The 64,584-nt window shown below is 37.8% G+C and overlaps 2 protein-coding genes and 1 long non-coding RNA gene across 5 annotated transcripts; 2 read left to right on the top strand and 1 right to left on the bottom strand.

Moving 5' to 3' along the window:
- Positions 1 to 14,932: 14,932 nt before the first annotated feature.
- On the top strand, positions 14,933 to 38,591 carry LOC123527098 (uncharacterized). 3 transcript variants are annotated; one of them, XR_008369012.1, is made up of 4 exons: positions 14,933 to 15,999; positions 16,366 to 16,426; positions 16,706 to 17,126; positions 27,629 to 27,765. XR_008369012.1 is itself a non-coding variant. In XM_053533242.1 (3 exons), exons 2-3 carry the CDS (start codon positions 27,667 to 27,669, stop codon positions 37,977 to 37,979), a joined length of 1,527 nt encoding a protein of 508 aa, XP_053389217.1. In that variant the 5' UTR covers positions 16,988 to 17,126; positions 27,629 to 27,666; the 3' UTR covers positions 37,980 to 38,591. The 3 variants fall into 3 exon arrangements, 1 of the variants encoding a protein (XP_053389217.1); XR_008369011.1 differs by having other exon boundaries at positions 16,703 to 17,126; XM_053533242.1 differs by lacking the exons at positions 14,933 to 15,999; positions 16,366 to 16,426 and adding an exon at positions 36,597 to 38,591 and having other exon boundaries at positions 16,988 to 17,126; positions 27,629 to 27,810.
- A 121-nt stretch (positions 38,592 to 38,712) lies between these two features.
- Positions 38,713 to 55,537, top strand: LOC128552213 (uncharacterized). Its single transcript, XR_008369010.1, has 2 exons — positions 38,713 to 53,691; positions 53,836 to 55,537. It is a non-coding gene; the product is annotated as an uncharacterized LOC128552213 (long non-coding RNA).
- Positions 55,538 to 56,037: 500 nt separating this feature from the next.
- LOC123545320 (uncharacterized) lies at positions 56,038 to 64,531 on the bottom strand. Its single transcript, XM_053533240.1, has 8 exons — positions 64,413 to 64,531; positions 63,868 to 64,026; positions 63,188 to 63,315; positions 61,708 to 61,807; positions 58,883 to 58,983; positions 58,070 to 58,233; positions 57,215 to 57,355; positions 56,038 to 56,733 (listed from the first exon to the last, which is right to left on the bottom strand). The coding sequence occupies exons 2-8, from the start codon at positions 63,991 to 63,993 to the stop codon at positions 56,612 to 56,614; spliced, it is 882 nt and encodes a 293-aa protein (XP_053389215.1). The 5' UTR covers positions 63,994 to 64,026; positions 64,413 to 64,531; the 3' UTR covers positions 56,038 to 56,611.
- Positions 64,532 to 64,584: the final 53 nt, after the last annotated feature.

Raw genomic sequence — 64,584 nt, 5'->3', positions numbered from 1 at the left:
CATGTTATATGTGTGCAGTATTCAAAACAGATGGTTGGTGGTAACACACTTTCAAAACATCATTATGATTGGATAACAAGAGATGTGTGTATAAGTATATATTCGAGAGTTGTTAAAAGGAATTTTGCCATAACTCCAAACTGAATACTCAGTCAACAAAGACATGCTAAGTTTCATGATATTGTTACAAATGTACCAAATAAGAAACTGATGCCTTGCATAGGGAAAATATTTCGGCGGATGTCATCGACGTCTGCATTATGTCAACTTCGTTAAAATGTATTATCTTTTCTTCGACTAAAACAGTATTCTGCAAAACGTTTCTTACTCCTTTTAAATTATTTTGCAGTTTGCCATCGTGATCTTGCGCTTAGCGCTTCATGCATCTCTTTCTCTGGCGAGAGGTAATATCAAAGCGCGAGATAGCGATGGCGAAGCCATCGTGATTTCGCGCTATGAACACTTTGCGTATTGTGAAGCGCGAAATCACGATGGTGAAGCTAAACATCACGGTGGTGAAGCGAAAAATTTCGGGAAAAAAAAAACAAACAAAAAAAACTCCATTTCGTGCTTTGTCATTTTGATATCGCGCTTCGGGTATCGCCTTCCCATGACAGTGAAGCGTGAAAGACGAAGCGCGAGATCACAACCTATGAAAATTTCAGGCTTTAACATTAGCATTGGGCAGATTTCGTACCAACAATATTGAATCATAAAACAAATATTTAAACGTAGCGGGATTGTTGATATAATATTATCTAAACGACATCTAAAACCAATAAATTCTGTAAAAAGATCCTTTTGAAGCAAAGAATGCAACCAAGAATAATAACAGCAGACTCGGTTTGATTGAGTCTGTTCATGAGAGGTAATGAAATGTGCAACACCTCTCACGCCCCATAGCACCGGCTTAAGCGGAACTCTGTTGCATATGTTGAATGGACTCCATGATCCCAAAGGACCGGAAAATATAACAACCAGTGATATCTTGTTTTGATGATTTTTGAAAATGTTGTTTACGGTCTTTCGAAATATTATACATATAATTTAGTTACGTAATACGCATTGAAAATATTAAATCACCAATTATATAGAAAGAGCATATTTATCTCACTGTGAATTGGTTGTCAATACCGTAATATCGTATGACTTGTCCCGGTGTCAATAGCGTAAGATTTAACTAGGTGTAATGAATGGATTTCTATTGAATTTTATTTTCTATGGAATAATAGTTGATAATTTCATACATTTAAGTACAATTATAACATATATCTATGATATCGAAGGCTGAGCGTGAAGCTATTGTATCTTATTCTTTATTTATATACCGTTACAATAGTTTCGCGCTCAGCTCAAGATAAAGTAAATATTATGCGAGACAAATTACGTCTGCAGTGTTTTACAAAAAGTCATATTCAAAAGTTTTTAGCCTTGAAAATGCAATTTTTTCCGATTTCTCAATCAACATTTTATTAATTGTTAACATTGTGTTATAATTTTGTTAAAGAAATTTCCTCCTAGACAGCGTATGATTGTAATATTTCACATGGTCAGGATTATTACAAAATAAGCAATCAGATAGAAGGATTATGAGATAAGTTGCAAAATTGTACCTAAATTGTTATAAAACTACAAAGACAATTGGTGAATTTCAATGCACGTTAAATCAACTAATCATATAAATTAGTTTGCTATACAAACAATGTCTATAAGAAACAGGTTCGCTATATTTTTATTACGAACTCAGCTTATAACGAAAACGCACTTGCTTGTCCCGATGAGTTCGCTAAAACCGGAGTTTACTGTACTTCAAACACAATATGAAGTAAGCAATGATAGTGTATGAAGCCATCTCCGTTGCATGACACTAGCCAATTAGATTTTCACTACGCAGCTGCGTATTTGCGTAAAGGTAGCTACGCGGACGAAATTTACCATTTTGCAAAATGTTTTACAAAATGTTCAGTGCTCAGTTCATTAAAACTAAAATCTTCAAGGCCACGTCCTTTGTATTTTATGTATGCATGAAAATAAATAAAAAGCTGGGTGTAATAGTCACATGCGGTATACCGTATAGGGCCCTCTTGTTTATCATGCAATTAAAGTAAGTGTAAAGCTAGTTTAAGATATTGTCCATTTCCGCAACTGGATATTAGGCCTACTGATATAGGCAAAGACCATCTAGATCTATACCAAAAAATTGTATTTGACACAATATGTACAATACATGTCAGAATATTTGCTCTACTACCCTTGCTAAACGATCCGTAATTAATTTTGGAAATGATCCAAATGGTAAATGTATTTTTCCAAATGTCACGCGATTAATTTCTGAAATTTTCGGAAAATGCATTGAAACGGGCACTGTTGCGAAGGTGCTATGCACTCATTGGTTCTATTTGGTTGATATTTACGACCATGGGGATATGAAAATTATACCATTTGCTGGAGAGCACACCTTTTCTTGTTACAAGCTGACATACGTTGAAAGACCTAAACTTACACAACATAGATTCTAAAATCAAATTACCGATTTTTTTTCTCGCTTATCATTGTTACTGGCTATATATAGATGTATTCTATTACTTATATGACAGACCATGTTAAATATTTCTTCTTCTTTTTCTATACGGTAATCGCAAACGTTAATAATGATACCTTATTATTATGGCCATGCGTGGGGGTTTGAGAATGTAAAAGACTGTTAGGTTTCCTAGGCTAATGAATCCATCTAGTGCTTCCTTAGACAGTTGTGATAAAAATTAAGGTCCAAAAACCTAACACCCCTTAAAGGTCCAATACTAAGGAAAGTGAACATTTTAATTTCTTTTAAAAAGCACAGAAACTATTTCATTTTATTGGAAAATGAAAGTTGGTATGTAGAAATTCGAAATAAATCGCAGTATATGTACAATTATTTTTCTATGAAGTATGAAGAAAGTTAAAAAGACCTGGGGGGTCATTCTGTCGATTCATTGAAATTTCAACATAATACACATACATTTCTTTGAGTTCCAAAGACCTTCTGTAAATTTTGATCTGCCAATCTTCATTATTTAGTGTCTTGCAGAAGTCTATGCACTGGCTATGAAAAAAATTGCCAACTCACTTTCCCTTAGTAATGGACCTTTAACTGCGAATTATACATAGAGGATATTACATGAGTGTCTTTTCATATTAAATTTGTTAAACGAGTTGAATAAGATAATAAAATGCGAGGCTCTGCCTAGGGTTAAAACAGGATAAAAGCAAAAAGATATGTACTGGAAATCACAACTGTTGGGAAGCAATAGATGGATTGAGTAGCCTAGGAAACCTGACAGTCTTTTACTTTCTCAAACCCCCACGTATGGCCATAATAATAAGGTATCATTATTGAACGTTTGCGATTACTATAGAAAAAGAAGAAGAAATAGTTACCATGGTCTGTCATATAAGCAATAGAATACATGTATATAGCCAGTAACTATGATAAGCGAGAAAGAAAATCGGTAATTTGATTTTAAATAGTCTATGTTGTGTAAGTTTAGGTCTTTCAACGTGCATCCATGGCAGTGAATTGCAGACAGTGAAGGGTGGTAACTACCTGGGAGTCGACATCGACGAAAAGCTGCACATGTCCATGAATGCCCACATCGTATCCACTGCAAAGAAGGCAAACAACAGCCTCGCCTTCCTCAGGAGAAACCTGACAACCTGCCCGCAAGACATCAAGGCACAGTGTTACGAGACCCTTGTCAGGCCCATCCTTGAGTATGCCAGCACCGCCTGGGACCCGCATACGAAGTCCAACATCACACAACTGGAGGCAGTTTGAACAGCGCCGTGCCGCACGATTTGTCAAGGGGTCCACTACCGCCAAGCTTGTGATGGTTTACCGTATCACCCAAGGCCTCATCGACATCCCTGCAGAGAGGTACTTCCATCCAGCCTCCATCAACACAAGGGGTCACTCCATCAAATTCCTTCTCCCCTTCTGCCACACTGACGTCTTCCTCCATTCCTTCTTCCCCTCCGCCACCAGACTGTGGAACCAGCTTCCCGAACAAGCCACCATGGTCGACAGCGCCGAGGCCTTCAAGATATGTTTTGATGCCACGCCGTAGTCGCGGGACCACGGCTTTTTATCGTTTTACCTGCACTTGTATATATACTTGCGCGCCTCACACAGCCTTGTACATATCACACTGTATGACAATGCCCCAGAGTGGGATTTATGTACATCATCGGAAGAAGAAGAAGAAGAAGGAAGTATACAGTGTAAACATGTATACAGGTGGGCCGGTGGTCTAGTGGTAACACGCTTGACTGCCAATCCAGAGGTCCGGGATTCGAATCCCGGTCCAGGCACTGGAAATTTCTGAGATGCTCTTGAGTGTCTCCCACCTGACTAACAGGCCTGTACTGGTTCTTCCCAGGAAAGACGGCTTCGCGTGTATCGGTGCTATACACCGGGCATCTTAAAGAACCAGACTGTCTATTCCCAAAGAGCTAGGCTAAGTTAGTCGGACAGGCCTGCATCTCTCTCTGTTCTCTCTGTCAGTTCTGGGGGCTTTATCTCACTCTGTCCCTCTGGTCAGATCGCTCTGTGTCTGTACTAGTAGAGAATGAATTTCGCGCCCTGTGTGGCTGCGTTTGCTCTATGTAAAGCGCCTTTGAACGTGTTTATCATGAAAATGGCGCTATATAAATCTGGTATAATAATAATAATAATAATAATAATAAACATCAATGTAGCGGAGACGGCTTCAACACGGTAATTAGATGTGTTCCACTGAACAACTGTTCTAGGGGAAAATGAATTTTTATAATAATCAACTGCAGTAGATGGAATCAAATGACAGATGATTGTATATCCAACTACCAGTAGAGTCTGGACTGTAATTAAGGTGTAATATGATTATTGCTTTGGATCAACATCTAGCTCTACATGATAATAAACCATTTTGTGAAATAAAATTAGTCAAAATTGCAACGTATTCCAGCTCAAGTCTTTTATGATTTGCGTTTCATCTGATAACGCTCACTATGCAATTGAATTGCAAAATAAGAAATGTCAAAGTGATTACAAAAAAATAACCGTACCAAGTTACTATTCGTGTAGCACATGCACGATAGTTGCCAAAGTGAAGAAAAAGGAAAAGCAAAGAGTAGATCTGTGGAGGTAAGACAATTTGTTAAATAATCTCGAATGTTCTCATTTTACTTACTAGTAGTTACCGGCATAAAGGAAAGGCAAAGAGTATGGAGGTAGATCTAAGACAATTTGTTAAATAATCTCGAATCATGACGAATGTTCTCATTTTATTTACTAATACAGTGCTTTAGGGTATAGCGGATTTTAGGGTATAGAGGATAGATTGATAAATTATATCTTTAGACTTGAATTATTGTATATTTTTTCATTTCATTCTTTTACTGGCATGCAAACAGACATTCTGACATACATTTTAAATATTTGCTCGTTGTGTTATTTTTCATATGTCATCAAATGTAAAATAAAGCTATCCCCTATAGACTAAATGTATATGTAAAAAATGTCGGTGAATGAAAAGTATCCGATAGAAATTTAAAAAGCTGAATGTTTTTGAAAAGAGAATACATTATTATTCTGATTTATAGTAGCCTAAAGAAATCTTGGAAAGTTTGTTAAGATGTGGATTTTAAACTAATAATGGAAAAAATGACCAAAGCTATCCTGTACACCCAAAATCAGCACACATGTAAACAATGACTTGGAGAGAAAAAACAAGTGAATTTCTATTAAAAGCTGAATGTTTTAAGAAGAATATATATTTTCTGTCTGATATATACTGAAAAAAAATACTATTTTCATTTCTTTGAATTGGAATATAGGAAAAATTAGTTAGCTATCCGCTATACCCTAAAGCACTGTAGTTACCGGCATACTCTCCTGACCTAGCTAAAAAAATCAGCTGAGAGATGACGCAACCATCAAAACAGCGCGCGTCATCAGTTAGTACTAGATCTACGATTTTCGTACAAGTCCATGACATGTTTTGTCAAAGCTATTCGGCATGCGGCTTTTAAACTTTACTCGCGATATAAATTTTATTAAACACCGACTTTAAAAAAAAAATTTTTATTTTTTTTATTGTGAACCCAGGTTCACGGTCGAAAAACTATATAAGATTAACGATCGGTAAACCAGGTTTTTCGAACGTAAAACCAGGTTTTTCGAATACTAACCAAAATTTTGGAGCGAAAACATAGGATAGGCTAACGCTGTAAACATAAGTTCATGCTTGTAACCCAAGTTCACGGTCGTAAACTATAGTTTATGAGCGTGAACCAGGGTTCACAAGCGTAAAAAAAACAAAGACAAATATCAAACAGGGAATGCCATGCACCAAAAACGCAGCCTCCCCAAAACGAAACCTACAGCACGCAGACGTGCACACCACCCGCACACACACACATACACACGCACACACACAAAGCCAATACACCACAAACACACACACACATACACGCGCACACACAAAGCCAACACATTAGGACAAAACGAACAAACAAAGGAACACAGTGGGGCACCGCCTTGGAACGGTCAGTGGCAAAAACACCACTGGGGAGCTTAAACCGGTTTATGGTGCACAACCAACCTCACTCTTACCCCCCACCATGTTCCAAAGACACGGGACAGTGTAAATAAAAGTAATCCCCTCCAGGTGAATCTCTAACACACATAATGGGATCACAACTGTAAACATCTATAGGATAAAAGCCGAAATTCGTAGTTCAATTGAGAAACCTAGTTTATCAAACGTAAACCATGGTTTACGGTCGATATATTAGGATTATAAAATCAACTATGAATTTCCGGCGTGAACCTGGGTTTACAGCCGTGAACCTTAAATAATGTTTACGACTGAACCATAGTTTACGGACATGAACCTATGTTTATGAACATGAATCTATGTTTACGATCATGAACTTTGATATACGCGCGTGAACCTAGGTTTACGTTTGATAAACTAGGTTACTCGAACAAAACTATGATTTTCGGTCGTAAACATAGGTTCACGTTTGTAAAATGTGGTTCACGCTTGTGAACCCCTGTTCACAGCCATAAACATAGGTTCTTGCTCAATCGAAAAACCTAGTTTATTGAATGTAAACATAGATTCAAGAGCGTAAACTAAGGTTTACGCCCGTTATCCTATGTTTTCGCACAAAAATATAGGTTAGCATTCGATAATCCTAGTTTTTCGACCAAGAACGTAATTATTGGTTAATTGGCTTGCCATGATCGAACCAGAGTTTACTGACATGAACCTATGTTTACGACCTTGAACTTGAGTTTACGAGCATGATGTTTGTTTGTTTTGGGTTTAACGCCGCTTTTCAACAGTATTTCAGTCATGTAATGGCGGGCAATTAACCTAACCAGTGTTCCTGGATTCTGTACCAGTACAAACCTGTTCTCCGCAAGTAACTGCCAACTTCCCCACATGAATCAGAGGTGCAAGACTAATGATTTCAGACACAATGTCGTTTATCAAATAGTCACGGAGAACATACGCCCCGCCCGAGGATCGAACTCACGACCCAACGCTCTAACCTACTGAGCTAAGCAGGCGGGTCATTACGAGCATGAACATGAACGTGAACGTGAACCTAGGTTTACTTCCGATAAACTAGGTTTAGTTTCTCGAACAAAACTATGATTTTCGGTCGTTATCCTAATTGTTCACCAGCGTGAATGTATGTTTATGGTCGTAAACCAACGTTCAACGTAGTAAACTCAAGTTCACGGTTGTTAACATAGGTTCGCATTTGTAAACTATGGTTTACGCTCGTGCTCACAGGTTTTACACCCATAAATATAGGTTCACGCTCGTGAACTTAGGATAACGACCGAAATTCATAGTTCAATCAAGAAACATTGTTTATCGAACGTAAACCTAGGTTCGCGAGCATAAACTATGGTTTACATGCATTATCTTATATTTTCCCTCAAGAATATAGGTTAGTATCCGAAAAACCTGGTTTTTATGTTCGAAAAAGCTTAGTTTTTCAATCGTTAATCCTAGATTTTCGACTGAACCTGGTTTCACGTAATTACTGGACAATATGCTTGCCATAAATGGCCCTATGTCATAAGAATTAGTTAGATTTCACATACCATTCCATATTAAACAAGAGGACTGCCTTGCGGATGCAGATACTCATTTGATATTTTCTAAGACCGAAAGGGGCCATAATTCTAGTAAAAAACAGGATGGAGTTATGCTTCTTACTGTATAGTCAACTTTGATTTGATGATGAACAAGTGTTGCATTAGTTTTAAAGCAATAGCTTTGATAATTTAGAAGGAAAGCTGACCTAACCACAAACCTTGAACCAAGAAATAAAAGGGGCCATAATTCTTGCAAAAAGCAGGATGGAGTTATGTTTCTTGCTGTACAGGGTCAGCTATTGAAGGTGAACAAGTGTTGCAAGTTTTAAATAAAGCAATAGCTTAGATAGTTTAGTAGAAAAGCTAACCTAAACACAAAACTTAACCAGGCAACGCCGACGCCGATCAATTAAGTGATGACAATAACTCATCATTAAATTTTTTTTCTCCAAAAATCAGATGAGCTAAAAATTGTTTAAACCTTTGAAACTTTAAACACTTGCTTCCCATCATGGCCACACATTGCCATAATAGTGCAAGACTTATCCAAATCCACAAATACGGGTAAATTGTTTGTCTTATCTATTTTTATATGCAGGAAGGGACGTATTATGTTATGATGCAGGTGTCCGTCTGTCAGCAATTTCTTGTTTGCTCTGTAACTCTTGAACCCCATGAAGGACCCTTACGAAAATGAAATAATACAGGCAGGCATTAAGCTGCAAGGTAACTGTCAGTGATCTGGAAACAGTCTGTCAAAACAAAAAGGTAACTGCCGTGGAAATAATCTGACTCCTATATGGGAACAAACTTCCAAGAAAAAAAGGTTAGCTGAAAATAAGATGGGCACTATTTCCATATTATTTCCAGTTTCTGAGGGCAACCTGCCAACTATATGACAATAAACTGGCACATAACAATCAGCATGTCAACACACTGACAGTAGGGAAGGTTTTTCATAAGGGGATTTTGAAGAAACTTGACACAAAAGTTTAATTACCACATCCAAATGATGTGTAGAGCCCATGTTTTGGATGGCTCACTTCAAGGTCAAGGTCACACTTAGGGGTAAAAGATCATATTATGACATTGTTTTATGTCAGCTCTGTAACCCTTGAAATGCTTGACTGATTAAATTAAAGAAACTCTGGGCACAATTGTTCAACACATCGAGAAGACGTGCAGAGCACATGTTTTGGATGGCTCGCTTCAAGGTCAGTGTCACACTTAAAGGTAAAAGGTCATACCTTCGGGCATATATTGCTCCGCATTGCGGTGCTCTTGTTCTTCTATTGTCTGAAAATCTCTGGTAAGATTTTGACCCTATACTTCCATCAATTAATTCTTCAATAGCCGAGGGCGCTGTCAGCGGACAGGTCTCAAGTTTTCAAGTATTCTGTTTGAAATTCATTTCAAGAACAGAAAGTTACATTAAAGTGAGTTAGATCACTATTGGAAATGTTTTTTACTTTCTATAAAGTCTTGTTATTACCTCCCCTTAATATAAAATGTCTGCTAATATTTCTTTTGATTTCAATATAATTTCTAGTTTTACATGTACATTTGTTAAACATTTGGATATTTAAACTACCTGAATTGAAATGCAAGAACAGTGTGTAGCAGAATTTGTCTATATTTTCTATCTATCTTAGTTGCACAACTGAGATAGACAAAGGGAGGTAGCTAGATCTAACTAATAATTTTATAAACTTGGAAGTTTGTAATTAATTTTGGCAAAATCTGCGCTTAATCAATGCAAATCTTTAACAACTTTAATACAATAATGCTTATAGTTATATTATTATGCCCACCTTCGATGAAGGTGGGGTATATTGTTTTGCAGATGTTGGTCGTTCGGTCGGTATTTTGGCCTGTCTGTCGGTCCGTAGACAAATGGGTTTCCGGATGATAACTCAAGAACTCTTTGGCCTAGGGTCATGAAAATTGATAGGGAGGTTGGTCATGACCAGCAGATGACCCCTATTGATTTTGAGGTCAAAGGTCAAGGTCACAGTGACCAGGGTCACAGTTAAAACCTTTCCGGACGATAATTTGTATAAGGAAACTTTAATAGGGAAGTTTATCATGACAATTAGATGACCCCTATTGATTTTGAGGTCAGTTGGTCAAAGGTCAAGGTCACAGTGACACTGAACAGGTAAACTGTTTCCGGACGATAACTTGAGAATGCTTGGGGATAGGATCATGAAAGTTAATACGGAGGTTGATCATGACCAGCAGATGACCCCTATTGATTTTGAGGTCAGTAGGTCAATGGTCAAGGTCACAGTGACCTGAAACAGTTAAACCGTTTCCAGATGTTAACTTTAGAACTCTTGGGCCTAGGATCATTAAACTTTGTAGGAGGTTTATGATGACCAATAGATGACCCTGATTGATTTTGAGGTCAGTTGGTCAAAGGTCAAGCTCACAATGACCCTGAACAGTTAAATAGTTTCAGGACGGTAACTTGAGAACCCTTGAGGCTAGGATCATGAAAGTTGATAGGAAGGTTGGTCATATCCAGCAGACAACATCTATTAATTTTGAGGTCAGTAGGTCAAAGGTGAAGGTCACATTGAACCAGAACAGTAGAACGTTTTTTGCCAAATAACTAGAGATACCACATTTGATACTGTGTTTACTTTAACTTTTGACTGGTAAATAACCCATAATTATTGATTTGGGGTTTGTTCATCAAATGTACAGTGCAAAGTGTCAGTGACCAAGTAATTTCTGTTCATTGTGCAATTACTGAATGCATCAAGGGGGTTTGCATTTCATGTTCTATGAGCTCTTCTTCCTAATGCAAAATATGTTTATTTAATCTATACTTCTGCTAAAATAACGCTATATTAGTTGCAATAGTTTGGCAACCAGGATAGGAAAATCAAATTTTAAAAATACTTTCAGTAAAAATCTGACGTATTATTAAGAACTCTGAACACGCTTGTAAATGATCAGATGGTTAAGTTTTGAACAAATCCATGAATTGATGGTTAAGTTTTGAACAAATCCATGAATTGAATTAAATCTGATTAACCACCTTTAAATATCAAAAATTGCGGGTTATTTGGTGACTATTTAGGCCTTTGTAAAAAATTTCAAATAGGAGAAATACCAGTCCAACCATGGCTGGTCATCAACACGGGAGCTATATTTTGAGCCGCAAAGTAGCTGGGGTCAATTGGGCCTGTCTATAGTCCTGATAGTAATACTATCCGGATGGCAACTATAAAATATATCAGATTCCTACTTCTGAAGAACTGCATGAGAATAATATCATTATAAATAGTAATTAATGGAATATGAGGTATATATATAGAGGAGACTGTTGAATTTATTTTGGTATGAATTTCTACATACCAACAATTTTCATTCAGTCATATAGATAAATAAAAGATAAAGGATTTAGTCAAGTTCAAAATTAATGTTCTGTTTTATAAATTTAAGAAACAGTTAAATACGGATATTATAAATATTCCATAAACTCATACAGTGATACTTGGATCACGTACCTTTTACATAAACTGGATAAATATGTTAATCAATGGTTATGGCAAGCCAATTGTCCAGTAATTACGTGAACCCTGGTTCACGGTCGAAAAACTAGGATTAACGATCGATAAACTAGGTTTTTCGAACATAAAACTAGGTTTTTCAGATACTAAGCTATATTTTCGAGCGAAAACATAAGATAACGGTGTAACGGTCAGTTTTTTCCCCAGTCAGTTCTTTCCCCGGGGAAAAAACTGACTAGTTAGTTTCTTCCCCGGGGGAAAGAATTGACTAGTCAGTTTTTTCCCCGGGGAAGAAACTGACTGGTCAGTTCTTTCCCCCCCTAGTCAATTTTTTCCCCCCAATCGCAACTGGTTACTCGCTCGTGAACCCAGGTTTACATTCGATAAAGTAGGTTTCTTAGTTGAACTATGGATTTCGGTCGTTATCCTAACTTTACGAGTGTGAACCTATATTTACGAGCGTAAACCTGGGTTACGTGCATGAACCATGATTTACGAATGTGAACCTATGTTAACGACTGTAAACTTGGGTTTATGACCGTGAACATGGGTTAACGACCGTAAATATAGGTTCAAGCTCGTGAACATAGGATAACGACCGAAATTCATAGTTCAATCAAAAAACCTAGTTTATCGAACATAAACCTGGGTTCACGTTTGTAAACTATGGTTCAGGCTCGTAAACCCAAGTTCACGTCCGAAAACTATGGTTCACGGCAAGCCAATTATCCAATAATTACATTTTTGGTCGAAAAACTAGGATTATCAAATATTAACCTATATTTACGAGTGAAAATACAGGATAACGGTTGTAAACCATAGTTTACATTCTTGAACCCATATTTACGTTCGATAAACTAGGTTTCTCGACTGAACAATAAATTTCGGTCGTTATCCTGTGTTTACGAGCGTGAACCTGGGATTACGAGCGTGAACCATAGTTTACAAGCGTGAACCGTAGTTTACAAACGTAAACCTAGGTTTACGACCGAAAATCATAGTTTTGTTCGAGAAATCTAGTTTCACACTCTTAAACATAGGTTCACGCCCGTAAACCTACGTTCACGCAGGTAAATATAGGTTCATGTCCGTAAACTATGGTTTATGGTCACGGCGTATGTTCAAGCTCGTAAACATAGGTTCATGACCGTAAACATAAGTTTACTGCCGAAATTGATGATTGATTTGATAATCCTAGTGATATCAATCATAAACCATGGTTTACGTTCGATAAACTAGGTTTCTCGATTGAACTATGAATTATGTCGTTATGCTATGTTTAACTTGGGTTTACGAACGTGAACCTACGTTTACGAGCGTGAACTATGGTTTACGATGTTATCCTATGAAAAAATAGGTTAGTATTCGAAAAACCAGGTTTATCGAACGTAAACCTAAGTTCACGCTCGTAGACCCAAGTTCACGTTCATAAACATAGGTTCACGTTCGAAAATTTAGATGCACGTCTGTAAACTATGGTTCACGGTCGTAAACATAGGTTCACTTCCGTAAATATAGGTTCATGGCCGTAAACCCATGTTCACGCCCGAAATTCATTGTTGATTCTATAATTCTAATATATCGACCCTAAACCATGGTTTACATTTGATAAACTAGGTTTCTCGATTGAACTATGAGTTTCGGCCGTTATCCTATGTTCACGCTCGTTATCCTATGTTTACGCTTGTAAACCCCGGTTCACGCTCGTAAACCATAGTTTACGAACGCGAACCTATGTTTACGACCGTTAACTTGGGTTTACAATCATGAACCTACATTTACGAGCGTGAACAATGGTTCACGGCGTTATCCTATGCTTTCGCTCGAAAATATAGGTTAGTATTCGAAAAACCTGGTTTTACGTTTGAAAAACCTGGTTTTACGTTCGAAAAACCTGGTTTATCGATCATTAATCCTAGTTTTTCGGCCGTGAACTAGAGTTCACGTAATGATTGGACAATTGGCATGCCATAAATGGTCAAAAGCCAAAGCATTGTCATATTACAGGGCTTTTCATCAGGAAGTTGGGAAGAGGCCTTGGCCTTTCAAATTTGGAAATTTATGCGCGATAATTGTCCATTTTGGGAAAAATAATCAACCAGAAGTAAACACTGAAAGATGAATTAAATTTATCTCCCCTGAAACACGGACTAAAATCCAGGCCATAGAACATAATGGATTAGACTTGTAATGTGTCACACGTGGTTCTGTGCACTGTTAAGCTGCTATATTATATAGTGCAACAAAAATCAATACCAGACAAATGCTTCCTCTGGAAATACTAAAATGTAAACAAAATCTTAACCATCTGAATGGCATTGATTTTGGGAAATCTTACCTTGCATTTTGGGAAATCTTACCTTGCATTTTGGGAAATATCTCTGCCACAGTTGGGAAAAAATAGTATACTTTTGGATCGGGTGGTGGCCTTATACAGGCCTCTGTTATATAAGGATGAAAAGCCCTGTATTAAATTTACAAAAGTATCGATAGCAGCTTCCGTGAAAGTCATTCACAATAAATAATTGATTAAACTGACATTATCTTTAATATTAGTGATCACAATCTTGACTTTGCATTCCACACAATTATAATTAAGCTGGTTTTAAATTACCCACTGAGAATTAAACCATATTCAACATTTCATGCCTTATTTTTGGAAACATGCCACATGAATTTAGAGACAGTCACGAAGTCGTGTTAAATATTCATTATTAAGTCTCCCAAACCACTGTGTGGCGAGATACATATTGATTTACTCCTGTCTATCTGTGTGCGTGTGTGTTCATCTGTCACAAATCTTGTCTGCACTCTAAGTCGAACATTTCTCATCTGATCTTCACCAAACTTAAACAAAATGTGTTTGCCAATAAGTCCCCGGCCAAGTTCAATAATTAGCAAAATCATCTTAGGCGCTTCGGAATTATGGCCCTTAAAACATTGTTTTTGATAATCAAAGCACTGAAAGTGTGATTGGGTTATATCAAAGCACTGAAAGTCTGATTGGGTTGTTTTTGATAATCAAAGCACTGAAAGTCTGATTGGTAATTAGAAATATATAGGGATTAGGGTAGCTCGAACATTTCTTATCCGATCTTATACTACTATTCAGATGATTAGGCAGTTGTGGGAGACATGCGCTTTTCTCAAAAGCAGCTCTAGTTTGATAAAAAATATACTCACATTATATTCAAATGTACTTTAGGGTAAGGAAAAGGAAGGAACAGACTGTCACAGTTACGATAGTGATAGCTGTGTTGAAAATGAGAAGATGTCAGGAACAAACAATAATTCAGACGCTAATGCAGAGGCCAACAACACCATGAAAGAGCACCTTAAAACCCCAGCTGGATCAGAGCCCCGGCCAGAGGAACCTTTGACCCCAGCTGGATCAGAGCCCCGGCCAGAGGAACCTATGACCCCAGCTGGATCAGAGCCCCGACCAGCAGAGGAACCTTGTACACAAGAACAATCTAGAGACAAAACAGTCGACAGTCTGACAGATACAAATCAAATCAAGGCATCTGCAGTTGATACAACTGAGGTATCTAAGGGAGCAGCTACGGATCAATACTTGACAGTTAACAGCCGTGTAAATGATACTTCAAATATTCTAGCTTCAACAGTTTCCATTCCAGAGTGTAATACATGTAAAGAGAGCAAACTCAATGTGCAGGCTGCAACATTTTGTATCAACTGTAAGGAGTATTTCTGTGACTCTTGTACTACAGTTCATCGGTCACAAAAAGCAACAAGACATCATGGCCTAAAGGAATACAAATTAACACAAGAAGCAGTATTCTTTTGTGACACATGCACGTTTGTGCAGACAAAAACTTTCGCAACCACAAGCTGTAAAGAATGTGAAGAGCTTTACTGCGACATATGTACTAATGTCCATAGAACACAGAAAGCTACAAGAACACATACACTTTTCATCCATGAGGATCTGTCCGGGAAAACCATGTGCGAACCTTGCAAATACAATGGCATAGATGACAAGGCAGCTGTATGTCTTTGTGCCGAATGTGATGAAGTCCAGTGCATTGACTGCCAGTCAGTTCATATGAAACAGAAGATCACTAGAGGTCATACGCTAATTCTTTCTTCAACAGGTGTCGATGCGTTCTGTCAGTTATGTTGGAAGTCTGGACAACAGACAAATCCAGAAAGGTATTGTAAAGTGTGTTTCCTAAACTTATGCCCACAATGTGCACATGCGCATAGGCAAGATTCTTCAACAGCCACACACAAAATTCTTCATATAACCAAAAACGAAGCAGTTTCAACAGATTCTGGATCAAAAGGGAGAAGTCCTGGGGAAATTTCAAACCATTCGTAAGTCTTCACAATCATCATTAATCTAATTTATTGGTGTGAGTTTTAGTTAACAGACAAATACAGTTGAAACTCAGTATCTCAAACTCCAAGGGATCGCTCTTTTTACTCCAATGTAACTGGGTTTTAATTTAAAATGATATTTCATGCATATTTTTAGTGATAGCTGGAATTTTAAGATAAGCGAGTTCGAGATGTTGAATTTCAACTGCATTTACACTTGATTAACTTCAGATCATTGGCAGTGAGTGAATAATGATAAATGTATTTGATTATCTGAAAGCTAAATTGACAATTGTACAAACCAAACTCTGTTTAATATATAGTGAATATCATTACATGTATTGATTTTCATTTGCATTATAGCAATGGTTTAAAAAATGTACCAGATCAGGGAAAGGATGAACAGAACTCAGGCAAAGAATCGGTAGGTATATATATATGTAACTAAGACGATCAATGTCTAATTTTAGTAATCTGTGACACTGAATCATGCATATATTTATTTTTAACTGGTATTTTTTTTTATAAATAGCCTGTAACTGAAAAGATAGTTTCATTCTTTATCTACTATAAAGACGCACTAACTATTTTGGATATACATGTATTGTTGATTACGTTATAGGTTTTCATAGACAAAGTCTTTTGATTAATTATCACCAGGAATCTGCCTTTATACAGTTTCATATTTTTACCTTTTAAGCAGACCAAACCTGGTAAGCCTAATGTGGTTGGTCAAGTACATGTCGATACAGTCTGTCTGGTTTGGGAGCCCCCAGTACAACTCTATGAAAATCATAACTACCAGTTGAGGTTTAAAGAAGCTGATGGAGTAGCAAAATGGCGGTTCTATCCAGAGCTCACTTCAAACAGCACAATTACATTGAATAACCTGAAGTCGGACACAGAATACTTATTCCAAGTCAGGATGTTAAATGCTGAGTCAGAAGGTCCATACAGTGAAATAAGTGATACTGTTACAACAGTTCAATCTGCAGCTCATCATATCATGGATTCCATGTAAGATGTTGAGAGAACAGATGTTAACATTCCTCTAAAGAAACTTCCATTACAAGAGAACATTAAAACCAGGAATGAGCAAGCAAAAACCAGAAAATTGGTCATTGGTAAGGATGTAATAATTAGATTCCTGGAGATAATTTATCCTTTTATCTGTATCTCATAGATTCTATTTTACCTTTTATTTTTCATTTATATTTAAATATCTAAAGAAGATCATAAATTGTTTATTATACGCCCGAAGGGACGTATTATGTTATGAAGCTGGTGTCTGTCTCCGTCCGTCCATCCGTCTGTCCATTAGCAATTTCGTGTCTGCTCTGTAACTCTTGAACCTCTTGAAGGATTTCAAGGAAACTTGACACAAATGTTCACCACACTGAGACGACGTGTAGAGCGCATGTTTTGGATGTCTCGCTTCAAGGTCAAGGTCACACTTAGAAGTCAAAGGTCATATCAGTTCGTTTCGTGTCCGCTCCTGAACGCCTTGAAGGATTTCAAAGAAATTTGACACAAATGTTCACCACACCAAGACGACGTGCAGAGTGCATATTCCGGATGACTCACTTCAAGGTCAAGGTCACACTTAGGGGTCAAAAGTCATATCAGTTTGTTTCGTGTCCGCTCTGTAACTCTTGAACTGCTGGAAGGATTTCAAAGAAACTTTGCAGAAATGTTTACCAAACTGAGACGACATGCAGAGCGCATGTTCCGGATGACTTGCTTCAAGGTCAAGGTCACACTTAAGGGTCTAAGGTCATATATAACTTTGCTTTGTGTATATTGCTCTGCATTGCAGTGCTCTTGTTTTTATTTGGCAGATCTCTTTTTTGTTCACTTACAATAATTTGTTTTGAATATCTTCCCTTTTATGTTACTATAAATAGCTTTTTTGAAACTTTTTTTATTGTTGGCCGTAGGGAAAATCCGAGACCACTTTTCTGTGGTACAACATGGATGGTACCGCCAATTTTTAGGTGTATTTTTACATACCTGTACCTGATAAGGATTTTTTTGTGGACTTTTAATATTTTTTTTGTGGACTTGGATTTGTTTTTTTGAAGTTTTCCTTTTGTTGTTCCAGTCCTTTGGGTTACAACAGTCAAGTTCTTTCTTTAAATTTTGCTCCCATCCTATGATGTAACCCTTTTGGCGTTTATTGCCCGCTTGGTGGAGCTCTTGTTATTATATAGTAAAGGACAGTTTTCAAAATAATGCTCAGAGGCAAATGTTTGACATAGGGCTTGAAAGTTCAAACCTTGTGATGATCACCTAATTTATACGATGGCAATAAAAATTCAAATTACAAAGAAATAACCAGGGCTCCAGATAAGATGCGTATTAGCGTAAATTACGCTTTCAAATAATGCATATACGCATGTCTGATAATTTTTAAGTGTATAAAAATGTATATGAAATTACAGAAACGCACGCAATTACTTTTTACTAGCGTAAACAAAATCTGATTCGTCTGGATGCTTTATTATTATTTTTATTATTATACCAGATTTATATAGCGCCCTTTTCATGATCAATTTCACGTTCAAAGGCGCTTTACATAGTTCTGTTTATGTAACAGAGCACGGTAGGCATTCTCCCACATTGAACATACACACGCATTGAATGGTACTCGATAGACCTAGGTTAAACTTTATTATACACTCAATGTGTGCGTAAATCAAATAGTTGGGAATTAATATTGACGGTACGGTAGTGTATTTTAAAGCGGTGTCGATTTAAAATGTCAACTTCCACTGCAGTGTAAACAACAAAAATGTCTTTTTCTAAGAATGGAGAAGTGAAACGCTATGAATTTTTTAAACCAACAAAAATGATCCCAGAAATATAACTAAAGGTAGATCTATATTAGTATATTGAATATTGAACTTCCATATTTTTTGGTGAATGAAGCCAAAGCAAGCCAAGGGAGAAAAGAAGAAGTAAAAACTTGAATATTGAATTAACTGAACTGCAAACAAATTCATGGGTGTTATGTACCCAATAAATATGTTATAAAACTCATTTCTGGTTGTTGTTTTTTTCACATTCATTAAAATTTTCAGGAGTAAAATTACTCCTAGTCAATTTCAGATTTTACAATTTTACTCTTTCAAAAAAAATATGATGAGTAAATACTCATTGGCCAAAAAAATTATCTGGAGAACTTTGGAAAATACCAGTCAGAAAATAGTTCAAACTTAAATTCAAAAGTTCAGCAAATACATTAATTTTTGTATTCCATAAAGATGGGTGATACATGCTACAGTGTTTTATAACAAAAATAGGTACTCAGTAGCTCAAAGGTCAAGGTCAGAGTAACCTGGAGACTGAAAATAGTTTCTGGACTGCAATAATAAAACAGCTTTCAAACTTTACACAATGACTAAATACTACTAGAGAAAGATTCCTATTGATTTTGGGGTCAGTGGCTCAGTGGTCAAGGTCACAGAGACCAGGCTTAATTTGTGATAATTTTTTGTTTCTGTATTATCCTGGAGGCTGAAATGGTTTCCGGATTACAAGTAAAAAAGTGTAATAGTTACAGCTTTCAATGTTACCCAATGACTAAATACCACAAGAGGAAGAAGTCAGTGATTCAAAGGTCAAGGTCTCCGGGACTGACTTAATTTCTGGATATTTGTTTTCTTTGCTTTGCTCGATGCTAGAAAGTGTAATAGCTACAGCTTTGAAACTTTACAGAATGATTAATCACCACTTCAGAAGGATTCCTATTTTTTGGGATCAAGATCATAGTGACCAGGTGACAGAAAATAGTTTCTGTAACTGTCATAAAGTATATTAGCTGTGGTTATAACACTTTAAATGATAATTAACTAAGTACCATTAAAGGAAGATCATTCCTATTGATTATGGGGTCAGTGGCTCAAAGGTCAATGTCACAGGGACTTGAGTTAATTTCTGGTATTTTTTCTTTTTTCCCTTTCATGCGCATAGTAGATACTGTGAAATCATTTAATTTCATGTGCATAAATTTTCGTGGTTTTGGTCAAAACTGCAATCTGTGGGGGTGTAAATTTATGGATCTCAAAGTCTGAACATAAAATGAATGGAGATTTTACGTGTACGTTGGGATTAGATTTCGTAGATTGAATCAACCACAAAATCCAGGAAAATTAGTCCCCCATGAACATTAATGATTTCACAGTATGGCTTTCAAAAATTTTACACAATGACTAAGTACCATTAAATGAGGAAGATCTATTTTGATTTTTGGGTCATTGGCTCACATGTCATTTTAGTCTTTAGTGCAAAGATATCATTTAAAATTTAGTCTTTAGTGCAATGATATCACTAGTTTTTAGTGCAAATATATCACTGTAATCTTGAGTGCAAATATATCATTTTAGTCTTTAGTGCAAATATATCACTGTAGTCTTTAGTGCAAAGATATCATTTTAGACTTTAGTGCAAAGATATCATTTAAAATTTAGTTTTTGGTGCAATGATATCACTAGTCTTTAGTGCAAATATATCACTGTAGTCTTTAGTGCAAATATATCATTTTAGTCTTTAGGGCAAAGATATCATTTTAGTCTTTAGTGCAAAGATATCATTTTAGTCTTTAGTGCAAAGATAATATTTTAGTCATTAGTGCAAAGATATCACTTTAGTCTTTAGTGCAAATATATCACTTTAGTCTTTATGGCAAATATATCATTTTACACTTTAGTGCAAAGATATCATTTTAGTCTTTAGTGCTAAGTTATCACTTTAGTTTAGTGCCATGATATCACTTTAGTTGCTTGAGGTAAGTTATCACTTAAATCTTTAGTGCTAAGTTATCACATTAGTCTTTAGTACAAAGATATCATTTTAGACGTTTATGCTAAGTTGACACTGTAGTCTTTAGTGCTAATGTATCCCCATAAGAAAATCTAAACCAGAATTCACCTTAAATAAGCAGGAAACTGTCTAAAAAATCAGTCTAGCAAAGATTTTCTTGCTAAAATAAGATCGACATGGAATCCTGGTAAGTTTACCAGTATTCCGCCTTAGGGCTTAGTCGTAAAAGTTAGACTGACTTAATGAATTTCATAATTTGTAAATAAATTAGCACCAGTTTTGGAGGTCAAATGATGGTTTGTAATTAGTTTGGAATACTGTCCCATGTGGGGCACAGCAGATGTATGTGAATAGCATAATACCAGGTATCAGCTACAGTAATTAAGTGCTTTTATATATATCAAATACATAAGACATATAAATCAAAAGTGAAATGTAATATATTTTTTCTGTTTATTTTATTCATATTATCCTGGTCAGAAGCAGACATAATTATTTTTATGCTCCCAGAAGGGCGAGCATATAATTGCCGCTTTGTCCGTCCGTCCGTCTGTCCATCCGTTACACTTTTGTCCGGAGTATAACTTGAAAAGTATTAATGGCATTTGATTGAAACTTCACATAATTATTGAGACAAAGTGCAGTGTCAAAGAATCATAACTCTACCTTACCTAGTTTTTTTTTTTAATTATCTCCCTTTATTATACAAAATAAGGCTTGTCTGGAGCATTACTTGAAAAGTGTTAATGGCATTTTATTAAAACTTCACAAAATAATATAGGCCATTGACGGGAAGTGCAGTGTCAAAGAACTATAACTCTATTTTACCTAGTTTTTGAATTATCTCCCTTTATTATACAAAATAAGGCTTGTCCGGAGCATTACTTGAAAAGTATTAATGGCATTTCATTGAAACTTGACAAAATGATAGAGGCCATTGACGGCAAGTGCAGTGTCAAAGAACCATAACTCTATTTTACCTAGTTTTTGAATTATCTCCCTTTATTATACAAAATAAGGCTTGTCCGGAGCATTACTTGAAAATTTTTAATGGCATTTCATTGAAACTTGACAAAATGATAGAGGCCACTGACGGCAAGTGCAGTGTCAAAGAACCATAACTCTACCTTATCTAGTTTTTGAATTATCTCCCTTTATTAAATTTTCTTCTTTTTATTATCTCCATTTTTAGCTCACCTGAGCCAAAGGCTCTGGGTGAGCTATTGTGATCGCTTACCGTCCGGTGTCCGTCCGTCCGTCCATTGTCCGTCCTTCCACACTTTCCTTTAAACAACATCTCCTCCTAAACCACCAAGCCAATTTTTATGAAACTTTACAGGGGTGATCCTTGGATGGTCTTCTTTAAAAAATTTTCAAAGAATTTAATTCCATACAGTACTCTGGTTGCCATGGCAATCGAAAGGAAAAAACTTCAAAAACCTTCTTTTCCAAAACCACAAGGCCTAGGGCTTTGATATTTGGTATGTAGCATCATCTAGTGGGCCTCTACCAAGATTGTTCAAATTATCCCCCTACGGTCAAATATGGCCCCACCCCCGGGTCACATGGTTTATATAGGGAAAAACTTTGAAAAACTTCTTGTCCAAAACCATAAGGCCTAGGGCTTTGATATTTAGTATGTAGCACCATCTAAGTGGGCCTCTTCCAAGATTGCTCAAATTATCCCACTAGGATATAATATGGCCCCGCCCTGGGGGTCACATTGTTTCTGTAGATTTATATAGGGAAAAACTTGTTGTCAAAAACAAAAGGGCCAAGGGCTTTGATATTTGGTATGTAGCATCATATAGTGGGACTCTACCAAGAGTGTTCTGATACCCCTCTGGTGAAATATGGCCCGGCCAACGGGGGTCCTTAGTTTTACATAGACTTTTATAGGAAAAAACTTTAAAAATCTTCTTGTCTGAAATTGCAAGGCATAGGCTTTTGATATTTGGTATGTTGCATTGCCTAGGGTCCTCTACAAAGATTATTCAAATTATGCCCGAGTTGAAAAGAGGCCCCACCCAGGGGGTCCCAAGTTTTACATAAACTTATATAGGAAAAACTTTAAAAATCTTCTTGCCTGAAACTGCAAGGCCTATGCTTTTGATATTTGGTATGTTGCATTGCCTAGTGGTCTACTACCAAAATTGTTCAAATTATGCCCCTGGGGTGAAAAAGGCCCTGCCCTGGGGGTCCCAAGTTTTACATAGACTTATATAGGAAAAACTTTAAAAATCTTCTTGTCTGAAAGTTCAAGGCCTATGCCTTTGATATTTTGTATGTATCATTGCCTAGTTGATCTCTAACAAGAGTGTTTGAATTATGCCCCTGGGGTGAAAAGAGGCCCCGCCCCAGGGGTCACTTGATATATGAGTTAATTATATAGGAAAAGTACTTCAAAAATTATCAGATTATATTTCCTAGACTGTTTAATTATATTTACCGGATGACCCCATCATGGCCCTCTTGTTTTTAGCTCACCTGAGCCAAAGGCTCATGCTGAGCTTTTGTGACCGCTCAATGTCCGTCGTGCATCGTCAGTCGTCCGTCCGTCAACAATTTCTAAAGAAATCTTCTTCTTGAAAACCACTGGGCAGAATTACACCAAACTTCACAGGAATGATCCTTGGGTGGTCCCCTTTCAAAATTATTCAAAGAATTGAATTCCATGTAGAACTCTGGTTGCCATGGCAACTGAAAGGAAAAACTTGAGCCTTGATATTTGGCATGTGATATCATCTAATGGTCCTCTATGAAAGCTGTTCAAATTATGCCCCTGGGGTGAAAAGAGGCCCCGCCCCGGGGGTCCCAAGTTTTGCATAGACTTATGTAGGAAAAAACTTTAAAAATCTTCTTGTCTAAAACCACAAGACCTAGGCCTTTGATATTTGGTATGTAGCATTGCCTTGTGATCCTCTACCAAAATTGTTCAAATTATTACCCTGGGGTGAAAAGAGGCTCTGCCCCGGGGGTCTCAAGTTTTACATAGACTTATATAGGAAAAAAATTAAAACTCTTCTTGTCTTAAAGTTCAAGGCCTAGGCCTTTGATATTTGCTTTGTAGCATTGCCTAGTGGATCTCTCACACCCTGGGGGTCACTTGTTATATGAGTTATGTAGGAAAAAGTACTTAAAAATTATAAGATCATAGTTCCTAGACTGTTTAATCATAATTACTTGATGACCTCAAGTGATTAGAGGTCACCTGACTGACCTTGACCTACTGACCTACTTTCTTGTTTTTAGCTTGACTATTCGAAGAATAGTCTAGCTATTCTACTCACCCTGGAGTCGGCGTCAACGTCACACCTTGGTTAGGTTTTTGCATGCAAGTACATACAGCTATCATTTAAAGGCATATAGCTTTCAAACTTATTTTTTCTTTTTCTAGGTCAATTACCAACCTCACTGGGTCAAGTTCCATAACTCTGACATGTATTTTGAGCAAATTATGCCCCCTTTTGGACTTAGAGACTGGTTAAAGTTTTACATGCAAGTTACTATCTCCAAAACTAATGCAGATATTGAATTGAAACTTCACATGTGTCTTCGGGGGTTATAAAACTAGTTGATAGCACCAAGTCCCATAACTCTGACCTTCATTTTGGCCAAATTATGCCCCCTTTTGGACTTAGAAAATTCTGGTTAAAGTTTTGCATGCAAGTACATACAGCTATTATTTAAAGGCATATAGATTTGAAACTTCTTTTTTCTTTTTCTGGATCAATTACCAACCTCACTGGGTCAAGTCCCATAACTCTGACATGTATTTTGGGCAAATTATGTCCCCTTTTGGACTTAGAAAATCCTGGTTAAAGTTTTACATGCAAGTTACTATCTCCAAAACTAATGCAGATATTGAATTGAAACTTCACATGTGTCTTCGGGGTTATAAAACTAGTTGATAGCACCAAGTCCCATAACTCTGACCTGCATTTTAGCCAAATTATGCCCCCTTTTGAACTTAGAAAATCCTGGTTAAAGTTTTGCGTGCAAGTACATACAGCTATTACTTAAAGGCATATAGATTTGAAACTTATTTTTTCATTTTCTAGATCAATTACCAACCTCACTGGGTCAAGTCCCATAACTCTGACATGTATTTTGGGCATGTGATGCCCTCTTTTGGACTTAGAAAATTCTGGTTAAAGTTTTACATGCAAGTTACTATCTCCAAAACTAATGCAGATATTGAATTGAAACTTTACATGTGCCTTCCGGTTATAAAAGTAGTCCCATAACTCTGATATGCATTTTGGTCAAATTATGTCCCCTTTTGAACTTAAAACTCTTGATATTATAACATTTTGGGTCATATTTTCCTGCTTTTGGGACAATATTTCGAATAGTCGAGCTTGGCTGTCTTATGGACAGCTCTTGTTTAAGATACAACCTTGAAATTTGGATGACATGTACAGTTAAGCACACAGATCTTAAAACTGACTTTCAGTGACCATGAATGTGACCTACTGACCTACTTTCTTTATATTTTATATTTGCCATTTGAAACATGTGGCTCATATTACTCAGGTGAGCGATCAAGGGTCATCATGACCCTCTTGTTTTTGGTTTCCAATACGTTATTCCCCATATTGGGAAAAGCACATGCATCGGGGAGCATCATTCAGTTATACCGATTCCTTGTTGTCATCAGTTTTCATGACTGTTAATTCTTAGTAACATGTAAATGTATTTATCAGTACATGATTTCCAATTAATGCTTCTTATTTTGTCAAAATATTTATTTTTCTTAAATAATTATAAAACTGAAGGTCAAAATTACAGTTAATTAAAGCTAACAATTGTTAAGACACTGAAATTTTGATATACATGTAGCATTGTACTTTACATTTTTTAGATTCTTTTATTAACCAAATGGCAGACTTTTTTCCTGTTAAGAATTTCTTAAGGTGGATTTCCTGCTAGTGAATTCTGTAGATGGAATTTTAAGGCAGACTTTTTTCCTGCTATTTTTAGCTCACCAGAGCCAAAGGCTCAGGGTGAGCTATTCTGATCACTCACCGTCCGGCGTCCGGCGTGAATCATCCGGCGTCTGTCCGTAAACTTTTACTTTAAACGACATCTCCTCAAAAACCGCTAGGCCAATTTCATCCAAACTTCACAGGAATGTTCCATGGGTGAAGCTCTACAAAAATTATTCAAAGAATTGAATTCCATGCAGAACTCTGGTTGCCATGGCAACCGAAAGGAAAAACTTTAAAAATCTTCTTCTCAAAAACCAGAAGCCCTAGAGCTTAGATATTTGGTGTGAAGCATTGCCTAGTGGACCTCTACCAAATTTGTTCAAATCATGACCCCGGGTTCAAAATAGACCCCGCCCCAGGGGTCACTTGATTTTACATAGGAAAATCTTCAAAAATTTTCTAAAAATAAACAGTAAGCCCTAGAGCTAAGATATTTCACATGTAGCATTGCCTAGTGGACCTCTACAAAATTTATTCAAATCATGACCCCGCCCCAGGGGTCACTTGATTTTACATAGGAAAATCTTCAAATTTTTTCTAAAAATAAACCAGAAGGCCTAGATCTTAAGATATTTGACTTGTAGCATTGCCTAGTAGACTTCTACAAAATTTGTTCAAATCATGACCCCACCCCATGGGGTTACTTGATTGTACATAGAAAAATCTTCAAAATTTTCTAAAAATAAACTAGAAGGCCTAGAGCTTAGATATTTCACATGTAGCATTGCCTAGTGGACTTCTACAAAATTTGTTCAAATCATGACCCCCGGGGTCAAAATTGACCCCGCCCCAGGGTCACTTGATTTTACATAGGAAAATCTTCAAAAATTTTCTTAAAATAAACCAGAAGGCCTAGAGCTTAGATATTTGACATGTAGCATTGCCTAGTGGACCTCAACAAAATTTATTCAAATCATGACCCCGCCCCAGGGGTCACTTGATTTTACATAGGAAAATCTTCAAAAAATTTCTAAAAATAAACCAGAAGGCCTTAGATCTGAGATATTTGACATGTAGCATTGCCTAGTAGACATTTACAAAATTTGTTCAAATCATGACCCCTGGGGTCAAATTGACCCCACCTCATGGGGTTACTTGATTGTACATAGAAAAAACTTCAAAATTTTCTAAACATAAACCAGAAGGCATAGAGCTTAGATATTTGACATGTAGCATTGCCTAGTGGACCTCTACAAAATTTGTTCAAATCTTGACTCCCCCAGGGTCAAATTGACCCAGCCCCAGGGGTTACTTGATTTTACAAAGGGAAATCTTCATAAATTTGCTAAAAATAAACCAGAAGGCCTAAATCTTAGATATTTTATATGTAACATTGCCTAGTAGACTTCTACAAACTTTGTTCAAATCATGACCCCGAGGTAAAATTGGCCCCGCCCCAGGGGTTACTTGATTGTACATCGGAAAATCTTCCAAAAAATTTATAAAAATCATCAGTTTGACATTTGAAACATGTAGCTCATATTACTCAGGTGAGCGATCCAGGGTCATCATGACCCTCTTGTTTAGTATTTGCTATGTGGATTTCTTTAACTGGTTTCCGCCTTAGATAAGTTGCATATTTCACTGCGTATTCCTGCTTATAGGCGGAATCCGTGTTATATCAGCCTGAAATTGCAATATGCGGAGTCCGCCTTACAACTTAGGCGTTTTTCTCAGATTTTTCTGGGCGGAAGTTTTCGTTTAGGGAATTCACTTTAGTCTTTAGTGCAAAGATATCACTTTGGTCTTTAGTGCTAAGGTTTGACTTTAGTCTTTAGTGCAAAGATATTTATTTATTTATTTATTTATTTCAGGAAATGCTAACAAAACACATTCAAGAGAGAGAACATTAATGCTTGTTGGGGCAACTGGAACTGGAAAAAGTACTTTGGTTGACGGAATGATCAATTACATACTTGGTGTAAACTGGAATGACCCATACAGGCTGACACTTGTTGATCTAGAAGATGAAGAGATGAATAGAGACACTGATCAGGTAATATCTGTTGACAGTACTCTTTTAACAAGAACCATTTAAAGTGCAAAATTGTAACAATTACGTTATGGCAAACAAGAACATAAATAATGCATTTCAAATGCCAGTTTGACTTTGTTCAAGGTGAGCTGTTAGTATAGGTGGATGGTCAGGAATCAGTCGTCCATCATCCTGCATCAGCATTTTTACTTAAACAGGAGACCTCCTTTGAAGGTACTTATCAGAATTACACTAACATGGTCATTTTCTCTCCTGGTATGGTCTATCAACTTTATTGAAATGGCTCAGCTTGGCGCCTTTGAAATGCAACTAGAGATTAAAATAGAAGAACTTTTACATGACTTCTCATTTACCGCTTGATGGATCTTCATTAAATTTGGTTTGTAGAATCATTATAAGGTCTTCTCCCATTTTAGCTCACCTGAGCATAAAGTTTTGCCAGAATGTTTGTCTTGATGACATCTAGGTGAAGTTCAAATCTGGGTCATGTGGGGTCAAAAACTAGGTCACCCAGTCAAATCAAAGGAAAAACTTGTTAACACGCTAGAAGCCACATTTATGACCCTACCTTTATAAAACTTTAGCCAAAACTTGAATCTGGGTCATGTGGGGTCAAAAACTAGGTCACTAGATCAGATCAAAGGAACATTTTGTTAACACTAGTCCACAGTTAAGTTTGAAACTCATGAGGATTGGTCAGAATAATTGTCTTGATGAGTTCGAATCTGGGTCATGTGGGGTCAAAAACGAGGTCACCTAGTCAAACCAAAGGAAAAGCTTGTTAACAGTATAGGCCACATTTATTACCCTATCTTAATGAAACTGTGAATGTTCAGGCCTTCCGGCGTTCCTACATTTTCCTACTTTTTTAAATGCCTCCTACACTTTCCTACTTTTTGATGGAAACGTCCTACTTCTACTTTTTTGCTTGACATAAAAAAGGAAAAAAATAGAACAGCCTTTTCAGTAGTTATATTTCCAGATGATGGACTCTTGATATATTGCTAGCAGTTTCTGGAGCCATTTCAAGATGAAATACTCTGTATAGATACATTCATACAAGAACCTCAAAAAATGATTTGTATGTCTCTGAAATTACTAGAATTTCACAGCTTCCGGGGGAGGGGCCTGCAGCCCCCTGGACCCCTGGCTAGGGCTTTGCCCTGGATCCACCGTGGACCCTTGCGGCTCTCAGACCCCCAGCATTATTTCAAGGTTTTCAAAAGTTTCTACATGCATTTGGTGCCTCCTGCAATACATTGTCTCATATCAACGTGCCTATAATCCTACCAAGCCATATCTTAACCTTTGGAAACTCCATAAGTATAGTTGTTGTACCCCCTTAACAACGAAGTTGTAAGGGGGATATACTGGTTTCAGGTCATCTGTCCGTCCGTCTGTCCATCTGTCAGTAGACACAATCTTGTGCGCACCATCGCTTCTCATTCCTTTGACACAATTTAATGAAACTTCACACACGTGATCAGTAACAACAGTAGTTGTGCATGGTGCATGTTAGGTTCTTTCAGAAAAAACATTTGCAGAGTTATGGGACTTTGTTTTTGTTACTTTACTATATACATAGAGTCTGCATATGCAATCTTGTGCGCGCTAAATCACCTGAACCAATGCACACAATTTAATGAAACTTCACACAAGTGATCAATAGTAACCCTAGTTGTGCATGGAGCATGTTAGGTTCTTTCAGAAAAATATTCTGCACAGTTATGGGACTTTGTATTTTGTTCATATAGTATATACATACAGGCTGCATATGCAATCTTGTGCGCGCCTAATCTCCTGAACCCCTGCACACAATTTAATGAAACTTCACAGAAGTGATCAGTAACAACAGTAGTTGTGCATGATGCATGTTAGGTTCTTTCAGAAAAAAAACATTTGCAGTGTTATGGGACTTTGTTTTTTGTTACTTTACTATATACATAGAGTCTGCATATGCAATCTTGTGCGTGCTAAATCACCTGAACCCATGCACACAATTTAATGAAACTTCACACAAGTGATCAATAGTAACCCTAGTTGTGCATGGTGCATGTTAGGTTCTTTCAGAAAAATATTCTGCAGAGTTATGGGACTTTGATTTTTGTTACTATACATACAGTCCACATAATTATGCAGTCTTGTGTGCGTCAAATTGTAATGTAGGGTGTCAGTGCATGTGGGGGGTACATACATCACTTCTGTGATAGTTCTAGTTTCCGCTGTGATGCTCTGCTGAGGGTGCTTGGTTGCATTTTATTAGTGTTTTGGTTTGTGTTTGGAATACAGTTTATGTTAATAACCTCCTATTTTTCCTACTTTTTTGTCGGCAAACCTCCTGTTTTTTCCAACTTTTTTGTGTAGGAACCACCTACTTTTCTCCTACTTTTTGGCAAGGCCATGCTGGAAGACCTGAATGTTTATCTTGATGATCTTTAGGCCAAGTTCGAATCTGGTTTATGTGGGGTCAAAAACTAGGTCACTGGGCCAGATCAGAGGAAAATCTTTTTAACACTCTAGAGGCCATATTTAAAATTTGAAACTGAGAATTGGTCAGAATATTGTCTTGATGAAATCTAGGTCAAATTTGAATCTGGGTCATGTTGGGTCAAAACTAGGTCACCTGGTGAAATCAAAGAAAAACTGTGTGCAATAGGGGCTGCATTTTTGACTGGATATTCGTGAAATTTGATCAGAATGATTTTCTTGATGAAATCTAGGTCAAGTTGGGTCATCTGGGTTAAAAAAATAGGTCACCTGGTGAAATCAAAGAAAAACCTTGTGTATGCAATAGGGGTTGCATTTTTAGCTCACCTGAGCCAAAGGCTCATGGTGAGCTTTTGTGACCGCTCAATGTCCGTCGTCCGTCCATCAACATTTTCTAAAAAAATCTTCTTGAAAACCACTGGGCAGAATTACACCAAACTTCACAGGAATGATCCTTGGGTGGCCCCCTTTCAAAATTGTTCAAAGAATTGAATTCCATGCAGAACTCTGCTTGGGGTGAAAAGAGGCCCCGCCCTGGGGGTCACTTGTTATATGAGTTATATAGGAATAAATGCTTAAAAAATTATCTGATCATATTTCCTAGACTGTTTAATTAATTACCTGATGACCACAAGCGATTAGGGGGTCACTTGACTGTGACCTTGACCTACTGACCTACATTCTTGTTTTTTAAGATGCAGCCTTGAAATTTGGATGACATGTACAGTTTTGCACACCGATCTTAAAACTGACTTTCAGTGACCATGAATGTGACCAACTTTCTAATATTTTAGCATCAGTGTGCCATTTAAAACATGTGGCTCATATTACTTAGGTGAGCGATTCAGGGTCACCATGACCCTCTTGTTTTCCCATTATGGCTATATTGTAAATTTCAAAAATCTTCTTCTTCAAAACCACTGGGCAGATTTACACTAAATTTCACAGAAATGATTCTTGTGCCCCCCTATCAAAATTGCCCAAAGAATTGAAATCCATGAAGAACTCTGGTTGCCATGGCAACCGAAATGAAAAACTTTAAAAATCTTCTTGTCCAAAACCACAGTAGCTAGGGCTTTGATATTAGGTATGTGGCATCATCTAATGGTCCTCTACCAAGTTAGATCAAATTATCCCCCTAGGGTCAAATATGGCCCCGCCCCGGGGGTCATATGGTTTACATAGACTTATATAGGAAAAACTTTGAAAATCTTCTTGTCCAAAACCACAGGGCTTAGGGCTTTGATATTTGGTATGTAGTATCATATAGTGGTCCACTACCAAGTTTATACAAATTATCTCCCTAGGGTCAAATATGGCCCTGCCCCGGGGGGGGGTCACATAGTTATGTAGACTTATATAGGAAAAACTTTGAAAATCTTCTTGTCCAAAACCACACCTAAGGCTTTGATATTTGGTTTGTGACATCATCTGGTGGTCCTCTACCAAGATTGTTCAAATTATGCCCCTGGGGTGAAAAGAGGCCCCGCCCCAGTGGTCCAAAGTTTAACATAGACTTGTATAGGAAAAAACTTAAAAAATCATCTTATCTTTTTTAGGTATCTTGAAGTAAATGCTATATTTCTTAAGAAGGCTTTAAAACTTAATTACTGACAAACTTTATGTTACGGAAACACATGAGAATTTGCTGTTTTTACTACTTTTTACGATGAAAATCGAAAAGCGTTTGTCACGCTTTTAATCCAGGTAAACTATCACGATTATAAACATCTATATTTTGAAGTCATTATTCTCTACTTCAGCTATAGCGCTATTGATTACGGAAAAATGTCTTTATTGCCACGGCGGTCCGGGGTTTGATTCCCGGCGCGGTCATATTTTTATCTTGATTTGGAACTTTTAAAATATTTTAGAAACAAAAATTCATATTCTAATGTTCACACAGAGACCCAAAACAGTTTCAGGACGATTACTTGAGAACCCTTTGGCCTTGGATCACGAAACTTATTAGGGAGGTTGATCATGACTAGAAGATGACCCCTATTAATTTTGAGATCAGTAGGTCAGAGGTCAAGGTCACCGTGACCCAGAACAGTTAAACCGTTTCCGGATGATAACTTGAGAACGCTTGGGATTACGACACTTACTAGGATGGTTGATCATGACCAGCAGAGGACCCCTTTTGATTTTGAGATCAGTAGGTCAAAGGACCCTAGACAGTTAAACCGTTTCGGGATGATAACTTGAGAACGCTTGGGCCTAGGATCACAAAACTTAATAGAAAGATTGATCATGACCAGCAAAGTCGCCATAATAATGAGCTATAAATGTGTCGGTTCGACATTAAACCCAACAAAACAAACAAACATGGCCAGCAGATGACTCCCATTGATTTTGAGGTCAGTAGGTCAAAGGTCAAGGTCACATTGATCCAGTTGAAATGTTTTGGCCAAATAACTAGAGAATGTTTTGGTCTAAGATCACGTTTTATACTGAGGTTACTTATGACTGGTCAATGACCCATCGTTATTGATTTGAGGTCAGTATGTCAAACGTCCAGTGCACATTGAACCAATAATTTCTGTTCCTAAGTGTACAATAACTCGATGCATCTGTGGAACATTTTGTGTTCTACGATCTCTTGTTCAGATGATTCCACTTAACAACTTGTTAGAGGCCCGCCAGAGCTAAAAATAGAGAGAAAAAACAACTTTTAGTGACTTCTTGCCATGAGCCACCTGAATGGTCACCGAATAGATGGATTTTCACCAATTTTGGTTCGTAGTATCCTGGTAAGGACCTATCTAGAGGTCTTTTTCAAATAGTTCCGCTTTGGTATCCATGCTTTTTCTGAGCTGATTAGATAAAATATTTAGACTTGGAATGATATTTGCAAAATATTACTCATTTTTAGATCATCTATTTTAACAAATGTTCTATAGTGTCTGATTTCCTACACATATAGTAACGAAACAGGTATAACTATCTTGCAAAAAATAAACAATAACAAGCATATTATGTATTTTCATTATTTTCCGTCTTCTTACTAGTAAACGTGCATCTCCATTTTCCATTGCATTTTCCTTTCCATTATATATAAATGGGATATTAGGCTTTACCTGCTGAAACATTTCCATCCGATTAACTCGAATTGTCCGGGACCGTCTGCAGCTATTCCACTTTATATTTAACCCCAAAGGAAAATGGAACTAACAGATCAGCAACTGCACTAAAGGTGGCGCAGTAACAACTTCCAGAAATGTCTTTAAATTGCCTCAGTAAATTCAATTTAGAAAAAGTATGCCTCATTTTGAAGCCGACAGAATTACGTGTTACAAAGTAATTTTCCTAGAACATGTATAGTTCTTTTTGATATAAATTCTAGTAAGTCATCAGGTTAACTGATATACGAACACCATATTTTAACTAGGTAATAATGATCCCAAAAACCGCTCGGGGTATATTCATTTGGTTCGATTATTCGTCTTTTTGTTTGTTCAAAATCATGTCCGCTTCATTTCTTTTTAACTCCCGAAAGAATTTTCAAATAACAAAACACAACTTCGGCCTACGGTGAGATCAAAGGTTAAATGGCTCGGTTTTTGTGCCCCCCATGAGTGGTGGGGGCATATAGATTTGGTCTTGTCCGACCGTCCGTCCGAAGTTCGTGACGCGCCTAGCTCGAAAAGTATTTGATATAAATTGATGAAACCTTGCATGAGTCTTTATCATGATATGAACTTGCGCACCTCCTATTTTTCGTCTGGCTCCACCCCCTATTTTCCGAGTTATGGCCCCTGAAATAGTCAAAAATGCACATTTTCACCTTCTGACATGCCTAGCTCAAAAGTATTTGATATAGATTCATGAAACCTTGCATGAGTCTTAATCATGCTATGAACTTGCGCACCTCCTATTTTTCATCTGGCTCCGCCCTCTATTTTCAGAGTTATGGCCCCTGAAATAGTCAAAAATGCACATTTTCACATTGTGACATGCCTAGCTCAAAAATATTTGATATAGATTCACGAAACCTACAAATGAGTCTTAATCATGATATGAACTTGCGCACCTCCTATTTTTTATCTGGCTCCACCCCCTATTTTCAGAGTTATGGCCCCTGAAATAGTCAAAAATACACATTTTCACCTTGTGACACGCCTAGCTCAAAAAGTATTTGATATAGATTCATGAAACCTTGCATGAGTCTTAATCATGATATGAACTTGCGCACCTCCTATTTTCATTTGGGTCTGCCCCCAATTTTCAGAGTTATGGCCCCTGAAGTAGTCGAAAATGCACATTTTCACCTTCTGACATGCCTAGCTCAAAAAGTATTTGATATAGATTCACGAAACCTTGCATGAGTCTTAATCATGATATGAACTTGTGCACCTCCTATTTTTCATTTGGGTCCGCCTCCTATTTTTAGAGTTATGGCCCCTGAAATAGTCAAAAATGTACATTTTCACCTTGTGACACACCTAGCTCAAAAAGTATTTAATATAAATGGTTGAAAACTCGCATAAGTCTTTATCATGATATAAACTTGCACACCTCTATTTTTTTGGCTGGCTCCACCTCTTATTTTTAAAGTTATGGCCCCTGAAATAGTAAAAAAAAGCACTTTTTCACCTAATTATATACCTAGCTCAAAAAGTATTTGATCATTGATGTAAATTCAGGAAACCTGGCTGGAGTCTTTATCGTGATGTGACCTTGCACACTTGGCATTCTTCTTGAGAATCTTAGCTCTTATTACAGAGTTATGGCTCTTGAAATAGCCAAAATAATGGATTTTTTGTTTGTGATGCTCATAGCTCAAAAAGTATAGGGCCTAGAATAATGAATCCTTTTCATAAAATGTTTGTTGAGGCTATACCCCATTAAGACTGCAAACATTTGAATTATTGCCCCTTATTTATGACAAATGTACCAGTGGGGGGCACACCCTGTGTCCTACAGGGACATTCTAGTTTTTGTGTGCTTCGTATCTATTTTTCCAATAACTATGCACAAATGAGTGTCGTAATAAGACGATGTACGTTAAGAACGCAAATTCTGGACATGTCAGGACAAGGTCAGACGAGGAAATCAAAGGTCAACTAGTATTCCATGTCTGCTCGATCTCGTAATTTCTTAAACATTAATTGCATTATAGATTGTTCGCCAACGAGACGATGTGCAGAGCACAATTTTGGCCATGTCAGTACACTAAAAGTAATTGTGACATAGATGTACATTTTTATGCCCCCCTTTGAAGAAGGAGGGGTATATTGTTTTGCAGACGTCGGTCTGTCGGTATGTAGAACAGTTGGTTTCCGGATGATAACTCAAGAACGCTGGAGCCTAGGAACATGAAAGTTGATAGGGAGGTTGTTCATGACCAGCAGATGACCCCTATTGATTTTGAGGTCAGTGGCTCAAAGGTCAAGATCACAGTGACCTGGAACAGTTAAACGGTTTCCAGATAATAACTCAAGAACACTTGGGCCTAGGATCATGAAAGTTAATAGGGAGGTTGAACATGACCGGCAGATGACCTCTATTGATTTTGAGGCCATTAGGTCAAAGGTCAAGGTCACAGTGACCAAGAAAGTTAAACGGTTTCTGGATGATAACTCAAGAACGCTTGAACCTAGAATCATGAAACTTAATAGGGAGGTTGATCATGACCAGCAGATGACCCCTATTGATTTTGAGGTCAGTATGTCAAAGGTGAAGGTCAGAGTGACCAGGAATAGTTAAACGATTTCCGGATGATAACTCAAGAATGATTGGGTCTAGGATCATGAAAGTTGATAGGGGGTTGGTCATGACTAGCAGATGACCCCTATTGATTTTGAGGTCAAAGGTCAAGGACACAGTGACCCGGAACAGTTTAACCATTTCCGGACAATAACTTGAGCTTGGGCCTGGGATCACGAAACCTGATAGGGAGGACCAGCAGACGACCCCAATTGATTTTGAGGTCAGTAGGTCAAAGATCAAGGTCAAAGTGACCCGGAACAGTTAAACTGTTTCAGGATGATAACTTGAGAATGCTTGGGCTTAGGATCAAGAAACTTAATAGGGAGGTTGTTCATGACCAGCAGATGACCCCTATTGATTTTGAGGTCAAAAGGTCAAGGTCACATTGACCCAAAATAGTAGAACTTTTGTGTACAATGACCAAATAGTTTCTGTTCCTTGTGCAATTACTGAATGCGTTAAGGGGGGCATTTCGTGTTCTACGAGCTCTTGTTTGTATATATATTAATAAAAAAATGTAAAACTTTTTGTAAAGTTACTCAATACTACAAATATAATGGCTGCTTAAATAAACGTGTACTTTTCAGGCCGTCTCACAAACACAGTGGATCACATGCTACACGATAAATCCTTTGAAAGGCAGCCGCCTAGACTACACATTGAACATAATCGACACCCCAGGATTTGGAGATACACGTGGGATTGATCGAGACAAGGAAATCATTGAGCAGATTCGAACATTGTTTTCTAGAGACGATGATACTGGCGTCCTTTTCATCGACGCTGTCTGCTTTCTTATCAAAGCACCTGATGCTCGCTTGACTCCGACGCAGATGTATATTTTCAATGCAATTATGTCACTTTTTGGTCAAGATATAGCAGATAATTTCTGCATGCTTATTACATTTGCTGATGGAAAACGCCCTCCTGTGCTGTCTGCATTAAAAGCAGCAAAATTGCCACACGAGCAGTATTTCCCATTCAATAACTCTGGCCTCTTCGCGGAAAATACTGGCGAACATGTGTCTAGTTTTTCATCGATGTTTTGGGATATGGGATGCAAAAGTTTTCAGATGTTCTTCGACAAGCTTACAAAGATGGAAACGAAGAGTTTAAGACAGACAAGAGATGTACTTGAACAGCGAGAAGTCATAGAAATAACTATGGAAAATCTTCTACCAAAGTTAGATGCTGGTCTCAATAAAGTTGAAGAAATGCGCGTTGAAATTAGAATATTAGAGGATTACAAGACACAAATTGAGGAAAACAGTGACTTCACTTACACTGTGTCGGAGACGGAACAGAGGCAGTTAGACTTACCGAAAGGACGTCATGTTACAAATTGTCTCAACTGTCATGTTACATGTCACAAAGATTGTTGTATACCAAACGATGAGGACAAAATGGGATGTTGGGCGATGGATCGGAGCGGCTACTGCACACAATGCCCAGATCGCTGTTTCTGGAATATTCACAGAAACACGCCATACATATTTGAATACATCACCGTCCAGAAACAAAAGACATACACTGAAAAACTTGAAAAGTACCGTCGTGCTGAAGGAGAAACAATGACGAGGCAGAAAGTTGTAGAACGAATGTATGACGAACTCTATGATCTAGAAGATGATATATTGGACTTGATGGACAAAATAAATGAATGCAACAACATCCTTAGGCAGATAGCGCTTAGACCCGATCCACTGAGTGTTGTTGAACACATTGATTTGCTGATTGAAAGTGAACGACTGGAAAAGCGACCAGGTTTTCAAGCGCGCATCGCATCTCTCAGACAGTGTCGCAAAAAGGCAACTATAGGCGACGATGTAGATCGTTTCAGAACAAATTTCACCGATACTACCAAAATAATCACAGCACAAGTCAATCTGCCACCTAAACAAGAAAAGAAGAAAAAACGTAGAGGACGATACGGCTTTTTCCAACCGGTTATCAATTACTTTCAACAGTAGCTGAAATAGACAAGGTTGCTGGTATCTCTGTGAAAAAAAACATGATCAGAGCTTTAATTTATGCTATTTTTATGTCCCCGGCATCTACTGATGCGGGAGGCATATAGTGATTGTCCTGTCCGTCCGTTCGTTCGTTCGTTCGTCCGTCCGGTTAACCAAATGGGACCGTTTCGTCTAGCATCAATACCCCTTACTAGAATGACTTGATACTAATGCAGATGTAACCTATGACCATTCCTCATCTTCACACATCACCTGACCTTAGTTTGACCTTGACCTCATTTTGGACTTGCTTTATATGGGCCATCTCTTGGTTAACCAAATTGGTCAATGTTTTTATACTTGGAATTATTTTCATGTTAGATTTTTTCGAAAGCTTCATTTATAGACATATCTTTGGTACTTTAAAAGATTATGACTTGAAATTAAAAATTTATTTATAATCATCTTCTGCATATGTGGTTACAATTCCCATAACTCTAATTGTATTTTTTGACAGAATTATGCCCCTTTCATATTTAAAGTTTTTTTGGAAATCTTCGCTTTCTTGTTATAACTTTAGTATAATATAAGATAAAAACTTGAAACTTAAAATGTATCTTTATCATCATCATCTGCATGTCTCGTAACAATCCCTATAACTCTGATTTGTATTTTTGACCAAATTATGCCCCTTTCATATTTAAATTTTTCTGGACATAACCTTGGGACTATATAAGGTAATGACTTGAAACTCAAAATATATCTTTACCATCATCATCTGCATGTGTGGTAACAATCCCAAAAACTCTAATTGGTGTTTTGACAGAATTATGCCCCTTGGAGTATCTTCCTTTTAAAGTAGAGGTCTCTTAAGGAGACATACGTTCATTTTACTGTCAAATCATCGAATAGTGGAGCGCGCTGTCTTAGGACAGCTCTTGTTTCTTTCTTCCATTCAAGTTTCTTTGTACTTTTTGTGAACCGCTTTGTTTTGAGGGTGTTCATTCTCGTTTGATTGATTCTATTTGCCACGATAAAACTGGCGTTTGGAAGTTGCCAGATGTGACATATCTGTAATCATTAATGCTGGTTTTGTTTGTTTATAATTTTAGCTCACCTGAGCACGAAGTGCTTAAGATGAGCTATTGTGACATGTCATTGTCCGGCGTTGTCCGTGCGTCAACATTTGCCTTGTTAACATTCTAGAGGTCACAGTTTTGACCCAATCTTTATGAAACTTTGTCAGAATGTTTGTTTTGATGATCCCTAGGTCAAGTTTGAAACTGGGTCATGTGGGGTCAAAAACAAAGTCAGTAGGCCAGATCAAAGGAAAATCTTGTTAACACTCTAGGGGCCACAGTTTGAAACTCATGAATTGGTCTTGATGACCTCTATGTTGAAATCTTTTTTTTATGAGGTAAAAACTAGGTCACCCGGTCAAAAGGAAAAGCTTGTTAACACTCTACAGGCCACATTTATGTCATATCTTCATGAATCTTTGTCAGAATGTTTATCTTGATGATATTAGGCCAAGTTTGAAACTGGATCATGTAGAATTAAAAACTAGGTCAGAAGGCCAGATCAGAGGAAAATCTTGTTAACATCTAGGGTCCACAGTTTAAGTTTTAAACTTTTGAAGATCTCTAGATCTAGTTCGAATCTCGGTCATGTGGGATCAGAAACTAGGCCACCCGTCAAATCAAAGGAAAAGCTTGTTAACACTCTACAGGCCACATTTATGATCCAGTCTTCATGAATCTTGGTCAGATTGTTTATCCTGATGATCTTTAGGCCAAGTTCGAAACTGGGTTACGTGGGATTAAAGGGTCACTAGGCTAGATCAAAGGAAAAGTTTGTTTACATTCTAGAGACCACATTTAAAATTTGTAACTCATTAGAATTGATCAGAATGTTTGTAATGATGACCTCTAGATCAAATTAGAATCTGGGTCATGTGGGGTCAAAACTAGGTCACCGGATCAAAAATCAAAGAAAAACCTTGTGTATGCAATAGAGGCTGTATTTTACACTGGATGTTTATGAAATTTGATCAGAATGTTTGTCTTGATGAAATCTAGTTTAAGTTTGAATCTGGGGTCAAAAGCTAGGTGACCCGGTCAATTGTGTATGCAATAGAGGCTCCTTTTTTCACTGGATCTTCATGAAATATGACCAGGATGTTTGTCTTGATGAAATTAGGTCAAGATCAAATATGGATCATCTGGGGTCAAAAACTAGGTTACCCGGTCAAATCAAAGAAAAGCCTTGTGTATGCAATAGGGGCTCCATTTTTTCACTGGATCTTCATGAAATTTGATCAGAATGTTTGCCTTGATGAAAGCTAGGTCAAGTTCGAATATGGGTCATCCGGGGTCAAAAACTAGATCACCTGGTCGAGTCAAAGAAAGCCTTTTGTATGCAAAAGGGGCTGCATATTTCACTGAATACGCGTGGAATTTGATCAGAATATTTGTATTGATGAAATCTAGGTGAAGTTCGAATATGGGTGCAATAAGGGCTGCATTTTTCACAGGATTTTTGTGAAATTTGGTCAGTATGATCTTGTTGATGAATATGTTTGAATATGGGTCGTCAGTGGTCAAAAGCTAGGTACTTGGTCAAATCAAAGAAAAACATTGTGTTTGCAATAGGGGCTGCATTTTGTCACTGGATATTCGTTGAATTTGAACAAATTGTTTGTCTTGATAAAATCTAGGTAAAGCTTGAATATAGGTCATCTTGGGTCATAGACTAGGTCACTCTGTCAAATCAAATCAAAGCTTGGTGTGTGTAATAGGGGCTGCATTTTTATCTGATGTGCATGAAACTTGGTCAGAATGTTTGTCTCCATGAAATCTTGGATGAGGTCTCCTCTGGGTCACATGGGGTCAGAAACTAGGGTCACCAGGTCAAATCAAAGAAAAGGCTTGTTTACACTCTAGGGCCGCATTTTTTATTCAATCGTCGTAAAACTTGGTCAGAATGTTTACCAAGAAGAGATGATTACCAATCTGGGTCACATGGGGTCAAAAACTAGGTCACTAGGTCAAATCAAAGGAAAAGCTTGTTTACACTTTAGAGGCCATTTTTGCTCCAATCTTCAAGAATCTTTGTCAGAATGTTAGTCTCCATGGGGTAAAAACTAGGTCACTAGGTCAAATCAAAGGAAATGCTTGTTTACACTCAAGATGCCACATTTTTGGTCCGATCTTATTGAAAATTGGTCAGAATATTTGTCTCCATATAATCTCACATGGATTAAAAATTCGGTCAAGTTGAGGCAAAAACTAGGTCACTAGGCCAAATAAAGAAAAATCTTGTTTACACTCTAGAGGCCACAATTTTTCTCCAATCTTCATGAAACTTCGTCAGAATGTTCATCTTGATAGCTAGGAGTTTGTAACTGGGTCATATGGTGTCAAAAACTGGGTCACTAGGTCAAACATGTTTACATTGTTATGATGTGTTACTCAGGTGAGTGACCTAGGGCCATCTTGGCCCTTTTGTTTTATTGGCCGGGTTTTCGAAGAAAAATCCGGATTGTAAATTAGGTCAGTCTGGGCGGGTGGATAGATGGACTGATGGATGGAATAATGAGTCTCGTGTTAACCTTTTTGTTCATTCAAAATCTGGGCAAGTATTTCACCTAGAACCTTGAAACTTCATAGGTATGTTCTTGATGTGTACATGACCCCCCTACTGATTTCAGGGTCACTGGGTCAAAGTGACCTGAACATTTGAAAATGGTTTATGCACGATATCTGGACAAGTATTTCACCTGGGACTTTGAAACTTCATAGGTATGTTGGTCTTGATTTGTACATGACCACTGCTGATTTCGGGGTCACTGGGTTAAAGGGCAAGGTCACAAGGACCTGAACTCTCACCTTGGACCTTGAAACTTATACTTTTGATGTGTACATGACCCCCTATAGATTTTGGGGTCACTGGGTCAAAGGCCAAGGTCACAGGGACCTGAACATTGAAAATGGTTTCCGCTCAATAATTGGACAAGTATTTCACATAGGACCTTGAAACTTCATAGGTATGTTGTTTTTGATGTGTACCTGACCCCTATTGATTTCAGAATCAAAGGTCAAGGTTACAGGGATATAAACATTGAAAATGTTTGGGTTTTTTTACTTTTATTAGCGTCCGCATCCCGATTTGGTTAAGTTTTTGTATGTAAGCTGATATCTCAGTAACCACATGTGGGAATGGATTGAAACATCACACGCTTATTCACTGTGATAAAATGACTTACATTGCACACATAACTCTAGTTTGCTTTCTTACAAACTTATGCCCCTTTTTCGACTTAGAAATATTTGGTTAAGGTTTTGTATGTAAGCTGGTATCTCAGTACTCACTAATGGGAATGGATTGAAACTTCACACACTTGTTCACTGTCATGATCTGACATGTACTGTGCAGGTCCCATAACTCTACTTTGCATTTTTTCAACAGCATTATGCCCCTTTTTCGACTAAGCAGTTTTTGGTTAAGCTTTTGTATGTAAGCTGGTATCTCAGTATCCACTAATTGGAAAGGATTGAAACTTCACACACTTGTTCACTGTCATGATATAACATGCAGTGCAAATGTTCAATAACTCTACTTTGCATTTTTACAACATTATGCACTTTTATCAACTCAGCAGTTTTTGGTTAAATTCTTATATGTAAGCTTGTATCTCAGTACCCACTATAATGGAAATGGATTGAAACTTCACACACTTGTCTACTGTCATGAGTTGATAAGCACTGTGCAGGTTCCATAACATTGTTTTGCATTTTTACAAAATTATGCCCCTTTTTATACGCCCGAAGGGACGTATTATGTTATGGTCCCGGTGTCCATCTGTCCGTCCGTCCGTTAGCAATTTCGTGTCCGCTCTGTAACTCATGAACCCCTAGAAGGATTTCAAAGAAACTTGACACAAATGTTCACTACACTAAGACGACGTGCAGAGCGCATGTTTTGGATGTGTCATTTCAAGGTCAAGGTCACACTTAGGGGTCAAAGGTCATATGAGTGTGTTTCGTGTCCGCTCTGTAACTCTTGAACTGCTTGAATGATTTCAAAGAAACTTGGCACAAATGTTCACCACACTGAGACGACGTGCAAAGCGCTTGTTTCGGATGACTAGCTTCAAGGTCAAGGTCACACGTAGGAGTGAAAGGTCATATAAGTGTGTTTCGTGTCCGCTCTGCAACTCTTGAACTGCTCGAATGAATTCAAAGAAACTTGGCACAAATGTTCACCACACTGAGGCGACATGCAGAGCGCATGTATTTGATGACTCGCTTCAAGGTCAAGGTCACACTCAGGGGTCAAATGTCATATATGACTTTGCTTTGTGTATATTGCTCTGCATTGCAGTGCTCTTGTTTTTATTTTGCAGATCCTTTTTTGTTCTCTTACAATAATTTTTATACGCCCGAAGGGACGTATTATGTTATGATGCCGGTGTCCGTCTGTCCGTACGTCCGTTAGCAATTTCGTTTCCACTCTGTAACTCTTTATCCCCTTGAAGTATTTCAAAGAAACTTGACACAAATGTTCATCACACGGAGACGACGTGCAGAGCGCTTGTTTCGGATGACTAGCTTCAAGGTCAAGGTCACACTTAGGGGTCAAAGGTCATATGAGTATGTTTCGTGTCCGCCCTGTAACTCTTGAACTGCTTGAAGGATTTCAAAGAAACTTGGCACAAATGTTTACCACACTGAGACGACGTGCAGAGCGCTTGTTTCGGATGACTAGCTTCAAGGTCAAGGTCACACTTAGGAGTGAAAGGTCATATATGACTTTGCTGTGTCCGCTCTGTAACTCTTGAACTGCTTGAAGGATTTCAAAGAAACTTGGCACAAATGTTCACCACACTGAGGTGACCTGCAGAGCGCATATTTTGGATGACTCGCTTCAAGGTCAAGGTCACACTTAGGGGTCAAAGGTCATATATGATTTTGCTTTGTGTATATTGCTCTGCATTGCAGTGCTCTTGTTTTTATTTGACAGATCCCTTTTTTGTTCTCTTACAATATTTTTTTTGTATTACTTCCCTTTTTATTACTATAAATAGCTTATTTTGAAACTTTTTTATTATTGGCCGTAGGGAAAAACCGAGACCACTTTTCTGTGGTACAACATGGATGGTACATCCAATTTTTAGATGTATTTTGACATAACTTTACCTGGTAAGAATTTTTTTGTGGACTTAGATTTTTTTTTGGAATTTCTTCTTTTTGTTGTTCCTGTCCTTTGGGCTTCAACAGTCAAGTTCTTTAAATTTTGCTACCATCCTCTGGTGTAACCCTTCGGGCGTATATTGCCCCGCTTGGCGGCGCTCTTGTTGTTTTTGAATTACTTCCCTTTTTTGTTACTATAAATAGCTTATTTTGAAACTTTTTTATTATTGGCCGTAGGGAAAAACCGAGATCACTTTTCTGTGGTACAACATGGATGGTACATCCAATTTTTAAATGTATTATGACATAACTTTACCTGGTAAGAATTTTTTTGTGGACTTAGAATTTGTTGGGTTTTTTTTTGGAATTTCTTTTTTGAGCGTCCTTTGAGCTTCAACAGTCAAGTTCTTTAAATTTTGCTCCCATCCTCTGATGTAACCCTTCGGGCGTATATTGCCCCGCTTGGCGGCGCTCTTGTTCGATTTTGTATTCATTCAATTGACAAGGCTGTTGAATAGTCGAGCGTTGCTGTCCTCAGACAGCTCTTGTTTTTTTACACCAATTTATTTCTTTAATTTCATTTTCTACTTGTCCATTTCTTTTTCCCTTTTTTCTTCAATATACTGCTTATTAGTCCCCTGCTTTTTGGAAACCAGTTTCGGGGACTATAGGAATGCGCTTTTCCGTCATTCTGTCATTCCGTCCGTCCGCAATTTCGTGTCCGGTCCATAACTCTTTTATCCATGAAGGGATTTTAATATTACTTGGCACAATTGTTCCCCATGATGAGACGACGTGTCATGCGCTAAACCCGGACCCCTAGCTTAAAGGTCAAGGTCACAATTGGAGGTCAAATGTCAACAGGGCTTTTTTCCTGTCCGGTCCATAACTCTCCCATCCATGAAGGGATTTTAATATTACTTGGCACAATTGTACCTCATAATAAGACGATGTGTCATGCACAACTTTCAGACCCCTAGCTCAAAGGTCAAGGTCACATTTAGCAGTCAAATGTTAACATGACATGAACAGGCTCTGTTTCGTGTCCGGTCCATAACTCTTTCATCCATGAAGGGATTTTAATATTACTTGGCACAAATGTTCCCCATGATGAGACGACATGTCATGCGCAAAACCCACGCCCCTAGCTCAAAGGTCAAGGTCACAATTGGAGGTCAAATGTCAACAGGGCTTTTTTCCTGTCCAGTCCATAACTCTCCCATTCATGAAGGGATTTTAATATCAATTGCACAATTGTACCTCATAATAAGACGATGTGTCCTGTACAACTTTCAGACCCCTAACTCAAAGGTCAAGGTCACACTTAGCAGTCAAATGTTAACATGGCATGAACAGGATCTGTTTCCTGTCCGCTCTATAACTCTGTCATTCATTAAGGGATTTCAATATTACTTGGGACAGGTGTTCCCCATGATGAGGCGACATGTCTTGCGCAAATCCCGGAGCCGTTGCTCAAAGGTCAAGGTCACCATTGGGGGTCAAAGGTCAATAAGGCTTTTTTCCTGTCCGGTCCATAACTCTGCCATCCATGAAGGGATTTTAATATTACTTGGCACAAATGTTCCCCATTATGTGACAACATGTCTTGCGCAAAACCCGGACCCCTAGCTCAGAGGTCAAGGTCACAATTGGAGGCCAAAGGTCAATAGGGTTTTTTTTCCTGTCCGGTCCAGAACTCTGTCATCCATCAAGGGATTATAATATTACTTGGCATAAATGTTCCCCATGATGAGACAACGTGTCGTGCGCAACAACCAGAACCCTAGCTTAAAGGTCAAGGTCACACTTTGAGATCAAACGTCAATAGGATTTTTTTCCTGTCCGGTCTATAACTTTGTCATGCAAAACAGGATTTAAATATCAGTTGGCACAAACATTCCCCAGGATGAGACAACATGTTGTGCGCAAAGCCCCGGCCCTAGGTCTAAGGTCAAGGTCATACTTAGAGGTCAAAGGTCAAATTCAAGAATGACTGTCTGGAGCATTTCTTCTTTATGCATGGAGGGATTTTAATGTAACTTGGCACAAATGTTCACCACCATGAGACGAATTGTCATGCGCCTGAACCAGGTCCCTAGGTCAAGGTCATACTTAGAGGTCAGATTCAAGAATGACTTTGTCCGGAGCATTTCTTCTTCATGCATGGAGGGATTTTATGTAACTTGGCACAAATGTTCACCACCATGAGGCACACTCTTTTTAGAATTACGTCCCTTTGTTGTTACTATAAATAGATTATATTGTAACTTTTTTATTATTGGCCGTAGGGAAAAATCGAGACCACTTTTCTGTGGTACAACATGCATGTACATCCAATTTTTAGGTGCATTTTGTTCTATCTCTACCTGGTAAAGAGTTTCATGTGGACTTATATAGATTTTTTAGGGTTAATTTCACTTTGTTGTTACTAGAAATAACTTCTATGATAACTTTTTGTATAATCGGCCAAAAAAAAATCCAAATGAAAACAACTGTACGTTTTTATATACTGTAAAAGCACATATTTTCGCTGGGTCAAAATTTCACGAATTTGAAATTTTGAGTATTTTGCGAGGTTTAATATTCGCGAAATTGTAAAAATTGGTATCATACTTGAATTAAAATTATGCTGATGGTGAATATTAACGCGAGGATTAATTTTCGCGAGATGTAGGGCCTCGCAAATATAGCGAAAATTAAACCCTCGCGAAAATTTCTGCTTTTACCGTATGCAAATTTTAATCCAAGTGCTTTGTTACATTATATTTTATATATAGTACAATACTTTTATACATCATTGACAGATATCAGTTCATTATGTTATACTGCAGTAGAGAAAATTAGGTGCCTTCCAGTAGGGGACTTTGTATTGCATGGCAATACTTCATTCACTTGTTAATTTGGGGGTTATTTATTTATGACATTATTAGAACTTTAACTCTTTATCACCTATTTCGGAAAACCCGGCCAAAATGCCGTCACGTTAGCTGCTTGTTCATCACGTGCTTGATTTAGTACTTTATTAGTCCCCTACTGGTTGAAAACCAGTTTCGGGGACTATAGGAATGCGCTTTTCCGTCCGTCCGCAATTTCGTGTCCGGTCCTTAACTCTGTCATCCATGAAGGGATTTTAATATTACTTGGCACAAATGTTCCCCATGATGAGACGACGTGTCATGCGCAAAACCGGGACCCCTAGCATAAAGGTCAAGGTCACAATTTGAGGTCAAAGGTCAACAGTGTTTTTAGCTCACCAGAGCCAAAGGCTCAGGGTGAGCTATTAGGATCACTCACCGTCCGGCGTCCGTCGTCCGTAGTCCGTCGGTAAACTTTTACTTTAAACGACATCTCCTCATAAACCGCTAGGCCAATTTCATCCAAACTTCACAGGAATGTTCCTTGGGTGAAGCTCTACAAAAATTGTTCAAAGAATTGAATTCCATGCAGAACTCTAAAAATCTTCTTCTCAAAAACCAGAAGCCCTAGAGCTTAGATATTTGGTGTGAAGCATTGCCTACTGGACCTCTACCAAGTTTGTTCAGATCATGACCCCGGGATCAAAATTGACCCCGCCCCAGGGGTCACTTGATTTTACATAGGAAAATCTTAAAAAATCTTCTTCTCAAAAACCAGAAGCCATAGAGCTTAGATATTTGACATGTAGCATTGCCTAGTGGACCTCTACAAAAGTTTATCAAATCATGACCCCGGGGTCAAAATTGACCCCGCCCCAGGGGTCACTTGATTTTACATAGATTTCTATAGGAAAGTCTTCAAACATTTTTAAAAAATAAACCAGAAGGCCTAGAGCTTAGATATTTCACATGTAGCATTGCCCAGTGGACCTCTACAAAATTTGTTCAAATCATGACCCCCGGGTTCAAAATTGACCCCGCCCCAGGGGTCACTTGATTTTACATAGGAAAATCTTCAAAACATTTCTAAAAATAAACCAGAAGGCCTAGATCTTAGATATTCCACATGTAGCATTGCCTAGTGGACCTCTACAAAATTTGTTCAAATCATGACCCCCGGGGTCAAATTGACCCCGCCCTATGGGGTTACTTGATTGTACATTGAAAAATCTTCAAAATTTTCTAAAAATAAACCAGAAGGCCTAGAGCTTAGATATTTGACATGTAGCATTGCCTAGAGGACCTCTACAAAATTTGTTCAAATCTTCACCCCCAGAGACAAATTGACCCAGCCCCGGGGGTTACTTGATTGTACATAGGGAAATCTTCATAAATTTGCTAAAAATAAACCAGAAGGCCTAGGTCTTAGATATTAGATATGTAACGTTGCCTAGTAGACTTCTACAAACTTTGTTCAAATCATGACCCCCCCCCCCCACACACACACACACGGGGGTAAAATTGGCCCCGCCCCAGGGGTCACTTGATTTTACATAGGAAAATCTTAAAAAATCTTCTAAAAATAAACCAGAAGGCCTAGAGCTTAGATATTTGACATGTAGCATTGCCTAGTGGACCTCTACAAAAAAAATATCAAATCATGACCCCCGGGGTCAAAATTGACCCTGCCCCAGGGGTCACTTGATTTTACATAGGAAAATCTTCCAAATTTTTCTCAAAATAAACCAGAAGGCTTAAATCTTAGATATTTCACATGTAGCATTGCCCAGTGGACCTCTACAAAATTTGTTCAAATCATGACCCCGGGTTCAAAATTGACCCCGCCCCAGGGGTCACTTGATTTTACATAGGAAAATCTTCAAAACATTTCTAAAAATAAACCAGAAGGCCTAGATCTTAGATATTCCACATGTAGCATTGCCTAGTGGACCTCTACAAAATTTGTTCAAATCATGACCCCCGGGGTCAAATTGACCCCGCCCTATGGGGTTACTTGATTGTACATTGAAAAATCTTCAAACTTTTCTAAAAATAAACCAGAAGGCCTAGAGCTTAGATATTTGACATGTAGCATTGCCTAGAGGACCTCTACAAAATTTGTTCAAATCTTCACCCCCCAGAGTCAAATTGACCCAGCCCCGGGGGTTACTTGATTGTACATAGGGAAATCTTCATAAATTTGCTAAAAATAAACCAGAAGGCCTAGGTCTTAGATATTAGATATGTAACGTTGCCTAGTAGACTTCTACAAACTTTGTTCAAATCATGACCCCCCCCCCCCCCACACACACGGGGGTAAAATTGGCCCCGCCCCAGGGGTCACTTGCTTTTACATAGGAAAATCTTCAAAAAGTTTCTAAAAATAAACCAGAAGGCCTAGAGCTTAGATATTTGACATGTAGCATTGCCTAGTGGACCTCTACAAAAAAAATTTCAAATCATGACCCCCGGGGTCAAAATTGACCCTGCCCCAGGGGTCACTTGATTTTACATAGGAAAATCTTCAAAATTTTTCTAAAAATAAACCAGAAGGCCTAGATCTTAGATATTTGACATGTAGCATTGCCTAGTAGACTTCTACAAAATTTATTCAAATCATGACCCCCGGGGTCATATTGACCCCGCCCCATGGGGTTACTTGATTGTACATAGAAAAATCTTCAAAATTTCCTAAAAATAAACCAGAAGGCCTAGAGCTTAGATATTTGACATGTAGCCTTGCCTAGTGGACCTCTACAAAATTTGTTCAAACTTGATCCCCAAGGGGTCGAATTGACCCAGCCCCAGGGGTTACTTGATTGTACATAGGGAAAACTTCAAAAATCTGCTAAAAATAAACCAGGAGGCCTAGATCTTAGATATTTGATATGTAACATTTCCTAGTAGACTTCTATAAACTGTGTTCAAATCATGACCCCTGGGTTAAAATTGGTCCCGCCCCAGGGGTTACTTGATTGTACATCGGAAAATCTTCCAAAAAATTTCTAAAAATCATCAGTTTGACATTTGAAACATGTAGCTCATATTTCTCAGGTGAGCGATCCAGGGTCATCATGACCCTCTTGTTTTCCTGTCCGGTCCATAACTCTGCTATCCATGAAGGGATTTTAATATTACTTGGCACAGATGTACCTCATAATAAGACGATGTGTCATGCACAACTTTCAGACCCCTAGCTCAAAGGTCAAGGTCACCATTGGCAGTCAAATGTTAACATGGCATGAACAGGATCTGTTTCGTGTCCGAGCCATAACTCTGCCATCCATGAAAATATTTTAATATTACTTGGTACAAATGTTCCCCATGATGAGACGACATGTCATGCGCAAAATCCGGACTCCTAGCTTAAAGGTCAAGGTCACAATTTGAGGTCAAATGTCAACAGGGTTTTTTTTTTTCCTGTCCGGTCCATAACTCTGCCATCCATGAAGGGATTTAATATTACTTGGCACAAATGTACCTCATAATAACACGATGTGTCATACACAACTTTCAGGCCCCTGGCTCAAAGGTCAAGGTCACACTTGGCAGTCAAATATTAACATGGCATGAACAGGGTCTGTTTTGTGTCCGGTCCATAACTCTGCCATCCATGAAGATATTTTAATATTACATGGTACAAATGTTCCCCATGATGAGACGACGTGTCATGCGCAAAGCCCGGACCCGTAGCTCAAAGGTCAAGGTCACAATAGGAGGTCAAAGGTCAAAAGGGTTTTTCTCCTGTCCTGTCCAGAACTCTGTCATCTATCAAGGGACTTTAATATTACTTGGCATATATGTTCCCCATGATGAGACAACATGTCATGCGCAACACCTAGAACCTTAGCTTAAAGGTCAAGGTCTCACATGGAGATCAAAGTTCAATGGGACATTTTTCCTGTCTGGTGTATATTTTTGTCATGCAAAACAGGATTTGAATATTACTTGGCACAAATATTCACCACTATGAGACGGAGTGTCATGCGCAAGAACCTGGTACCTAGGTCTAGGGTCAAGGCCACACATAGACGCCAAATGTCAGATACAAGAATGACTGTCTGGAACACGTCTTCATGCATGGAGGGATTTTGATGTAACTTGGCATAAATGTTCATTACAATGAAACGGATTGTTGTGCGCAAGAACGAGGTCCCTAGGTCTAAGGTCAAGGTCACACTTAGAGGTCAAATGCCAAATTCAAGAATGACTTTGTCCGGAGCATTTCTTCATTATGCATGGAGGGATTTTGATGTAACTTGGCACAAATGTTCACCACCATGAGGCACTCTTGTTTGTTAGAATTATGTCCCTTTGTTTTACTATAAATAGCTTATATTGTAACTTTCTTATTACAGGCCATAGGGCAAAATCGAGACCAGTTTTCTGTGGTACAACATGCATGTTACATCCGATTTTTAGGTGTGTTTTGACCTATCTTTACCTGGTAAAGAGTTTTTTGTGGACTTACATTGATTTTTTTTTACTATAAATAACTGATATGATACCTTTTTTATAATTGGCCAAAAAATGCTATATGAAAACAACTATAGGGTTTTATGTATACAAATTTTAATCCAAGTGTTTTGTTTATAACATATTGTATATATAGTACAATATTGTTTATACATTATTGACAGATATCAGTTCATTATGTTATACTGCAGTAGAGAAAATAATGTTTCTTCCAGTAGGGGAATTTGTATTGCATGGCAATACTTCATTCACTTGTTTAATCTAAAATTGTTTTCTATGTTTTTATCTTGATGAAAACTGTTCAGCAACTGGTTATAAGAAACGTGATGATTCAGATTTCATATTAATATTTTTATTTAATAAACTACATCGAGGGGTGAATGCGAAAGAGTTTTAAGTGCATATAGATAAAGAAGCACTTAGAACTTTTTCGCATTCACCCCTCGACATGTACATCCAATAAAGGGATGCAAAACTCATTAACCAACTATTTAATTGACAGATATGAACTTTGAAAAAAAAGAAAGATCTGTTATTCTTGCATAAAAACTCTTTTTTTTTCACTGGATCAGCCCATGTATTAACGGGAGAAAAATCGTGTGCAAACAAGGCAATTCGCGTGCTGTTAATGTAGGGATAATACACGTTTTCAGCTCGACTATTCGAAGAATAGGGGAGCTATCCTACTCGCCCCGGCGTCGGCGTTAGCGTGAGCGTCACACAAATGTTAAAGTTTGCGTGCCACCCCAAATATTTTCAAAGTCCATTGAGATATTGCTTTCATATTTTGCATACTTGTTTACCATCATGACCCCAGTCTGTAAACAGGAGCAGACAACTCTATCAAGCATTTTGACTGAATTATGGTCCCTTTTCGACTTAGAATAAATGTTAAAGTTTGCGTACCACCCCAAATATTTTCAAAGTCCATTGAGATATTGCTTTGATATTATGCATACATGTTTACCACCATGACCCCAGTCTGTAAAAAGGAGGAGGCAACTCTATCAAGCATTTTGACTGCATTATGGCCCCTTTTTGACTTAGAATAAATGTTAAAGTTTGCGTACCACCCCAAATATTTTCAAATTCCATTGAGATATTGCTTTCATATTTTGCATACTTGTTTACCATCATGACCCCAGTCTGTAAAAAGGAGGAGGCAACTCTATCAAGCATTTTGACTGAATTATGGCCCCTTTTCGACTTAAAATAAATGTTCAAGTTTGCGTACCACCCCAAATATTTTCAAAGTCCACTGAGATATTGCTTTCATATTTTGCATACTTGTTTACCATCATGACCCCAGTCTGTAAAAAGGATAGGGCAACTCTATCAAGCATTTTGACTGAATTATGGCCCCTTTTCGACTTAGAATATGCTTATTGTAATGTTAAAGTTTTACTCATTGCTTATATTATACTATCAAGCACTGAGAATAGTGGAGCGTGCTGTCCACTGACAGCTCTTGTTTAGCTCACCTGAGCACGAAGTGCTCAAAGGTGAGCTTTTGTGATCGCCCTGTGTCCGTCGTCCGTCGTCGTCAACAATTTGACTGTTAACACTCTAGAGGTCACAATTTTGGCCCAATTTTAATGAAATATTGGGTCATCTGGGGTTAAAAACTAGGTCACCAGGTCAAATCAAAGGAAAAGCTTGATAACACTCTAGAGGTCACAATTTTGGCCCAATCTTAATGAAACCTGGACAGAATGTTACCCTCAATAAAATCTTGGACGATTTCGATATTGGGTCATCTGGGTTCAAAAACTAGGTCATAATGTCAAATCAAAGGAAAAGCTTGTTAACACTCTAGAGGTCACAATTGTGGCACAATCTAAATGAAACTTGGTCAGAATGTTACCCTCAATAAAATCTTGGACAAGTTGATATTGGGTCATCTGGGGTTAAAAACTAGGTCACCAGGTCAAATCAAAGGAAAAGCTTGTTAGCACTGTAGAGGCCACATTTATCACTACATCTTCCTGAAACCTGGTCAGAATATCAATCTTGGTGAGCTCAAGGTCCAGTTTGAATCTGGGTCATGTAGGATCAAAAACTAGGTCACTAGGTCAAATCAAAGGAAAAGCTAGTTTACACTGTAGAGGCCACATTTATGACCGTATCTAAATGAAACTTGGTCAGAACGTTAAGCTTGATTATCTATAGGTCAAGTTCAAATCTGGGTCAGGTGGGGTCAAAAACTAGGTCACTAGGTCATTCAAAGGAAAAGTTTGTTAACACTCTAGAGGCCACATTTAAGACTATATCTTCATGAAACTTAGTCAGAATGTTAATCTTGGTGATCTTTAGGTCAAGTTCGAATCTTGGTCATGTGGGGACAAAAACTAGGTCACAGGGTCAAATCAAAGGAATAGCTATTTAACACTTTAGAGGCCACATTTATGACCATATCTTAGTGAAACTTGGTCAGAATGTTAATCTTGATGGTCAATAGGTCAGGTGAGCGATACAGGGCCTTCATGGCCCTATTGTTTCAAAGTTCATATCTGTCAGTTAAATAGTTGGTTAATGAGTTTCGCATCCCTTTATTGGATGTACGCTTTTGGTAGAGTCTTTATCATGATATGAACTTGCGCACCTCCTATTTTTCGTCTGGCTCCGCCCCCTATTTTCTGAGTTATGGCCCCTGAAATAGTCAAAAATGCACATTTTGTCCTTATGACGCGCCTAGCTCTAAAAGTATTTGATATAAATTGATGAAACCTTGCATGAGTCTCTATCATGATATGAACTTGCGCACCTCCTATTTTCTGTCTGGCTCCGCCCCCTATTTTCAGAGTTATGGCCCCTGAAATAGTAAAAGATGCACATTTTCACCTTGTGACCCGCCTAGCTCAAAAAGTATTTGATATAGATTCATGAAACCTTGCATGAGTCTTAATCATGATATTAACTTGTGCACCTCCTTTTTTTAGGTGAGCTTTTGTGATCGCCCTGTGTCCGTCGTCCGTCGTCGTCAACAATTTGACTCTTAACACTCTAGAGGCCACAATTTTAGGCTAATCTTAATGAAACTTGGTCAGAATGTTACCCTTAATAAAATCTTGCACAGTTCGATATTGGTTCATCTGGGGTCAAAAACTAGGTCACCAGGTCAAATCAAAGGAAAAGCATGTTAACACTGTAGAGGCCATATTTATGACTGTATCTTCATGAAACTTGGTCAGAATGTTAATCATGATGATCTCAAAGTCCAGTTTGGATCTGGGCCATGTAGGGTCAAAAACTAGGTCATCAGGTCAAATCAATGGAAAAGCTAGTTAACACTCTAGAGGCCACATTTATGACCATGTCTTAATGAAACTTGGTCAGAATGTTAATCTTGATGATCTATAGGTCAGGTTCAAATCTGGGCCAGGTGGAATCAAAAACAGGTCACCAGGTCAAATCAAAGGAAAAGCTTGTTAACACTCTAGAGGCCACATTTTAGACTGTATCTTCAAGAAACTTAGTCAGAATGTTAATCTTGATGATCTTTAGGTCAAGTTCAAATATGAGTCATGTGGGTTTAAAAACTAGGTCACCGGGTCAAATCAAAGTTAGTTAACAGTTTAGAGGCCACATTTATGACCATATCTTAATGAAACTATCTTGATGATCTTTAGGTCAATAGGTCAGGTGAGCGATACAGGGCCTCCATGGCCCTCTTGTTTATTTTGGTCCGCCCTCTATTTTCAGAGTTATGGCCCCTGAAATAGTCAAAAATGCACATTTTCACCTTGTGATGCACCTAGCTCAAAATGTATTTAATATAAATGGTTGAAAACTCGCATAAGTCTTTATCATGATATAAACTTGCACACCTCTTATTTTTTGGCTGGCTCCAGCCCCCTATTTTTAAAGTTATGGCCCCTGAAATAGTATAAAAATGCACATTTTCACCTAATTATGTGCCTAGTTCAAAAAGTATTTGATGTAAATTCATGAAACCTTGCTTGAGTCTTTATCATGATGTGTCCTTGCACACTTGGCATTCTTCCTGAGAATCTTCGCATTTATTACAGAGTTATGGCCCTTGAAATAACCAAAATAGTGGATTTTTTGTTTGTGATGCTCATAGCTCAAAAAGTATATGGCCTAGAATAATGAATCCTTTTCATAAAATGTTTGTTGAGGCTATACCCCATTAAGACTGCAAACATATGAATTATTCCCCCTTATTTGTGACAAATGTACCAGTGGGGTGGGGGAGGGGGGGCACACCTTGTGTCCTACAGACACATTCTAGTTTTTTATGCAACAATAGCATCTTCGGTCTCGGTCACAAACAAACCTGCGGGCTTCTGCAGATGTTAATACACCAAAAACGTGTATTATCCCTACAATATATTTCTATGAAAATGTATCAGCACATTTGAATTTTTGTTATCTATTGAATAATAAGAAGTTTTTGACTTAACATAGTCAAGGTTCGACACAGTTACTTGTTCAGTTTTAGGTGGTTGGTATTATTTCTTTTCTAATAAAAAAAAAACAAAAAGCAAAAAAAAATCTTTTTTTTATTTTAACGTGTATAAAATGAATATATTATATTGTATGTGACACATGTTTGAAATACTATTACCATTTTATTGCAAGAGAATTTAAACAAATTCATCATTTATTTGTACACATTAATAAAAAAAGTATTGATGAAAGCTATTTTCACAAATTAAATTGCGCGAACAGACTGAGATCGAAAGTAATGCAAAACAACCTAAGTAAAATGATAGGAACGACAAATAAGATCCTATGTAATCAAGTGTGTATGTGTTTGAACATCTCTATGGGAAACTTCACACAGTTTATATAGGGTTGTCCACTTTAAAAGTTGTGTTATGTTTATCTTGAATTTTTGCCATTTCCTTTAAATTAAATGCCATACGTCTGGCTCTCATTTAAAATTCAGATGATTACAATATGAACTCGGTTACTTGAGTATGTTTTGCTGCTTTAACAGGTAGTTATGACAATTCTTAATTTCCATATTCGTAACAATTTCTATTTCAGTAGTAACAGTTATCTTGCAGCTTCATTTCAGGACAGAAACATGCAAGTTGATCCGTGCCATAATGTCCTACCATTATAAAGTCCGGTCCAATGATGATCTCTGAATAAACTTTCTTCACTGTTCGATGCTCACAGGTGATACATTTTCATCTAGCCATGGTGTAATATCATTTGTCACTGCTTTCTCCTTGTTAATGACTCTGTCCATTTCACCATTGAATAAACCAAATATACCACCTATAACAAAAGAAACGTAACTTCTCAAAAGGTCAATGTTTAAAACAGAGTGTATTGTGTAAAACATAGAATTAACAAGTGAGGTAGTATAAATATATGTGTTGCAGTTTCAATCGGTACTTTACCGCCTCGGTAGCCTAGTGGTAGAGCGTCCGCCTCGGGTGCGGGAGGTCGTGGGTTCGATCCCAGCTAGGACTGGTCAGCCCGGTGTCAGTATAATGTGACTGGGTGGTGTATCATGCCACGTGTCTACGGCGTGATATTCCAGTGAGGCAGCACTATAAGGTTGGGCATTGTGCTCACTGCTACAAGTAGACACCGTCGTTTATATTGACTGAAAAATTGTTGAAAAAATACGTTAAACCCGAACACACATGCACACAATCACTAACATCAATAACTGTAAACCCGTGTTTATAAATTTAAGAAAAAAAAGAATGACATTATTTATGTTCTTCTTTTAAAATGCTAAATCAGTCACCTGTGTGTATGAAAAGTATTCTTTTTCCTTTGAATCTTGATGGATTATTAACTAATTCTCCAACCATGCCCATGGTCCCTTTTCCTGTATAGTAGGGGTCAAGTAAGATCCCAGTTGATGAGCTGACTTCCGTTACAAAACCTAAATTCACAAGTAATACCCAGCTAAATTTCTAAAATGGACTGGTCAATTATTTAATTTGGGCTGTACCACTTATTATTCAAAGGGGTGTTCACTGGAAATTTACTGACTGAATAGCGAACAGTGCAGACCATGATCAGCGTGCATGGACTGGTTGCAAAGGCAAATTCACTTGCCGTCAGCAGGCTAAAGGTTAATTATCAGTCATTGAGAATATCCATGGTAAGTGTTGCATATAAATATTTCCGGTAACGCTACACATTTTCAGTTAATTTCCATATAGGATTTGCCTTCGCGCCACTTGTCTCATTATGGCTTGAAAAAAAACTAAATATCTTACTGAAAGAAAAATGTCATCTGGTTAAGATTCGTATTACCAGATAACTAAGTGTTTAACGCAAACAGATTTATGTTAGCAGTTATTGGACAACTGGAATACTCTGGACATATTCGCTTTTTCGATAACAAGAAAAAAATAACTAAACATCTACAGGAAAAATATTGAAACATTAATTACATAACCAGATAATTTTCTCGATATTTATCTGGCTAACACGATTCTGTTCATGAACCATAACAGTTTACCTTACGACTGGAATATGCTACCACACACTTCATTTAAGAATGCGAACTATAATATTATCATATATTCTATTTACTATGTTTATTATTATGAAATAGTACTTTATGTACTACTAATATTTTGAAAATTACTTAATACTTCCTCCGTCGCCGTTCCATATCTTTCTCCAACATATCCTTCTATGATATCTAGAATGTCTGCAGATTTGACGGAATCTATTCCTAATTCTTTAAGCAATTTATCCATGTTTTCATAGATCTCCTCCTTTCGTAGTGCAATAGTCACAGCATGGACCCTAGAATAAGTAAATATTTCGTATTATTTCCGTCTATCACACTCCATTCATTAACATTGGGGGGCAATTTTATTTAGTGAAGCAATATATTAAAGCAGGAACTGATGTAAAGGTAACAAGAGCTCGTAGAACAGGAAATGCCACCCTTGATGATTTCAGTAACTGCACAAGGAACAGAAATTATTTCGTCACTGACGTACTGACCGCAAGCCAGTAATTACGGGTCATTTACTAGTCTTAAGTGACCTCCGTATCAATTGTGATCTTAGACAAAAGCATTTTTAGTTATTTGTCAAAAAAGGTTCTACTGTTCTGGGTCAATGTGACCTTTGACCTACTGACCTCAGAATCAATAGGGTCATCTACTGGTCATGACCAACCTCCCTATCAACTTTCATGATCCTAGGCACATGCGTTCTTGAGTTATCCGGAAACCGATTAGTCTACGGCGACAGAGCGACATCTGCAAAACAATATACCCCTCCTTAGAAGGTATATATACACACTTTATTAAACATGTTATCGCGTATAAATAAATAACTGACAGAATAGACTATATAAATCTGGTATAATATTGATAGCATATAGTGGGGATGAATAATACCTTTGTAGAGTTTAATGAACACACAGAAAACTAACAACCCATTACCCGAGTTTCGAACCTGTGAGGTAGTTGGCCACAGCCAGTCCTAAGGAAGTACCGCCTGTTGCTACTGTTACTACAATATCATCAAATCTGTCGTGCAAACCCTGGTGTATGTATCGAGAAAAACTCTTATGAACAGTTCAAGTTAAAATCTTATTAGTTTAATTAGTGTTCTTGTTTTTTTTACATTGGCATGAAATATAAAAGTGAAAAAGCTCACGAATTTGAAACAGAAAAACAGCAACATTTGCACTTCTGATATTAATCTATTTGTTTTGTTTGGTTTTTAGCTCACCTGAGCTAAAGGCTCATGGTGAGCTTTTGTGACCGCTCAATGTCAGTCGTCCGTCGTCCGTTCGTCAACATTTTCTAAAAAAATCTTCTTCTTGAAAACCACTAGGCAGAATTACACCAAACTTCACAGGAATGATCCTTGGGTGGCCCCCTTTCAAAAATTTTCAAAGAATTGAATTCCATGTATAACTCTGGTTGCCATGGCAACAGAAAGGAAAAACTTTAAAAATCTTCTTCTCAAAAACCAGAAGCCTAGGGCTTAGATATTTGGTGTGAAGCATTGCCTAATGGACCTCTACAAAGTTTGTTCAAATCATGACCCCGGGGTCAAAATTGACCCCGCCCCAGGGGTCACTTGATTTTACATAGGAAAATCTTAAAAAATCTTCTTCTCAAAAACCAGAAACCCTAGAGCTTAGATATTTGACATGTAGCATTGCCTAGTAGACCTCTACTTAAATTGTTCAAATCATGACCCCAGGGTCAAAACTGACACCGCCCCAGGGGTCACTTGATTTTACATAGGAAAATCTTCATAAATTTGCTAAAAATAAACCAGAAGGCCTAGAGCTTAGATATTTGACATGTAGCATTGCCTAGTGGACCTCTACAAAATTTGTTCAAATCATGACCCCCGGTGTCAAAATTGACTCCGCCCCAGGGGTCATTTGATTTTACATAGGAAAATATTCAAAATTTTTCTAAAAATAAACCAGAAGGCCTAGAGCTTAGATATTTCATATGTAGCATTGCTTAGTGGACCTCTACAAAATTTGTTCAAATCATGACTCCCGGGGTCAAAATTGACCCTGCCCCAGGGGTCACTTGATTTTACATTAGAAAATCTTCAAAAAAATTCTAAAAATAAACCAGAAGACCTAGATCTTAGATATTTGACATGTAAGCATTGTCTAGTAGACTTCTACAAAATTTGTTCAAATCATGACCCCCCCCCCCCCGGGGTCAAATTGACCCCGCCCCATGGGGTTACTTGATTGTACATAGAAAAATCTCCAAAATTTTCTAAAAATAAACCAGAAGGCCTAGAGCTTAAATATTTGACATGTAGCAGTGCCTAGCGGACCTCTACAAAATTTGTTCAACTCATGACCCCGGGGTCAAAATTGACCCTGCCCGAGGGGTCACTTGATTTTACAAAGGAAAATCTTCAAAAATTTTCTAAAAATAAACCAGAAGGCCTAGAGCTTAGATATTTCATATGTAGCATTGCCTAGTGGACCTCTACATTATTTGTTCAAATAATGAGCCCCGGGGTCAAAATTGACACCGCCCGAGGGGTCACTTGATTTTACATAGGAAAATCTTCAAAATATTTCTAAAATTAAACCAGAAGGCCTAGAGCTTAGATATTTGACATGTAGCATTGCCTAGTGGACGTCTACAAAATTTGTTCAAATCATGACCCCCAGGGTCAAAATTGACCCCGCCCCAGGGTTCACTTGATTTTACATAGGAAAACTTCAAAAAATATCTAAAAATAAACCAGAAGGCCTAGAGCTTAGATATTTCACATGTAGCATTGCCTAGTGGACCTCTACAAATTTTATTCAAATCATGACCCCCAGGGTCAAATTGACCCAGCCCCAGGGGTTATTTGATTGTACATAGGGAAATCTTCATAAATTTGCTAAAAATAAACCAGAAGGCCTAGATCTTAGATATTTGATATGTAACATTGCCTAGTAGACTTCTACAAACTTTGTTCAAATCATGACCCCAGGGGTAATATCTACCGCGCCCCAGCGGTAACTTAATTGTACATCGGAAAATCTTCAAAAAAGTTCTTAAAATAAACCAGAAGGCCTAGAGCTTAGATATTTGACATGTAGCATTGCCTAGAGGACCTCTACAATTTTTTTTTCAAATCATGACCTCGGTGTCAAATTGGCCCCGCCCCAGGGGTTACTTGATTGTACATAGGAAAATCTTCCAAAAATTGTCTAGAAATAAACTAGTTTGTTTTTTAAGATAGAATCTTGAAATTTGGATGACAAGTACAGTTTTGCACATCAATCGTAAAACTGAATTTCATTAACCATGAATATGACCTACTGACTTTCTTAATATTTTATCATCAGTTTGACATTTGAAACATGTAGCTCATATTACTCAGGTGAGCGATCCAGGGTCATCATGACTCTCTTGTTTCTTGTTGGCTTCACGATCATATTGCGACTTTTCCAGCTTTGAGAAATACCCCCAGATGGCCCTACGGGCATTCTCTCAGACCTGTGCGAGCACCCACTTGGTAGAGCCGCTGACCTGTTGTAAACCTACTGAATGGCTTCCTCACATAAGAATTCTGCATCTCAAACGAGGTTTCGAATCCTCATCGGCAAAGGAAAAATGATTGGAAGTGGGCGACCTAACCACTTGGCCACGGAGGCCCCGTAACCTTTGTATACCTGCTGAACGTACTTTTATAAATATAGCTAGGGCAAACAACCAATCGTGTGTGCTATCCCTGATAAGCACGTCATCTATTCGTAAACATGGTATATCTGTATTTGTACCTGCTGAAGAAGTTCGTCAAAGAGGGAGATAAATGCAAACACAGCTTTACCAGTTGCACCTCCAACAGGAATACAGTAACATTTCTCTCCGTATGTGTCACTAGAAAATATATATAGTAAAACTTGCTTAAGAGACCACGTCTATTATGAGACCACTTGTATAAATAGAAAGCATTTACAGTTTCTTTTAGTGCGTTTATTCGTCTAGGGATATAAAAGAAAATGTTCATTTAACTTTATTTTCGTTTCTGATACTCATTAATCATTTAGCCATGAAGGCCCTGTATCGCTCACCTGACCTATTGACCTAAAGATCATCAAGAATAACATTCTGACCAAGTTCCATTAAGATATGGTCATAAATGTGGTCTCTAAAGTGTAAACTAGCTTTTCCTTTGATTTGACCCGGTGACCTAGTTTTTGACCCCAGATGACCTAGATTCGAACTTTACCTAAAGATCATCAAGATTAACATTCTGACTAAGTTCCATGAAGATACAGTCATAAATGTGACCTCTTGAGTGTTAACAAGCTTTTCCTTTGATCTAACCTAGTGACCTAGTTTTTGACCCCACCTGACCAAGATTTGAATTTCACCTATAGATCATCAAGATCAACATTCTGACCAAGTTTCATTAAGATATGGTCATAAATGTGGCCTCTACAGTGTTAACTAGCTTTTCCTTTGATTTGACCTGGTGACCTAGTTTTTGATTCTACATGACACGGATTCAAACCGGACCTTGAGACCATCAAGATTAACATTCTGACCAAGATTCATGAAGATACAGTCATAAATGTGGCCTCTACAGTATTAGCAAGCTTTTCCTTTGATTTGACCTGGTTACCTTGTTTTTGACCCCAGATGACCCAATATCGAACTTGTCCAAGATTTTATTGAGGGTAACATTCTGACCAAGTTTCATTAAGATTGGGTCACAAATGTGGCTTCTAGAGTGTTAACAAGGCAAATGTGGACGCACGACGCACGCCGACGGACGCCGGACAATGACCGGTCACAATAGCTCACCTTGAGCACTTCGTGCTCTTGTGAGCTAAAAATTAAAGGCAAGTGTAGATTTTCCGGAAGCACAGAGCACACCAAACACGCATCGCAAAGTAGGTCGCAACAAAAAGAAACTGTAACGGAAAAATATAGCAGACGGGTTACTTTAAAAATTATAGTCACACGCAAAACACAAAAAATGGGTAATGGGTAGATAAAGGGGTGGGTTGTTGGGGTAAGTGGAAAAAAGCAAGGAAGAATATTCAACTGGGGAAAAAAGCATATAAACAAGTGAAAGAAGTATGTAGTGCTGTAGGCTCAACAGTCCACTAACCCTAACCTAATCTTGGGCTTTAGAAATATCGAAATAATGACAAAATGTATACGCAGTTTAAGTATTCAAACAGCATTTCATCAAACGAAATGTCCGGTGTTTTCTTTATATTACATGTACCAATAAACAAAGAAAATTACCTAACATATTGCTTCATTTTTCTCACTCTTCTTTTGAAAGACTCGTAATTTTCTTGAGGCGCTAAGTAAAGTTTGCTGCCCGCCATTCTGTATAGCAAAGTATTTCCCATCGACCCGAGGTCTTCTCTCTATAGAAATATTATCATTGTTAAAAAAATAACAGCGGAAGATGAACAAGACATTGTGACAGCCAAACACACAGCCAAGGACACGTCGATGCTCATTAAATTAGGGAAACATGATTTTGCAACAAGGTTTTTAGTTCAAAGACATTATGAAACAGTTTTTAACCACAGTTAGGGTAATTGTTAGATTTATTTCAATACAAATTTCTTTGCATTGCTTCTGAGGTGAAAACTGTTTGCAAAGAAATGTTTTCCCAATTAAGAGCATATAAAAACTTGAGCCGACAAAGCGCTAGGGCGAGCTTTAATCGACGAGCACGAAAAAAATGACTACACTAAAAACTATTTTTGTGTTGAAAATGAATAATAAAAAAAACATAAAAGATGCAGTTCTCATAACATTGTTATAACAGCTTCCGATTTCCGGTTTGTGCTAGCGCCCTAGTAACTAAGGTGACGGATCCTGGAAATCCAAAATAAGTCATGGTTCCGTTTTTATGCCGCAGCTCTAACTATAAAATACAACTGAAGAGATCATATGTTGTAAAAATATACCTTTTCAACACCTTCGATTACTACGTGTGGTTTCATTCCCAATGGCCGGCAGATAAGAGACACCGACCGACAATGTCCCGACTGAGGCCCGCCTCCTGTGACTACATGTTTCGCACCCTCCTCCATCGCCTCGCCGAATAATATCTGTAACGACCTTACCTATTTAAAAATACTTATTCTGTTAACATAAATTTTATAATCGTAAGGTTTTGTTTTATTCAGGCGATTTGTATCGAACAAAAATATATATGTACAACTTTTACAACTCGCAGACATGAGATTATGTAATCAGTATTTTAACTTGAAAATAGGTCTAGAAAAAACCCGCTTACAAGAATCAGTTTGAGCTGATTTATTTCGGCTAGTTTGTAAAGAAAATTAAAACTGCTGAATTCGATCCATCTTAAAAGTCTCTATGGAGCGCCGTGGTAATCCGAGCGGGGTTCAAACCAAAGCTCCAGTTCAGTCGTTCACCTAATGGGTGAGCATCTACATAGAGAATTCGTAGCGACCGGACTCAGTAGGCCTATTTCTGGCTGTCTTACCTTATTTCCCGACAGTTCTGCCCCAGTGAGATCGTCTCTCTTGATGGAAACATCAACTCCGTTTGGTAGAGCCGGTAGCTTCCATCTATGTATGGGTGTATTCAGATTTGACAACTGTTGATATCATACATGAATATCATAAATTGAATTACGGTAGTCAGCAAGAAGGATC

Source organism: Mercenaria mercenaria, unplaced genomic scaffold (assembly GCF_021730395.1).
Source record: "Mercenaria mercenaria strain notata unplaced genomic scaffold, MADL_Memer_1 contig_2160, whole genome shotgun sequence".
Lineage (NCBI taxonomy): Eukaryota > Metazoa > Mollusca > Bivalvia > Venerida > Veneridae > Mercenaria > Mercenaria mercenaria.
This window is presented reverse-complemented; position numbering and strand designations above follow the sequence as displayed.

What these genes read in the sequence shown, in the direction of transcription:
- LOC123527098 (XM_053533242.1), top strand. Translation starts at nt 27,667, where the DNA reads ATGCTTGTTGGGGCAACTGGAACTGGAAAAAGTACTTTGGTTGACGGA. An exon ending in TGAATAGAGACACTGATCAG is followed by an intron (nt 27,811 to 36,596) that starts GTAATATCTGTT and finishes TGTACTTTTCAG; the next exon opens with GCCGTCTCACAAACACAGTG.
- LOC123545320 (XM_053533240.1), bottom strand. Translation starts at nt 63,993, where the DNA reads ATGGAGGAGGGTGCGAAACATGTAGTCACAGGAGGCGGGCCTCAGTCG. An exon ending in AAAATGAAGCAATATGTTAG is followed by an intron (nt 61,808 to 63,187) that starts GTAATTTTCTTT and finishes TATATTTTCTAG; the next exon opens with TGACACATACGGAGAGAAAT. An exon ending in TTGACGAACTTCTTCAGCAG is followed by an intron (nt 58,984 to 61,707) that starts GTACAAATACAG and finishes TACATACACCAG; the next exon opens with GGTTTGCACGACAGATTTGA.